The sequence below is a fragment of the Dasypus novemcinctus genome, chromosome X, assembly GCF_030445035.2.
Source record: "Dasypus novemcinctus isolate mDasNov1 chromosome X, mDasNov1.1.hap2, whole genome shotgun sequence".
Taxonomy (NCBI): domain Eukaryota; kingdom Metazoa; phylum Chordata; class Mammalia; order Cingulata; family Dasypodidae; genus Dasypus; species Dasypus novemcinctus.
Window position 1 is genome coordinate 155,197,833 of NC_080704.1, and position 72,089 is coordinate 155,269,921.

The window sequence follows — 72,089 nt, forward strand, 5'->3', positions numbered from 1 at the left end:
GGGGAGGAATCTAGCACGTAAGAGTTAATACTTTCACCAAGGCACAGATTGTCAAAATAGTGTTAAGAAATTTACTGTCTAAAAGTTTGGTTCCAGAAAGGAAGTCAGGAAGGACCTGTGTCCTAAATTAAGGCATTTGAACTTCATGCTGAAAGTGTTGGGAGAAGATTTTCATAACTGCATCTTATTCTACTTTAAAAACAGTGTGCAGGATGAACTGAAAGGGACCAGACTGGATGCAAGTCAGTCAGTCAGGAGGCTGCCCAGCCAATCTGCATGATTCAGGTGGGGCTTATGTGCCCAGGGCCGCACAAGTGTCCCCAGACTTGGACAGAGTATCTCTTATCCCCACCCCCTACTCCATCCAGGCCACAGTGTTTGAATTGGAATTGGACATGTACCCCAACACAATTGACAAAATGGCTTTGTTGAAGTTATCAGGAAAGTTATTTCCCTATTTTCTAAAGTTACTAGCTAAAGAGCTTGTGTAGGCTCAGGGCTAACAGTGGTCAATTTCCTACTATGATGAGCTCCCTATTGTAGACTGAGGGTGTCAAAATAGAGGTCTGGTGATTCCATAAGAACCTTTTCATCCAGACAGGCCTTAAAGAAATCCCACTCTTCAAATTTCTCTATTACATGAGCCAATAAATTCTTCATCTTCCTCCTCCTCCTTTTCCTCTCTTGTTTCTTTAGTAGTTCTCCCTCTCTCCATCTCCCTTTCCCTCTCTCCCTCTCTTCCCCTCCCTTTCTCTCTGTCTCCCTCTCTCCTCTTCCCCTTTCTCCCTCCCCCTCCCCCTCAGAGAAAAAGCATCAGAGATTTAGGACATACATCTGGGCTTGAGATCAAGATTTGAGACTGGTAGCTGGATTACTCTGGATGTGTTCAGTCAAAGAGAATAAGGAGAGTTAAGAGTATCAATGACAGAGCCCCAATGAATAACTGATATAGAAGGGGAAGTAGAGGAGGAGGAACCACAAAGGAGATTTGGAAAGAGACATTGAGAGGTTGTGTTGAGAGGCTGTGTAACAGCCCTAAAATTATGTATCAGCCAGGATTGAGGGGTGAGAATTTTAAGAATGAAACTACTCAGATCCAGTAAAATGAAACACAAGTGACTTCTGGATTTAGCTCTGACATGGAAAGACCTTGGAAGTTGTTGCCCCTTTCCTTACAACAAGAAAAAAGGTGAACAAACAAAATCAGTGACTTTTCTTGGCACCCTCAGTGAATTGAAGTTTCAGGGCAAACCACCACCCTGAACTCTGTAAAGACAGGAGAAAACAGAGATTCACAGCAAGGTCAGTTTTCCTGGCACAGAAGCTGCTGGAGCCAGTGTGTGGACTCACATGAGCGTGAAAAGACTCCTGGAGCCATAGTCTTAAGGGTGTCCATATACTTTCAAGAATTTTAAGTACTGGGAAACCACCAGCTTCTTATAGTAAGGAACCGAGAAAAAAACCTTTGTATTTCTGGCAGGCTTGGGGCAGGGGGGGCAGGGCAGAATTAACTATTTTGAAACAACCTAGAGCTTTCTCCATAAAGGGCCTCCTACTAAGCAGAGGAAAAGATTTTACCAGAGCCTTACCCTACTTGAGAAGGGAAATTTTCATCCTCACCTCCGCTAGACTTTCTGTCTTAATTAAGGGAGGAGGAGAATGCTGAGAAACACTTATGAGGATCACAGCCCAGGGACACAGGCCCACTAAAAGACTGAGATTTATTCATAGTAATATAGAACACTTCACACATCAACAGGGCACTAGAAAAACAGTGGGTTACAGCTGAAAGAGCTGTAAGGGTGAGACTCTAAGGAGTGTTTAGGCATAACAAAAGACAATGGTGGAGACGTAAAAGAACATTAGAGGAAACAATAAAGAAAGCCCATTCTTAGCCATATTAAAGTAAAACCTCACCTCTGTCTAGTTTGAAACATTTTCATCATTCCCAAAGAGATCCCCATTCCTCCCAGTCCCTTGCAAACACTAATCGGCTTTCCATCTTTATGGATTTACCTATACTGAATATTTTATATATGTGGAATCATACAATATTTGACCTCCTTTTCACTAGCTTCTTTTACTTTGCATGTTTTCAAGCTTCATTGATGTCATATCATGTCTCATACTGCATTCATTTTTATGACAATATTCCATTGTATAGCATATTTTATTTACCCATACATCCATTGATGGACATTGGGGTTATATTTATCTTTTGGCTATTGTGAATAATGCTGCTATAAATATTCATTTACAAATATTTGTTTGAATACCTGTATACAGTTCTTTGGTTTATATATCTAGAAGTGGAATTGCTGGGTCATTTGGTAATTCTATGTTTAACTTTTCGAGGAACCACCCAACTGTTTTCCATAGCAGCTGTACCATTTTATAGTCCTATCACAATGCACTAGAGTTCAAATTTCTCCACATCCTGACCAATATTTGCTACTTTCTTTTTTTATGCTATTGTAGCCATCTTAGTTGTTGTAATATGGTATCTTATTGTGGTTTTGACTTGCATTTTCCCAACAGCTAATAATGTTGAGTGTCTTTCATGTGTTCATTGGCTATTTATATATCTTTTTTTTTTTTTTAAGAAATGTCTGTTCAAGTACTTTGTCCATTTTTTATTCGGTTTGTTTTTTGTTTTTGCTTTGTAAGAGTTCTTTATAAATTCTAGATAACAGACCCTAGTCAGATAAGTGGTTTGCAAATATTTTCTCCCATTCTGTGGGTTATCTTTTCACTTTCTTGATAGTGTCCTTTGAGGCACTAAGTTATTACTAAATATAATGTATCTTAGATGAGATCTCGGAACATGAAATGAACATTAAGTAAAAACTAGGGAAATCTGAATTAAATACACTTTAATAATAATGTGTCAGTATTGCTTCATAATTGTAACAAATGTACCATATTAGTGAAAGATGTTAATAATAGGGGATATTGTGTGCGTTGGTAGGGAGGTATATGGGAACTCTCTATACTAACTGCTCAATTTTTCTGTAAATCTAAAACTGTTCTAAAAATAAAGTCTATTAATATCATTCGGGGGCTGAAAAATCAGTGTGAGCCAGCAGAATAAGGATTCAATGAACTTGAAGAGAGAATTTTGAGATGAACAATTCTGAATCACATAAAGATAAAAGACTGAAGATAAAAGAACAGAGCCTCCGAGACCCATGGGATACCATCACAGCTACCAACACACAAATAGTTGGAATCCTAGAGAGAGAGGAGTATGAGAAAGGAGAAGAAAGGATATTTGAATAATTAATAGGAAAACTGCAGATTTAGTGGAAAACATTAATCCATACATCAGAAAGCTCATCAAACTGCAGGTATGATAAACTGAAGGATATTTATACTTAGAAACATCATAAACTATTGTCGAAAGCCAGAGACAAAGACTCTTGAAAGCAGCAATAGAAAAATGACTCAGTTAAGATAATTGACTGACTTAACATACCCCATGGAGGATAGAAGTCAGGATGACTCGTTCAAGAAAAAGACAATCAAACAAGAAAAAGATTGTGCAGACTCTCTATTTGGGTTGTTGGTAAAGTTTTGGTAATAGGTAGGGGGATGGTGGCACCCCACTGTGAATGTAACAGCACAGAATTACATACAATTAAAAGGGGATATTTAAGGTTGTATATATGTCACTAGAATAACATTTTTAAAAAACAGGATTGTATAACACAGTGAACACTGTTGTAAACAATGGACTATAGTTAATGGTACAACTATAAATATGTTCTTTCATGAATTGTAACAAACGTACCACACTAGTGCAAGGTGTTAATAATAGGGTATTATATAGGAATTGTATTCTATGCATGATTTTTCTCTAAACCTACAACTTCTCTAATAAAAAGGATTAGCAAATGATAATAAATACATAAAATAAGAAAAAGATGATCAACCAGAAATTCTATATCAAGTAAAACTAACCTTCGAAAATAAAGGATAATTAAGATAGTCTGAGATAAGCAAAAAGTGAACATTTGTTGCTAGCAAACCTGCCTTATAGAAATATGAAAGGGAGTCCTACAGGTTGTAATGAAAGGGCATTAAATGGTAATTAAAATCCACGTGAAAAAATAAAGAACATTGGTAAAAGTAACTACATAGGTAAATTTAAAAGAGTATAAATTAATTTTTATTATAATTTTCTTCTCCTACCAGATAAAATTATTATAAATAACTTTATACTCAGTTGTATTGGATCAAAGTTTTTGTGTACTCTTGAAATTAAGATACCATGAATCCAAACTACCTTGTTTTAAAATAAGATGTTAATTATAATCATCAGGGCAATCACTAAGAAAATAACTAAAATATATACAGTAAAAGATATAAGAAGTTGTAGAAATTTTAAATTATTTTATGATTCCCCAAAAGAAAATGGTTATGTTTATAAACTAATCTGTTCCTCTGGGTGTGATTCCCTTTGATTGCACTATTTCCAGCAGAGGTGTCTTTGATTAAATTCTAATCTGTTAAGATTAGGACCTTTTGATTTGAGTTCAAAAGTTTTGATTTCAGGTTGAGTCCCCACCCTCTTGCTGGGTCTGATGTAAATGGACACTCACAGGGACACAAGAAGACACATGGGAAGAGAGAGCTCAGTCATTTTTGATCTGGCTAGGTGACAGTCCTTTTGCCTGATAGCCTACAGCTGAGATTGGGAAGAACCTCCGAGACTGATATAGGAAGCCTTATGCCAGCCTGCAGCTGAAAGCAGGAAGAAGCTGGGCCCACACAGCCACAGGAGGATGAAGAAGCCCAGAAGTGAAGGCAGAGACCAGCCAGAGATCTTGCTTCATCTTGCTTCAACACATGGCAACTGACTTTGGTGAGAATGCATTCTTGAATTGGATTTTTTATGGCCTTGTAACTGGCAGCTTTTACCCCAAATAAATACCTTTTATTTAAGCCAACAGATTTCTGGTACTTTGCAACCACTGCTCTTTTGGCAGACTAATACAGAAATGAAGTAAAATGGTACACTGGAAATACCAATTTAACACAAATGAAGACAGTAATAGAAAAATAGAAGAACAAAGACTTTTTTAAAGAGTCTGTATCATTTTCCTAGGGCTGCTATAACAAATTTCCATAAACTTGGTGGCTTAAAAAAATTAATTTATTATACAAGAATTTTCATAGCAGTATTATTCATAATAGCCAAAACATGGAAACAACCAACCTGTATGTCCATCAACTTGTGAATAAACAAAATGTAATATATCTATACAATGGGATCTTATTAGGAAGAAAGAAATGAAGTACTAATAAATGCAACAATGTGGATGAATCTTGAAAACATTAAGCTAAGTTAAAGAAGCCAAATATCAAATATACTGTACAATTCCAATTATATGAAATGTCCAGAATAGGAAAATCTATAATGACCAAAAGTAGATTAGTGGTTTCCAGGGGTTGGGGGAAGAGGGAATGTGGTATAACTGCTAATAGGTATGCAGTTTCATTTTGCGAGGATGAAAGTGTTCTTAAATTAGATGGTGGTGATATCTACATAGCCTTGTGAATATACTATAATTCACTGGATGAGTGAATTTTATGGTATGTGAATTATATCTCAGTAAACCTGCTAGAAATAACAACTGTCACATGTTCATCTTTATCAATGGGTATATGCATGGAGAACTATGTATGACTTGGAATATTTAGAATTTCCCTTAAGATTGTGATTGGATGAACATCCCAGAAGGAGGACTATCTAAACAAATTAGTTTCCAGAGTTTGAGCAGGAAAGAATGTCTTAATATTATGGAGAGAAAATGGAAATTCAGATATATCTGAATTCAGAGCCTACTCTCCTAACCCCCTATATGCTTACCACTAACTTTTTTTTCAAAAACTTAACAGCCACCATAGTTTATTTACAATTTAACTCTTTATAAGATATTTACAAGACAGCCAATTTTACACATCAGAAATAGTATCAAAAGTATGAATTACAACACAGACAACAATATGAAATGGGCATAAAACAAAGCTGAAGTGGACAAACAAGCAAATTCTCTTTTTAATTTATTAACATTAGCTTAAACTTGTTAAAGAAAAATAAATAACTATGTTTTAAGAGAATTGGAGGGCCCTCAGTTAAAAATTGAATTTCACAGTGTTGTATCCCATGTAGGGAAAAATAAGACTAATTTTACCCTCATATTCTAACACACTAATTTCACTCTTGGAACTTTGCTAATTCATTCTCCAACGTCCTCAACAAACATATTCAAATCAAAGGAGAATTGTTCTAGAGAGTGGACAATAAAATAAAAGGTCCTCAGAGAGACGGTGAATCAAAGAAATGGAATTCACTGTCTGGCCAAATAGCATCTCATGGATTCTTTTCAGTCTAGCTTCAGTTCAGAATCTGGGGTGTCCCCTGGTTTGAGCACAAACAAAGGTTTAAGTCTGCTAACCTATATTCAAAATTAGGAATCCAACAAATGCTGAAAATCAAGGAAATGAGAGGGATCAAGGAATAAAGTAAAGAGACATGAGAAGTCTTTTTTTCTTTTTGGGGGCATTATGAACAAACAAGATAGCTAAGACTAGGAAAACTAAACAACTTGTCTTATTAAAGTAATAGAGAACAAATGAAATCCAGCCCAGTTTTTCTAGAAATCTCCTTTCTCTCCTCAAGGTGTGAGATGAGAAACCCTGGTGGAATAAGTCCTATTTCTCTCTACGTCCTTGCTCCAGTGAGGTTCACAGCAGGTTCCCTTGTGGAGAGCCTACTTTCCTAAGCAGATGGACTTACAAATGAGAACTTATAGCCACACACACTTACCTCTAGCTTTTGATATATGTGATTATCAAATAAATCAATTAAAAATGTAATTTACTAGCAAACCACATGATCCTCTTAATAGTTGTAGAGGAAAAGCATTTGATAAAATGCAATACCCATTTATGATGAGCTATTAGAAAGCTAGGAATAGAAGGAAGCTTCCTTAGTGTGATAAAGAGAATCATTTTTAAAATTTACAGAGAACATTATACATAATGATGAATTATTGAAATATTTTCACCTGAAACTGGCAAAAAGATAAGTATTCCTGGTATTACAAATACTCCTCCATTATGATGAACATTTTAGCTAGTGAAATAAGGCAAGAGAAAAGAAATAAAAGTCATAAGGATTAGAAAGGAATAAATCAAACTCTTTATTTGCAGATGACACAAATGTGCATGTACAAAATCCAAAAGAATATTTAAAAGATAAATTTAGCATGGTCACTGGACACAATGTCAATATACAAATTAATGATTTTGTATAACAGCAAAATACAAATAGAAAACTAAGTTTAAGGAAAACAATATCTACAATGGTATCAAAAACACAATAACTAGGAATAAATCTAATGAAAGACATGGAATATTTTTGAGATAAAGGAGGGATATGCTATGATCACAGATCAGAGAACTCAATTTTATAAGGAAGACTATTCTCACCAAATTAATCTATACATTCAATAAAATCCCATTCAAAATTCCAGTTTAATTTTTTGGTGCAAATTGCTAGCTGATTCTAAAATGTACATGGAAATGTAAAAGCAAAAAATATCCAAGGCAATCTTTTTTTTCTTCTTCTTGTGGAGTGAAAAGGCTACATGCTGTTTTTAAGTTCATTTCTAAGTTTCAAAGATTATTTCCCCTTCCCCGTGATTTTGGAATTTCCTGGATTCCCCCATTCAATCTTGACTGCCACAACTAGACAGACAGAAAACCGTGAGGACGTTCTTTTTCTTGCATCTGTAGTGGAAACCTTAGCAGCAGATATTAACTGCTCCAGGTCTGTCAGAGATGCATCCAAGGCAATCTTAAACTCAAAGTTTGGAACAGTTACCCTACCAGATATCAAGATTTATTATAAAACTACTAATTACAAAACTGTAGTGTGGTATTGATACAATGAAAGACAAATAGATCAAGAGAACAGAATAGAGTCCAGAAACAGGTCCACAAATATGGTCTCCTGATTTATGATAAACTTGACATTGCAGTATTATGGGTGTCTTTTCAAAAAATGGTGCTGGGTGAATTGAATACCCATGTGGAAAAGCAACTTATCTTGACCCCCTCTACCTCAAACCATTTGAAAAAGAAATCAGTTTCAGATAGATTGTAGATCTCAGTGTATAAGGTAAAATAAAAAACCTTAAATGAATACAGGAAAATATTTTTATGATCATTGGATAGGCAAATATTTCTTTACCAGGACTCAAACAGCAGTAATATTAAGGAGAAAAAAGATAAATTGGACTGCATTACAACTGGGAAATTCTCTTATCTAAGGGGCATCTTTAAGTGAGTTAAACAGCAAGCCAGGGAGCAGGAAAAAATATTTACAGTACCTATATCCAACAAAGGACTCAACCTCAAAATCAAAAATATCAGTAAGAAAAAGGCAGACAGCCCAAGAGAAAAATGGGCAAGAAACATGACAGGCACTTCACGAAAGATTATATTCAAATGGCCATTAAGATGTGGAAAGATGTTCAACTTCATTGGTCATCAAGGAAATGCAGATTAAAACCACAATGCAATATTCTACAAGGTCACTGAAATGACTAAAATGAAACAGACAAACAATTCCAATTGTTGGCAAGGATAAGGAGTAACCAAAACCCTCATACTGTGCTTGTGGGAATGTAAATTGGTACAACCATTATGAAAAACAGGTAGGCAGTATCTTAGGGTGTCTCAACAGTTCTACTTTTAAGGCACTAGGGTGCTGGTAATGTTCTTTTCCTTGATCTGGGTGGTGGTTACAAGGATGTTTGCTTTATGATAATTCACTGACTTGTACACTTAAGATTTGAGCATTTTTCTGTGTGTCATGCTTCAATATACATATTTACTTAAAAATGTATATAAATTGTCCTGCATGACATTGCAATGATGGATACAGGCCATTATATATTTTGTGAAACCTATAAAATTGTGCAGTGCAAATTGTAAACTATAGACCATGGTTAATTGCAATGCTTCATTATGTGTTCATCAATTGTAACATACGCACCACACTAATGAATGATGGTAATGGGGGGAAAGCGGGGGAGGGGGAGGGGTGGATATAAAGGAACCCCCTAGATAGATAGATAGATAGATAGATAGATAGATAGATAGATAGATGAGAGCTATAGATATATATTTATATATTTGATGTACAGGGGGTTGGGGATTGAGCCAGGGACCTCATATGTGGGAAGCTGGTGCTCAACCACTGAGCCACATCGGCTTCCCTGGGTTAGTTTTTTCATTTGTTTTGCTGGTTGTTTGTGGTTTGTTTTTTTTTTTTTCATTTTTGTTCAGGAAGCACCAGAAACTGAACCCAGGACCTCCCATGTGGGAGGTGGGCACTCAACCGCTTCAGCCACATCCACTACCTTTCCTTTAGTTTTAATGTAACATTTATGTAATCTAAAGCTTCTTTAAAAGTTAAAAAAAATTAAATGGGTAAAATATATAAACTGAAATTAATTTCCTGTAACCATAAAACTTTACATATTATTTTTTCTTATTCAATTATTAAAATTATTAAACACTATTGATCAAACATATTGAAAATACCTCTCAATGCTATGGATGGATTTCCTTTTGCCTTTTTTAAATTATCTTTTCTTTAAAAGATACATAGATCAGGGAAGCAGATGTGGCTCAAGTGATAGAGCTTCTGCCTACCATATGGGAAAACCTGGGTTTGATCCCTGGGGCCTCCTGGTGAAAAAGAAGAAAAGAAAGCATGCCCGTGCAGCAGGCCAGTGCCTGCGCAAGTGCCTGTGTGGTCTGCCAGTGCCCTGCACAAATGAGTCACACAGCAAGATGATGACACATCAAAAGGGAGAAAAGGGGGGAAGTGGACGTGGCTCAACTGTTCGGTGCATCTGCCTACCATGTAGGAGGTCCAGGGTTCAAACACAGGGCCTCCTGGCCCATGTGGTGAGCTGGTCCACATGTAGCACTGCTGCACGCAAAGAATGCTGTGCCACACAGGGGTGTCCCCTGCATAGGGGAGCCCCACCTGCAAGGAGTGCACCCCGCATCGAGCCGCCCCGCGCAAGAAAAGTGCAGCCCGCCCATAAGTGGCACTGCACACATGGAGAGCTGACGAAGCAAGATGATGCAACAAAAAGAGACACAGATTCCCAGTGCTGCCAAGAATTCAAGCAGACACAGAAGAACACACAATGAATGGACACAGAGAGCAGACAACAGGGGGGAGGGTGGAAAGGGGAGAGAAATAAGTAAGTCTTTAAAAAAAAAAAGTGAAGCTCAGAAGAAACCAGCAACTGAGGTGGAGCAATTGACAGGGAACCTCTCTCCCCATCAGAGGTCTCCAGGATCAAATCCTGGTGACTCCTAGAGGAGAGAAAATGAGAAGAGAAGACAACACAGAGAGCAGGAAAAAAAAAGGAGGGGAAGAGGGGGAGATAAATAAATAAATAAATCTTTTTTTAAAAAAGATACATAGATCACACAAAATGTTACATTAAAAAATATAAGAGGTTCCCATATAACCCACTCCTCACAGCCCTCACTCTTCCCACATCGACTATTCCTTTCATTAGTGTGGTACATTCATTGTATTTGATGAGTACATTTTGGAGCATTGCTACACAGCATGGATTATAGTTTACACTCTCTCCCAGTCCATTCAGTGGGTTATAGCAGGATATATAATGTCCTGCATCTGTCCCTGCAATATCATTGAGGACAACTCCAAGTCCAGAAAATGCCCCAATATCACACTTATTTTTCCCTCTCCCTACCTTCAGCAACTACCTGGCCACAGTCTTCACATGCCAACTGGGCCCTGAGCCTCAGCAGTGTTTCAACACCTACTCTCCTGTTTGTAGGACTTACCCAGGTCAGCTAACAGGGAGGTGAAGAAGGTCAACCACCACACCAGGGAACAGAGAGAGTCTACAACTGCAAGCAGTAGAATTCCATCCATCATCCATGTGGGATCTAAGCCCCCTCTTGATTTAAAGGTGGAATCGACATCACCATCCCAGTGTCCTCAGGATGGAGGAATAAAATATGGGTTAGAGTGGACTTACTGGTATTCTACTATAGAATTAATGTGACTCTAGCAATAGATGAAATTATATCACTGATGTGGATGCATTTTTAAAAATTCATATATCATGAATGAATATTAGTTATTGTCAGAATGAAGCCTGTCTTGCCACCAATTATATCCCTATTTTTTATTTTCATAAATAATATATAGATAGGAATAGAATTTTGTTAGAACAGAGCCCCTTAATTTTAAAAATTTCCTTTAGACTTATATGTCATAAATCACATACTGAACTACGATCAGTTTTTTCCAACGATATATCAGATGACAACTTGATTAAGCCATTCTTAAATTCTGTTAAAAACCAAAAAGAAAAAAAAAGAAACTATTTGATTTGTAGATGGATTTCCTACCTAGCTGTTAGTCATACCGTTTCCCAGTCGGAATGATTTTAAGTATTTACAGCATTTCTGAATCTTTAAAACCTGGGCAATGCACCACCATGATAAGCTGATGGAAATTCCAATCAAAGGGCCTGTATTAGTCAGCCACAGGGGTGCTGATGCAAAACACCATAAGTCGGTTGGCTGTTATAAAGGCTATTTATTTGGGGTAGGCGCTTATGTTTACCAGGCCATAAAGCATAAGTTACTTCCCTCACCAAAGTCTATTTGGAGCAAGATGGCTGCTGACATCTGTGAGCATTCAGGCTTCCTGGGTTCCTCTCTTCCCAGGAATCACTTCTCTCCATGCTCAAGTCCTCTGTGTTCTCCACAAGGTCAGCTGTAGACTATGAGGCTCTCTAGACCTTACCTCTCTCCACAGGCCAGCTGCAGACTATCAGGCAAATGGCTCTGTCTCTCTTCCCTGGGTTTCTGCCTTGTCTCTGTGTTTTTCTCCTGTGTACTCACTTCCCAGGCTCCATCTCAAGACTCCAGCATCAAAACTCCAATATCAAAATTCCAGCATCAAAAAGCTCCAACTCTGTTCTTTGCCATGCCTTTTAACACCCTAATGATGTGGCCCAATCAAAGCCCTAATCATAACTTAATCATACCCAGGTATAGACCAGATTACAAACATAATCCAATACCTATTTTTGGAATTCATAACTATATAAAACTTCTACAGGGCCTATCATGAAAATGGAGATTGCAATCATTGTAATATGGGTTTTAAAAGCATACAAAACACAAAGATGAGACAGTTCCCAAACTTGGCTTGAGTTAAAACGGATCCTTTTAGTGGTTTGTTTGTTTGTTTTTTAATCTGCTGACTGCTATGAGTCTCTATACCCCCAACTCTGACAGATCCTGCACCAGATTCCACCATGGGGAATGACCCCAAAGTAAGGTCCCTACATGTCAGAAATCGTTGACCTGAAGGGTATCGGGAAAGAAAGACAAAGAGAAGACTGGGATCAGGGGGTCTGAGTGCATCAACTCATCAAGCTCAACAGACAACTTTACTATCTCCAAGTGGCATTATATATACTCAAGCTATTGTAAGCACAAGCGATAACATGCAGCTGCACATTAATAAATCTCACAAGCTAAAGAACTACAGAATCTTATCTCAGAATACAAGGTCTTAGTGCTCTTTCAAACTACAAAGTGCGTCTTCTCATATTTCTCCCTGCCCCGGACAGCTTGTCTTGTTGACCCGAAAGGTTTACTTTCTGCATTCCTGTGTTAACAGCATCGTGCCTTTGTTTCCCACTCCTACACTCCTGCCAATTTACAGTAGGATGGGGCACAGGGGTGAAGAAGGTAACTAGAATAACTCACTTTACAGAAGCTGAGAGCCTCCCCCAGGGAGTCCTGGAGATGGGTAGAGATGGTCTGAAAGTTTTTCTGAGGAGCCTGCAACCCTACGGTTGGAGTTTGTTCCTTCTTGCAATCCAAGTTTCACAAAGAGGCATCCAGAGACTAGAGGGAGACAGGAAGAATCTTGGTATTACCTAGTTCTTTCCAATTCATCCTTAAGTCCCAGATCTGGAGGAAAACTGCTTCGCTTAGCTGTGCTAGCATCCTTCACTGACTCCCTTCCCCAGGGTGCCCAGATGGACTAAGGGTGAGATAATGTTCACCTCTGCTCCTCTCCACCTAGGATACTGCCTTCTCCCACACTTGGGCTGGTGATTGCTGATTCTTGGGGAAGTTTCCCTGGTTCCTGATCCCGTCTTCTAATTGTTCCATCCTTTGCCTGAGCCCACAGTGGTAGTAAGGAGAAACCAGCATGGAGTTGAAGAGTGAGGCAAAGATGACAAGAATGGAAATGGGAGGAGAGTCTGGGAGGGACTGCCTGCAGCAGCTGAGCAGAGCTGAGAAGTTTCAGAACTTCTATCAGGAGCCCCCTCATTTAAAGTAGTAATAGCTTCCTCCCCAAACGGGGCATCACCGTTCTCACTCTACCTGTCATTTCGTGTTTTCAAAGGAGTAAGGAGAGGGAAGGAGGCAGGGAGAGAACTTAAACCTATCTTAAAGGATTAGACCACTATTTGGTTTTGTTCCTTATTCTCTCCTAACCTGCCTGTGTATACCCAGTTATTGTATCCATTATACTGGGAAGAGTGGATATAGAAACACTGACCATGTCCTGTCCCTCTCTGTCGTAAGAGAACTGGAAAAGATGCAGGAGCATACTGGGCCTGTGGCAGAGGAAACAAGGCAGTGATGGATGAGGAGGCAATCTCTGGGTGCAGGAGGGTCAGGGAGGGTAGCAGCCATGTCATTGGTTGCTGGGAGGGAGAAGGCAGTGACCTGGGCCCTGCATGAGCTGGCTTGGACCCACTTTCCTATGCAATGTCTTAACCACGACAAACAGCAGCATCCTGCTCCCAGTCACCTTGACTTCCAACATCCCACCTTAGGAATGCAGATAGGAACAGACTGGGCTGATATTCTCCACTCTTCCAGGATCTTTCTTGTCCTCTATTTGCACAGACCACCTTCTCCCCAAAGTCCTTCTCTTCCTGAGGGTGAGAGCAGAGAAACTGCATATGAACCCACTCCCCTCAGACCTGCCTCTTATCTGGTTTTGCTTACTCTGTTGCTTCTCAGGCAATGGAATCTGTGGCTCAAGCTCTGTTCCTCAGATGGATAATCTGCCCCTTTCTCCAGTCAAGGAGACTCTTGTATACTGTCTTCCTGCTGTGTCTTCAGAAAGCCAATGGAGTTGATACACCTAAGGCATGTGCTGTGGAGCTGCTGGACAGGTTGAGGTGGAACGATGTCTCTCCCCTTCTGTCCTTCTGTCTCTCATTTTGCTCATTCTGATGTGGTGACAGCTGGCCTGAGTAGTCAGAATTAATGAAGAATGGTACCATTGGAAGAATGTTTCATAGAACAGAAAGAGTAGAATGGCTACTGGTGATCCAGCCAGGAGTCCTGGCCCCTAAATCCTGTTCCACAATAACATGGGTGAGAATCTGATTTACTTTTGGGCCCCTACCATTGAAAAGGCAGTGGGGTATCTGATCTAGGAAATAGGAACCCCCGACTTTCTATTTTCTGCCCTGACACATCTAAAGACAATCACTTCCTGCCATTTGCTTTAAATAGCTGATCTCTCAAACGGGACGAATGATCACTGCTCTTCGCCCCTCTTGGGAATGTTGACAGGGTAGAAGAGGTCATGTGAAATAAGCTTTCAAGCTAACTAACTTCTTTTTTTCCCCCTGTTGCAAGTCTCCTCACCTCCCAGCCTTTTCCAGGTGGTGGGTCTTTATTCAGAAACCTGCACATTTGCTCCGTTTCCTATTCTCAATGTGCTCCCCTCCCTGCTCACCACCACTTCCTGAGGGGCTCGGCCTCACCCGGGGTGCCTGGGCAGACAGCAAGTGGCAACTCTGTCTTCCTGCGCCCCACCACCCCAGATGGCAGAGGCATGTGCACACCGTTGCAAGGACCCTGGAGACGTGGCCGGCAAGAAACCCAGCCTGGCAGCCTGGGTTGCGAAGGAACCCCAGAAGCTCGGCCCCCATTCGCAGGCCTCCCCAACACCACCACTCACCTCACCGTCGTTACTACAAACCGGGGTTGCAAAGAGAAGCCCGCGGGCAGACACGTGGGCCGCCCCGCTCTATGCAGGGCTGCCCAGGTGTCAGGGCGGGGCCTAGTGGAGCCAGGAACCAGGCTCAGTGAACTTTCCTTCTTTACTCTTTTATGTTGGCAACTGATCCAGGGTTTTTAAAAATGTAATATAACAAACTTTGTTTTTAAAGAGGTTTTAGATTACAGAAAAGTTCTGTGGAAAGTATAAGGGATTCCCATATACCCCACCTTTCCCTCCCTCTCCCCCATCTTCCCATTAATAACATCTTACAATTGTGTAGTCTGTTTGTTGCAGTTGATGAATAAACATTGATGCATTGCTGCTAACCAAGGTCTTTAGTTTACATTGTAGTTTACACGTCATTCCATTGCACTAAAAATGTCCTGGGTTCCAACGATTCTTGCCTCCCCACCTCAGGACCTCTGGTAACCACTATCTTTATATCAATGTTACCTGTTCTTCCATTACTACAATATTAATAAGTTTACTTTGTCCATGGTTGCATCCCCCCCTTATGTTTGTTTTATTTCTCAACCTTGAGGATTTGGGGATGGTGATGCCCACTCTTCCTAAGACTGAAGGGGGCTTGATCTTAAGGGGCAGATGGAAGGTACTGTTTTGCTTGCAGTTGTAGATACTCTGGTTTTTGGCATGGGGGTTGTCCACCTTCATTTTGTTAGTTGTCCTCTGTGAGTCTGGTGATTTGGGGAGTAGGCCACAACTCTTCTAAGATTCAGGATTCAACCGGGATATGAACAGACTGAAGATTTAAGTCTTTGGAACATATATTTAATGGGTATAGTGCTAATTATGGGCTCAAATAAAAGTGGTAGAAGAATCATATGTAGGGAAATTATAAATGAGTATAACTCTGTTTCACTGGGGAAATAAATGGTCATATATTTTAAGGTAAGGCTCACCAATAGGGCACTGATTTCAAGGAACTGTGTGCCTTGTCTATAGTGTCTGGATGGCTCTAGAGCCCTCAGGAGCACTCCTATTTGAGGCTTTGTTCACAGTGGCTGTTAGTGAGATCTGCTTGAGACATGCCTAAGTGTAACCTCTGGAATGACCTCTGACTCATTTTGAAATCTATTAGCTGTAGAAACATTTTTTAAAGGCGGTACCAGGGATTGAACCCAGAACCTTGTACATGGGAAGCAGGCGCTCAACCACTGAGCTACATCTGCTCCCCAGTGAGAGTTGGGTTTTTCATTTGTTTGCTTTTTAGGAGGTACAGGGATTGAACCTGGGACCTTGTACGTGGGAAGCAGGCACTCAACCACTTGAGCTATACCTGCTCCCCTGTAAAAACTCCTTTGTATTTGATCTTTCTTCCTTTTGGTGAAGGTCTTTTTCCAAATGCATCACTGATTGGTGCCTGGTAATAATCCTTTGGTGCCAGGGAGGCTCATCCCTGGAAATCATGTCCCATGCTGGGGGAAAGGGAGAATGCTTATTTGCTGAGTTTGGCTTAGAAAAAGGCCACATTTGAGTATCAAGGAGGTTTTCAGGAGGTAACTCTCAGACAATAGTTTTTATTAGGCTAAGTTTCAGTTTTACAAGAATAAGGTTCATAGCTACAGGTATTAATATTGAGGGCTTGACATATTGGTCTATTTTCTTTGATTAGGCACTGACTTTGTACTTAAAGGATCCTCACCCTTCTATTTGGGACTGTAGCAGGATGGCAGTTTAATATTTTGTTGTTTATTGTGTGAGTCTCTAACCACTGTGGTAACACCCTGTGACCACATGAACACATTCATATTCCATAGAAGAATGCCCCAGGTGCACTCTTTCCCACACATCTCCCCACCATAGACACCACGCTCCAGTGACATTCCCCTCCCATATGTGCCAAAAGAACACTCCCATAATTGTATTTTTAACCACAGACATCCACCTCCCCAGAGTTCACCTGTTCCTTCCCCCTAGTTTCATGGATACTCCAACCACCCTGTGGAAGTTTGATATTATTTATGAATTCCAGAAAGAGATATGATTAGGTTTGTAAGCTGGTCTGTTCCTCTGGACATGATACCCTTTGACTGACTTAAATTCAAAGGCTTTACATTTGATTGATTAAATCAAGATTACGGCTGTAATTTGACCACATCACTAGGGCTTGCAGGGTTGAGTCCCTGCCCCTTTGGTGGGCTATATAAATGGACACACAATTAAGAACACAGAAGTATAAACACAGAAGAACACTGATGAACAGACAGCTCCATAGACACAGCAGAGGCCCCAGGAAAAGAGATGAACAATTTGCCTGATAGTTTACAGCTAACCTTGTGAAGAGAACAGAGAAGCTGAGCCCAGAAAGAAACAAGCCCTGGGAGGAGAGATGAGCGAGCCCTATGCCAACCTACAGCTGAGCTCAGAAGAAGCTGGGCCATGGAGCTTTAAGAGGAATAAGGAAGGCTGAACCCTCACAGACGTCACCTGCCATCTTGCTTCAACACATGGCAACAGATTCTGGTAAGGAAGTAGCCTTGAGTTGGACTCGTTAGGGCCTTGTAACTGTAAGCTTTTACCCCAAATAAATACTCTTTATAAAAGCCAATCAATTTCTGGTACTTTGCATCAGCACCTCTTTGGCTGACTAATACACCCCACCCCAACCCTGTTCACTTTCACATTCCAGCGCCACCGACCCTACTCGCATGCCTGTACCACCATCACCCCCATCCACTGCCATACCTCTCCCTTCCACCTTATCATAGATTCTGCCCAGATTGAGCATCGGTTCATCACTCCCTACTCCCTTTCTGTCTCCTGATAACCTGTCTTCCAGACTCTAGCTCTGTGAGTCTGCTTAATATGCTTAGGTCATATCAGTGAGGTCATGCAATATTTGTCCTTCAGTGCATGGCTTGTTTCACTCAACATAAGGTCTTCACGATTCATCCATGTTATCCTGTGTGTTAATACTTCACTCCTTCTTACGGTTGAGTAAAATTCCATTGTATGTATATACCACATTTGGCTTATCTATTTATCTGTTGGTGGACACTTGAGTTGCTTCCAACTTTTGGCGATAGTGAATAATGCCGCTATGAACACTGGTGTGCATATACAGGGCGGGCCTTAGAAGAGCCAGGATCCAGATTCAGTGAACTTTCCTACTTATCTCTTTTATGTTGGCAATTGATTCAGGTTTTTGAAAAACATTTTGGAAACCAAACAAAACATGTGCATCACATTCCACCCCAAGCTGCGCCATCCCCCACAACCTGCAGTCTCCTGGAGAGAAGGCCCTCCAGTTCCCTCACTGTCAACGTCCAGCCACCTTCCCATGAAAACACCATCAGTTTGCAGGTCCCTCTGCACCAGCTGCAGCACTACAGGGTATGTGGGGGGGAGAGGTGCCCTGGGAGGGGTCAAGTGGGGGTGGGGGAGTGCTGGGAGGACATGGGGGGAGGACAGTGGGGGCAGGCAGAGGGCCAAGAGGGGAACATGGCAGGAGGATTGTGCTGGGTGGCAAAGGGACTGCGGATCCCTAGGAGGCTGTCAGTGCTGGGGCCTGCTCCTGAGCCTGGGGCTGGACAAGGCAGGCTCTGGCCAAAGGGGGCACTTTTGGGGAGCATGTCCTGACAGGTCTGTCAACAGGACCCTCGTCAACCCCCTGGGAACAAGAGAGCTGTTCAGAAGGAAATTTTCTTAGGGGAAAACAAATCCACATGGGACCGCCCTCTGCAGCTGTGGCGTGCAGGAAGGACCCCAGGAGCACCCAGAAGCCATCCGCCTGCTTGAAGCCACCCCCGCGGGCCACCTCTGGTCCCATTTCGCACGGCCCTCTGAGGAAGATCTTCACAAAGGACTTAATGCGTTAAATGTGTTAAAACAAAAAACAACATCAAGATGATGGCACTGCCGGCCACCGGGCACCAGCGCCAGCTTGGAGCAGATGGGTGGGGAGTGCCAGGCCTTTCACCAGTGCATGTGGCAGATGACCATGACCGTAGGGGAGGTGCAGACGGGCCCACAATGTGGGGAAGAGGAAGGCTGAACCCTTGCAGATGTCGCCCACCATCTGCCAAATGCCCCCTGGTAAGTGTTGTGGCTCCTGCCGGTGGGCAGGCACCTGGCTGAGCCGGCTGACCCCAGCCCCTCCTGGGCTCGCCAAGGTGTGGGTGGGGGGGGGGGTGTGAGCCCTGGGCCTCTCTTCCAGCTCTGCCTGAAGCCTGGGGTGCCAGTGAGGCCGGGTAACCCCTTACCCATGAAGCCCCTCCAAGCCCAGCTGGGCTGGAGTCCCTGTACCTCATGTACCTATGCAGGAGGCACCCCAGGGTGGGGAAAGGAGGGGAGGTATGGAAACCGTGCTTGTCTCCTCCCTCCAAGTGCAGCAGGAGAAAGGCCACTAGGGTCTGAGGTGCAGATGCAGGTGCAGCCCGGCCTAGTCACATCCTGTCACCCGGGGCTACCAGAGAGGACGCAGTGTCCCCCAGCCACTGGGCTGTATCCATCAGCGAGCCCCAGCTTCAGGCTCTGCCCGCCTCCTCCCTGCAGCCGTCTGGCAGCCCCTCTCCCCCCCCCCCCCCCCACACACACACCGTCCTCATCCAGGTGCAGTCACTCAACTACCTCCTTGGGTGCCAGGCGCTTGTAGGCCAGCACGGCCAGGTGTGTGAGGTCGTCGGGTCCTCTTCCGTGCTCGGCCGCTTCCTCGGCCTGGCTGGCCAGCTGCCCCACACCGTCCCCGTAGGCTGGAGGCTCAAAGGCAGCACACAGGCCACCTGCACCAGGTCCAGGAGACACCTGCCAGGAACAGCATGTCTTTGAGCAGGAAGCTGCTCGTGAAGTACGGCCAGGAGCCGCCGGTGCAGGACACAGCCAGGCGCAGCGCCTCCTGCTTGTACGGCTGCTTGAAGGCCACCACCAAGCCTCGCTCCAGGGGCGCGGGGGTGCGCTCGCGGCAGACAGGAACACCACGGGCGCTGCACCATCGGGGGTCTGCAGCTCCACGGGAGGCCGGCTCGGGCTGGGCGCCCCTTGCTGTTCTCCAGGGTCGGTGTCCCGGTGGCCAGGGTTGGGCAGGGTGGGTGGGCCACCAATAGCCTGCTGCTACAGGTAGCTGCTGCCCAGGTAGTGCTTGACGCCTGGAACAACCTGCTGGAAGAACAAGCCGCACAGCCTGGAGCTCAGCCTCACTGTAGATGCCATGGCTGGAGATGCCATGGCCCTTCTGCCGGCTCCAGAACCAGCCGTGGCTGGCCTTGAGGGTGCACTCGGGCCGGTAGATCTGGCGCGCAGGCCTCGGTCTGCATCTAGACTAGAGGCCCGGAGAGTGGGATGCCAGGCTGGCGCAGAGCCAGGAACCAGGTGTAGAGGGCGCGGTCAATCTCCTCCTCATTGGCCAGCCACGTCTTCTTGTGCCACGTGCCCACCTTGCCGCTCCGCTGGTCCAGGAACCAGCGCAGTTCAGGCTTGTCCTTGAACCTGCCGTGCAGCGGGCCGCCGGGCACGCCGAAGTCGCGGTACACGCTGGCCTTCCGCTCGCTGCCCGTCACGCGCTCGATGGACTGCAGCTTGTCCTTGATGGAGTAGGCCTTGTAGAAAGCCGTGTTCACCGCCTCGCAGGGCCACGCAGTACGGGCGGCGGCAGGCACCGGCGCATGGGGCATGTACGTGAGTGGTCTCGTCGCTGGGGTCGGGACTGCCGCGGCCCCCTTTTGTCTGGCCGGCTGGGCATGCCCGGCCCCGGCCCCCGGATTAGTAACCTTTGAATGAGGAGTACCCTTTGATCGGATCTGTTTCCTGGGAATTTGCTTCATCTTGTGAGTTGGCAGTACCTGCTGGCTCTGTTGATGAACTCTTCCTTTAATTTTGAGGCAATCCCTTCTTCCAGAAAGTTAAACAAGTAAGTGTCCTTTCAGTGGTGTTGTGATAGCAGCTCTCCAGGGTGCTGCGAAATATAGATCGACACAAAGAAGAGAGGGGCACCCCTTACAAGAAATTGATTTCCCTCTTTCTATTTCCAAGGGAATAATCTCAGTTCTGGCAGGTGTGGTTTTGGGGTCATAGGCTCCCAGCTTTTGGGAATATCGTGGGATCCTTTCCTCCCAGATCACTTCCCTCCTCTTCTCTTTGCTCTTCCATTCTCACACCCATTCTACAACTCACTTTACGCTTTTACTTTATATTCATTAGCTTGGGGACTAACATTAGTTATTGTTAGTACCGAGCAGAAAAATTCCACTCCCAGCCCTAGCCTTGCCTCCTCCTCAGGCATCTCAAGTTGGTGGCACCTAGCATATTTTGATCTCTTGCTCATTAGCAGTTCATGAAGACAAATGTGGACATTAGCTTATTGTTGAATACAGAATAAAGAGATGTGTCTCTACAAAGGAATGTCATGCCAGAATGCTACTTCGTTGACTTATTAGCTGGCTTAAATATCAACTGGAATGATGGGAAATCCATTAACTAAGGATGTTTGAAAGCTATTCAAATGGTTTAATTTCATTTTAAGTAACGAACTTCAAGAAAAAGGAAGATGTTACAAATGTTTATGGAACACGATTGTGTCCAATCACTTTTTAAACCATACTTAAAAGTGTATCTATCATTTAATCACCACAGCAACCCTGAGAGGTAGAAATTATGATCCCTCTTTTATTGACTTGGAAACAGGTTTAGAGAGAACTTTTGGTGGAATCAATAGCTGAACACATGTATTCCAAACAAGTGACTATTGAAAATTAACTATGGAATCACCATTTAATACTGCAATCCCACTTCTAGGTATATACCCAAAGAGAGTAAAAGCAGTGTCGCAAACAGATACTTGTAGACCAATGCTAACGTAGCACTAGTTACAATAGCCTAAAGGTGGAAACAACCCAAATGTCCATCAACAAATGAATGGGTAAATAAAATATGTTATATATACACAGTGGAATATTAATTGGAATATTAATTGGCCTTAAGAAAACATGAAGTTATGAGTCATACTCCAACATGGAAGAATGTTGAAAACATTATATTCAGTGAAATAAACAAGGCACATAAGGACAAAAATAGTATTACAACACTTATAAGAGAGATCTAGAAGTAGCCAAATCACAGAGGTAGAAAGTAGGTTAGAGGTTCCTGGGGGAGGGAAGGATTAGGTAAGGGGGAAGAGGAAATACAAATGGCCAAAAAGCACTTAAGATGCTCAAAATCACTAGTTATTAGGAAAATGCAGATCAAAACCTCAGTGAGGCGGCGGACTTGGCCCAGTGGTTAGGGAGTCCGTCTACCACATGGGAGGTCCGCGATTCAAACCCTGGGCCTCCCTGACCCGTGTGGAGCTGGCCCATGAGCAGTGCTGATGTGCGCAAGGAGTGCCCTGCCACGCAGGGGTGTCCTCCGCGTAGGGGAGCCCCACGTGCAAGGAGTGCACCCGTAAGGAGAGCCACCCAGTGCAAAGAAAGTGCAGCCTGCCCAGGAATGGTGCCGCACACATGGAGAGCTGACACAACAGGATGACGCAACAAAAAGAGACACAGATTCCCGTGCCACTGACAACAACAGAAGCGGACAAAGAAACAAGACACAGCAAACAGCCACAGAGAACAGACAACCGGGGGGGGGGGGGGGGGGGGGAGAAAAATAAATAAATAAATAAATCTTAAAAAAAAAACACAGATTGTGTAGGCAATGCTGGCCTAGTCAGAGGCCCAGGCAGAACTGATGGCCTCCCATCTTCTCCACCTGGGGAAGCTGCTGGAAATTACGGAGACTGCTTCTGCTAAAACGCTTGGATAACCTACTAAACCAGGGGTGTTGTGGGAACCTGGCTTACCTGTTCCTTATTGTAAATGTTACACCAGTTCTATTGTAGATGTTACAGTCATTCCCTATTATTGTAAATGATGCTGCAGTTCTAATAGCAAACAGCTGCTCAGTAGTTTCCAATAAATACGAGGTGGAAACTAGGGTCGAGGTGCTCTCAGTTCCAGAAGCTGTGAGTCCCCTGGTCCCATCTTTATCTCCTCTCTTGTGTCTTTCTCTCTGACCTTTATTTTGTAAAGTTCTGCATTGCCTTCCCTTCCAGCCAACCTACCGTGAGCTGATTGCAGTGCAGGGGTTCTTAACTAGGAGTCCAGTGGAAAGATTTCAGGGGGTCCAGGAGCTTGAATTGCAATTAAAAGGAAAAAAAAAAAACATTATTCTTGTCAGGACATTTGGTGTGGGTGTGATATATTTATTAAATGATACACGGTATAGTGTGGACTTAGGAAGGGGTCTGTGGTTTTCACCTGACTGGCAAAGGGGTCTGGAAAAAAATAGGTGAAGAACCCCTGTACTAAACATGAGAAGATGCCAAACAATACTAGGTGATTTGAACTTGGAGGAGCGAATGGCCTCCGCCTGAGCCCATGGGGAGAGAATTCTCCATGTTATCTCTGAGGAAGCGGATGCGCAGGTCCTGGTTTGGCGCTAACACCAAGGCCTGGCAGGGCGTCAGCAGCTTCAGCTTAGCCTAATCTGTGGAATGGTACTGTTCCTCTGCCACCCACGAGGCCGTATAGGATAGAAGAAAGGACATTTAATTCTGAGTCAGGTGACTTGGGATCTGGTTTTTGTTCTAACAACTTGTTTTACCATTTTGGACTTTGAGTAACTGTAATGGTGAAAGTTTAACTGGATCAACGCTTCCCGAACTGGTGGCCCACAACAATGCTGTTAGGGTGCCATGAACACACAGTGCACTCCACAAATTCTTACACTGTTAAATAACACTGGAAAACTGCATATTTGCATCCTTCTCCCTTGAATACCATCGTTTCTCAGTGTACATTTACACCCAGATGCACTCCCAAAGGAACGATGATGTTGTCAAACTCCTCGATCCTAAATTGACTTGAAAAAGGATACTTCTTTTTCATGACGTGCATCTTAACAGCTGTCGAAAAAGGATTGCCTGTGTATGTCTGGAATTCACCGAACCAGCAAGATTTCTAACTCCCTTCCAGAGCAAAACTTTTTGACATTCTGTAAATCTCAGTTTTGAGAGAATTGGGAGAGGAGAGATGCCACGTACCTGCAAGGTCCCCAGGCATTCTCTCTTAACCGTCAGGCCACTGCTGCTTGGAATTCCTGAAGAGCAGACCCTGCAGTACTGCGCTGGATGGAGAGGCGACTCCTTTCTCCCAGGACAACAATGAATCCCCTCTTCCTGTTCCAGAGTAAATTGCCCCGAGTCCTGGGCTTGGAAGATCACACAGTTAGAATACAGCCAGAACAACTGTCTTCAATTAGTCATTCTTTCTGTGTTCTCTGCAAAGGAAGTGAATACTTTTCCATCCCTTCTACTAGAGAATGACACCAGGACCCCGGGGCTTTGAGCATTTGCTGATTAACTGACCGGCTGGAAATGAAGCTCACTGAACTTGGTGGAGGCTCAGAGGAACTAGAGCTAATTTTCAGATGGCCAGAGCAGTTTCTGATCTTTGTTAGTGTTGTGCCAAAAAAAAAGACTTAAAGGGGAGGGGGGTGCGTGGCAAGTTTATTGAGCTAAAGCTGCATTAATGCAGGAGCTGCACTAAATGAGGTTTCTCCTCAAAGGGGTGAGCTGAGGGAGGAGCTTATACGGCTGCTTGAAACAAAGGGGAGCTGCGGGGGAATGGGGAGGGATAAAGGGGACATGGATCATGGTCAGTACATGAGCTTTGTGTGCCACCAGGAGGATGTGAACTACGTGGACTACGGGGCTTTCCACTGTCTGGGCAGGGTGTCCCCGAGGCCCTGTTTGTTAATTAGCAATCAAGGGTCCACAGGCTGGAGGAATAGAGTATGGATTAGAGTGGACTTACTGATATTCTACTATGGAACTATTGTGATTAGTAATGGAAGAAATTGTAGCACTGATGTGGAGAAAGTGGCCATGGTAGCTGCTGAGGGTAGGGAGAGGGAAGAAGAGATATGATGTGGGGGCATTTTCAGGACTTGGAGTTATCCTGGGTGGTGCTGCAGGGACAGATGCTGGACACTGTATGCCCTGCCATGGCCCTCTGGGTGGACTGGGGGAGAGTGTAAACTTTAATGTAAACCACTATCCAAGTGGTGCAGCAGTGCTCCAAAATGTATTCACCAAATGCAGGGAATGTGCCTTGATGATGGAAGAGGTTGTTGATGTGGGAAGAGCGGGGTGAGGGGGGTGAGGGGTATATGGGGACCTCTTATCTTTTTTGAATGTAACATTTAAAAGAAAATAAAGAAGAAAAAATAAAATAAAATCAATTAGCTTCTCAAAAAAAAAAAGAAGAAATGAAGTCCTATAGCATAGGACAATGTGGATGAACCTGGAGAACACTGAGTTAGTGAAGCAACCCAGACATAAAAGGAAAAGTACTGTATGATTGCACTGTTATGAAGTAAATATATACGCTCATGGAATTAATACTTAGAATATAGGTCACCAGAAAACAGAATGGTGTTAGAAAATGGAAAGCTTATGAACAATCTGTGCAGAATTGATAAAAATGATCATTTGTCACCCTTTGGAAATGAGTGAAAATGGTGATCGCCCATAATGCTGTTTGTAAATAGCAAATTTATTATATAATTATGGCAGTGCTTGAAAGGGAAAGCCTAAAGACATTTATATTATTATAAGGAAAGCTAAAAATGTAATACAGGCTATATAACAGTAAAACCTCATGTATTAATAAAATATGAATATGGGTGATACTGCAAAAAAAAAAAAAAAAAGATGTTGGTGTAAGATTGTGTGTCATCTGGTGAAGATCAGCCTGATCTCTTCATTAGTTCTTCCTTCTGTGCATGGGCAGGGATGTTTATCAGCCCCACAAAGAATCGTTGGTATGTCACCCTGCTTTAGTTAAACTCTATTTCTTCTTTGTAACCTCCTGGATAAAATGGAAGCTCAAGAAAAGCAAGATGGTTAGTAAAATCAGTTATCATTCCAATTTTCCAGTAGATATACTGCCATCCTTTTATTTATAAAGAACTCACTGTCAGTTTTGTGCTTAGTGCTAGAGATATAATGCTGAACAAAAAACAATGTAGGTGCGGGTGTAGCTCAGTAGGTGAGCCCCTGCTTTGCATGTATGATGTGGTCCTGGGTTCAGTCCCCAGTACCTCAAAAAAAAAAAAAAAAAAAAGACACCGTATTTCTTTTTTCTCAAGCATGGTCTTTGCATTTTTCAAGGATTCTGGTATTAACAGATCCCTATCTTTGGTACTTGATGATTTTGTTATTCATTCATCATCTTTAGGGTCAAGTTCCACTTGGTGACTTTATTTAGACTGGGGTAACTAGATAAATTTTCCACCTCCTGTGGAGCTTCTGGAGAATTAGGAGTCTGGAATGCCTGTTAAGTTTTCTCCTACATATTTTATAGGTATAAGTCTGCTCACATGAATGTGATCTCCAGTGTTTAACAAGGTGGACATTCTGACGGAAACTTTTTCCATACAACCTGACATTTAAAGGGATTCTTTCTTGTGTGAGTTCTTTGATGTGTATAGTGGTTTGTGGTATGGTCAAAGCTTTTCCAACACCAGGAAGATCTATATGGTTTTATTTCTTGATGTGTCATTAACTGCTTATGAAGATATAAACTCCGACTAAACCTCCTAAAACTTTGACAAGTACAGGGTTTCTCTTCATGATGCATTCCCTGGTGCTTAATAATGCCAGACCTAATTCTGAAGCTTTCCTCACATTCACGACATTAATGACAGCTCCCTCGCCCCAACATGGAGGGTCACAGAAATATCCACTGGTAGAATGTAGGATTTTGGTGGGCCACTCTCTGAAGGAAATTGTGTGAATATTGGCTACCTCACAAGATTAAAAGCTGCCTAGTTCCCTGAGCCTCAGCAGAGTTGCAACTCCTATTCTCTGGTTCGTTGGTCTTACCCAGGTCAGCTAACAGGGAGGGGAAGATGGTCAACCACCACACCAGGGAACTGAGAGAGTCTGCAACTCAAAGCAGGAGAATTGCATCCAGCATCCATGTGGAATCTAAGCCCCCTCTTGATTTAGAGGTAGAGTGGATATCACCATCCCAGGGTCCACAGGATGGAGGAATAAAATATGGATTAGAGTGGACTTACTGGTATTCTACTATAGAACTATTGTGATTAGTAATGGAAGAAACTGTATCATTGATGTGGAGAAAGTGGCCACAGTAATTGCTGAGGGCAGGAAGAGGGAAGAAGGGGTGTGATGAGGAGGCATTTTCAGGACTTGGGGTTGTCCTAAATGATATTGCAGGGACAGATGCTGGACATTATATATCCTGCCATAACCCACTGAATGGACTGGGCGAGAGTGTAAACTACAAGGTAAACTATAATCCATGCAGTGCAGCATTGCTCCAAAATGTATTCACCAAATGCAATGAATGTGCCACGATGAGGAAAGAGGTTGATGATGTGGGAGGAGAGGAGGGTGTGGGGTATATGGGAACCTCTTATTTTTTTTATGTAACATTTTTTGTGATCTATCTTCAAAAAAAAAATAAATTTTTTTAAAAAGCTGCCTAGTTAAGAAGAATAAAACACGAACATAGTCGTGAAAAGATCTCCAGCGAACCAGAAAAGGTTTCAGTAATGTAAGAGTGTTTTGGGCCGGATCTAACGAGGAGACTGACCTGGACCAATGTGCCGCTTCCAGGAGGAGGAACGCCACAAGTCCCGGGGTGACAGCGCGGGCTCTAGCTGCCTGCCCACCTCAAGGCGCGGGGTACAGCGCGCACGCGCAGTGAGCGGGCGGCCCTGGGTCTAGCTCCCGGTGCCTCCCTCCGCTTCTAACCTCCTTCTATCCTATGAGGAAACAGAGCCCGGGCTTGCTGCCCATGCGCACTCGGACGCCGCCTGCCTGCGGAGGGCTTGTGGGGGCTCCTCTGCTCCATGCAGAAGGTGGAGCGACTCGGAGGCTGGGGGTGGTCGATAATATCGACTCCTGCACCTGGAGAAAGATTCCGCCCTGGCTTATGGTATGATGACATAACAGATCAGTTCGGGCTGAGACATCAGCCCAGGCTCACCCCCAAACATGGAAGGTGCCCTTGTACCTCCTGAACTGGTGTGGACATCAAGGAGACAGCCGTTTCTTTGACTAAGTATGGCATCCTGGAAACAATTGTGTTGCCCTTTCAGTTGGCTCACCTCAGGGAAAATCGGCTGGGGAACCTGTGCTCAGCCTTGCTTAGAGGTTTAATGTCCCTGAGAAAATATAGTCAGCACAAGGTCTTCCCTTACCCACACCCTCCCTGTCTATGAAGAACCTTAATCATCTCCAACTCTCTTTCTCTCTCATTTTATGACCTGAAGTGTAGACGACTTGTAAATAAAGGCCAGCTGTATTTATGTACAATTAAAGTAAACAAAAATTTTAAAGTATGGGTATAAATCATCTACATGGAGCCCTTTAAAAGTCTTGCAAAATATGAATGTCTCATGATGGAGGAGGTTGTTATGGGGGGAGGAGTGGAGTGAGGGGGGTGGGGGGTATATGGGGACCTCATTTTTTGAATGTAATATTAAAAAATAAATAAAGACAAGAAAATTAAAATTTTAAAAAATTAAGACAGAAAAAAAAAGTCTTGCAAAATATTGCCGAAGAAAAATGATGATTTGCTTTCTTAGTTGGGAGACACTTGCTGGTAGGAATAAGGTTGAATTTTCACTAATTACTTTCCTTCTACTCAGTTCTTACTGTTCCACATTTCCTGCCAGTATTAATTCAATGGAAAGAAAAATATCAAATGTTCCATGAGGCAAGGGATTTCATCTTCACAAGAGGATGATAGGGCATAGAATTTGGTTTCCCTTCAACTAAAGAAAATGTGCAGGGAGGATGCGTTAAATATAGAGAAATTATAAAAGGTCCCAATTTGTACTAATCTTTCTGTAATACTGTGAAAATGGGACAAGAAAATAAATAGTTCCATGATTTCAAATACATTTTATCAGTTTTCTCACCCATCAACATTTCCTTGAACAATTAAATGAAAGGAAAATATATTAATTAGTTAAAATGTTTTAAATTGGTAGTTGCCTTCTGTGAGCTGTGCTGTGTCTCAGAGTTAGAGAAAGAGGAGAGAGTTTTAGTTTCCCAGCAGCTAAAACAAAATACCATACAGTGGTTCGTATTAACAGGAATTTATTGGCTCACGATTTTGAGACTGGAAGTCCAAAATTGAGTCATCAGCTGAAGACTGTGTTATTCTGAGACTGGCTGCTAGAGATCCTTGGATCCTTGGTCTTTCTGTCACATGGCAATATGTTCTCCTTTCTCTTCTTGGTTCTGTTGATTTCCATCTTCTTGCTCTTCCTATAGTTTTCTCTTTCTGTGTATGAATTTCATTCTCTTTATAAGAGTCCAGTTATCTGGATTAAAGTCTAAAGTGATACAGTTGGTCACACCTTAACTAAAAATAACATCTTTCAAACATTCCATTTATAAAGAGATTATACCCACAGGAATGGATTAATATTAGGAACGGTTTTTTTTTAACCCCCCTCCCCTCCGAGATGGCTCCCTCGTCTGTTTGCTCATTGTTTTGCTCATTGCTTGCTCATTGTTGGGTTTTTTTGCTTGTCTGCTCATTGTCTGTTTGGTTTTTTTCTATAGGAACCCAACCCAGGACCTCCCATGTGAGAGGTGGGTGCTTAACAGCTTAAGCCGAATCTGCTCCCTCCTTGTTTTGTTTTTTTTTCCGCTTGTTTTCTGCTCTCATTGTTTGCCCTTTTTTTTTGCTTGTTGTCTGCTCGTTGTTTTTGCTCAATGTCTGCTTGTTATTCATCTTCTTTAGGAGGCACTGGGAACGAACCCAGTTCCTCCCATGTGGGAGAGGGATGCTCAATGGCTTAAGCCACATCCATTCCCAATATTAGGAACATATTTTACTTGGATGCAAAATCCAACCTCCTAAAGAGAGAAACTATCATCATGAGTATCCTAATCCCTGGCAGTTTAATTTTCAAAGGGAGACAGGACAGGACCTTGTTGTCAATTTTTCTTTGATAAGAGGTAATTAAGTCAATATAGGTCATGTGGATTTCTTCCTTTTTTTCTTTCCTCAGTACTATTTGGAAGAAGCCATCTTACACATTTGTTCCAAACCTGAAATAGCTCAGAGGTGAAGGATGGCAAAAAGAGACTTGTTATACAGGATTAGGAGTGCCCTGAGAGGAGAATGATGACGGAAGATCTTAAGTTTGCTGCATACTTGAGCATTCAGATCAGGGCTCTGTGGGAGGTTAAGGGATCTGTGAACCAGGGTTCCACTCAGTAAGAAAAATACCCCACAGCTGGACAGTCTTGATCCTGAGAGCTCTCAGCAGCTCTTCCAGAGCTTGCACTACCATGAAGCATCTGCCCCCCTTGAGGCTGTCAGCCAACTGCAGGAATTATGCTGGAGGTTGCTGAGGCCAGAGATCCACTCAAAAGAGCAGATCTTGGAAATGCTGGTGCTAGAGCTGTTCCTGGCCATGTTGCCCAAGGAGATCTGGACCCACGTGCAGACGAATCACCTGCAGAGCACTGAGGAAGCTGTGGCCCTGGTAGAAAACTTTAAGAGAAAGTTTGATCAAGTAAAGAATGAGGTGAGAAGAAAGATTCCTGCAATAGACAATGATATAGAATAATGGTAGATACTTTTTGGGAGTAGATTATTTGTGGAATGAGAGGGATATTTATTCACGCTTCCATTGTTCCTTTAGAACAGTTAGGGCAAGATTAGAAACCACAATCACTCAACAATCGTTAGTCTGTATCTTTCAGAGCTCCTGGCAGGGTTCATCTTGGTCATAGAGAAAATAATTGCTTTATGCCTGCTAATGGCCTGAGCTGTCGCTGAGGGCAAAGGCACAGGCCTGCTGGGTGGAGGGCTGGCAGTAGCCACAGCTTGTTTCATTTTATGTTATTTTTTTTCAGATTGTCTATATGGGTCTTTGTGAGAAAATAATGGCCCAGTATGTCTTTTGTCTTCTAATTCTTCTACTGTCTCACACATCTGAAATCTGGACCCTAAACTTGTTCCCCCCTCCACCACCACTGCAAAACCAAATTTAGTTTTGTGGTAATGACGATGAGAATTGTTTCTGGGTTGGTTACAGGCCATGAGCCGGGAACAGAGGCAGTACTCTTGGAAAGAGCAGCAGAGGCCCCAGAGTTTAAGAAGGAGCCAGCAGAACCCCAACCAATGGGTGTGTGCAAGGAAGAAGAATTTTGGGATTCCTGTGGGAGTACATCAAGAACAGCTGTGCCTAAATCCTCAGCAACATGTACATGTACATGAAAAAGGTGAGGTGTTTCCTAAGAATGACTGACTTCTGGGTCACATGCTAGTGATTGGTTCAGCTTACACGCCACACGCATTTTCTGTGTTTTCAGCCATGTTAGGGATTATGACTTCTCCCATGTAGGGGCACAGTAGTCCAACAAGAGGAGATTGGTGAGGCTCTCAAAATACCCAAACCGCAGAACCCTGTATTTACACTGTGGAATCTTCTTTTTAGGAAATTGGAGAAGATGAGAAGTCCTAACTGGAAAGTTTGCCGACACCTCAGCCTTACAAGGTAGAGGAAACAATGAGATAAAAAATGCCCTTAGTGATAGGATAGGATCAGAATCGTGTTCCTGGAAACAAAATAATAATAGGATAATCCTTCTACACTTCCTACTTTCCAGTGCAGGCCTCAGGTCCTTTATTTTCAAATATCTCTTAACAATTCCCTAGCTCATAGAACATTTATGGTTATGATAGGTAAATAAATGGATTTGCATTAATTCCTTTCTGTCAGGAAATCTGCTGAAAGAGCCAATGGGGTACCAGTTCTGTGGGGTAATAGATAGTTGGTTCTTATTTACAATGAAATGGCCACTTCTGGGCACCACAAACATGTGCAAAATGGTGCACCATCTTTACTGAAAAAGGCGGGATGTTCTCTATTTTAAAAATCAGTTCAGGATGTTTATGAACACAAAAGAGAGGAATTTCCTCAGGCTCTTTCCCATCCATAGCAGGACCTGCTCAACTGATTCTAGCCCTTTCTGAACACCAAAGAGTGGAAGATGGCATCTGAGCCCATCTTGCCTGAATCCCAGGTGAGCATTCAGAACCTTCCCGTCATTTTCCCTGCCTGTTCTTGGCCTTCCCTGTGCTTTTCCCTGCCGCACCTGACACACCTTGTTCTGCAGGTGCTCTCAAGCATATTAGCCCCAAGTAGTCTTCTCTAGACAGCTAGGATTTTCATGGTAGGAACTGAGGGTCTCCCAAGCTGTTTATGCATCCATTCGGCTCCTTCCTTGCTGTTTTCTCTCTGTCTCTGTCTTTGAAATCCTTGACAATTAGTTCCTTCAGTGTGTGCCCTTTCATGTAAAACATATAGGTTGTAGGACTGTTTTGCAGTCAGAAGTCCTGAACTAAAGCACATTCTTTTCTTTAGAAGTTGTTGACATTTGAAGATGTGGCCGTGTATTTTACCCGGGAAGAATGGAAGTTATTGACCCCTCCTCAGAAGGCCCTCTACAATGCTGTCATGCAGGAAGTCTATGAGACAGTCAACTCTCTGGGTAAAAATACCCCCTTCTCTTTGAAGAGAAGTGGAGTCATCTGCTGTGTCCTTAGTTTATAGAGAATGTACCCCTTTGTGTGAGTCCTGCTGTTCCAATAGCTTGCTGGTTTTCAGCTAGGTGGTATAGGGAGGAGAAAGTTGTATCCAGAACACCTGGATGGCTTTGCCCAAAGACACATGCCTCACTTCCTTATTTCATATAGAATTATTGATCCATTCCCCTACCCCATCCTGGAACCTTCTTCTCATGTCTTTCCTAGCTCAGGAAAAGGCCTGGCCATCCACCAATTTTCTCAGGCCAAAAGCTTCACATTCATCCTTTATGCTCATCTTTCTTTTACACCCTGTGAATATTTCACCAGCAGTCTCCTTAGCTCTACCTACAAAATATATCCCACATCCAACCATACTCCACCTCTTCCATTGTTACCATTTGTGGCAGTTTGAAGTTATTTTATGAATCCCCAAAAAGGGGATATTATGTTTGTAAACTAATCTATTCCTCTAGATGTGATACCCTTTATTGCATTAAATTCAGTTGAGGGTCCTTTGATTAGATTACTTGATAAGATTGATTTAGGGCTCTTTATTGGACCACATCAATGAGATGTGATTCAGGTTTAGTCTCCTCCCCCTTGCTGGGTCTGATATAAATGGAAACACAAGAAAGAGTCACTGAGTCAGACACAGGAAAAGGGAGCTGCCCTGTTCAATTCAGCCATGTGTGAGAGAGGACTGCAGGAAATTAGAAGCTCCTGAGAGGCTCAAAGAGCTGAGGCCTAGAAAGAGACAAGCCCTATGCCTGGTTGCTCACAGCTGAGCTCCAAGGGACAGTAGATTCTGGAGGGGAAGGAAGAGATCTCCTCAGAAATTGGTGGCCATCTTGCTTCACAACGGGTCAACAATGACAGGATCAACAGAAGCTGACTTTGATGAGAAATCATCTCTATTAATGCCTCGATTTGGGCATTTCATGGCCTTGGAACTGTAAGCTTTTACCCCAAGTAAATCCCCATTATAAAAACAAACAGATTTCTGGTACTTTGCATTGGCGTCTCCTTTGGCAAACTAAAACACCATCCTGGAGTAAAACAGCATTACCTATAATTATGTCTTTTTAAAAATCTTAACAACAAGAATTTATTGGCTCAAAGTTTCGGAGGCCAGAAGGCTTGCTTCCTACCCTTCCCACCTTGGGGTAGGTATCTTCTAGCTGGTCTGCAATCTTTGAGGTTCCATGGCTTTTACATCACATGGAATGTCACACTGCAACATCTTCCCTTTCTCTTCTGGGTTCCTGTGGCTTCTGCTGTCTGGCTTCTCCCCTTTGCCTCTCTCTCTGTGACCTTCTCTATAAGGCCTACAATAAAAGGATTAAGACCTATCTTGATTCAGTTGGGTCACACCTTAGTTGCAGTAATCTCATCAAAAGGTCCTATCTACAGTGGGATCACACCCACATGAATGGATTAAGACTTAGAACATGTTTTTCTGGGGTACATAACTCCAATTCATCATGCTAGGTAATCATCCAAGAGAAATGAAAGTATATGTCCACACCTTAAAATCTGTACACCTTTGTTTATAGCAGTGTTATGTAGAATAGTCCAAAGTTGGAAACAACTATAATATCCATCAACTGTTGAATGAACGGACAAAATATGGTGCACCCACACAATGGAATTCTATTTAATAAAAAATGGAAGTGAATTACTAATACATAGAAAACAAGAATAACTCTTAAAAGCCTTATGCTAAGTGAAAGAAGACAGATTCAAAAAGTTTCCTAATTTATGATTCCATTTATATGAAATTCTGGAAAGTGCAAAACTATAGGGACAGAAATAAAATAAGTGGTTCCCTAGATGTGGGTGTGCTGGGAAAGTCCACCAGAGATATTCCTGGCATGAAAGAAATGTTCTATATTTTTATTTTTAAAAAATATATTTTTATTACAGAAGTTATGACCCATGCACATGTGTGGAATTCCCATACAACACCCCTTCACCAACATACCACACTGTTGTGGAACATTTGTTACAGATTATGAGATAATATCATCAGACTATTACCATTAACTGTGGCCCATTAGTGTACATTTGGAATATTTTTCCATACCCCCTATTATGTTTGAGATTTATTTTATTTATTTATTCCCCCCCCCCCCCACTGATGTTTGTGCTCGCTTTCCGCTCTCAGTGTCCATTTGCTGTGTGCTTTCTGTGTCTGCTTGTCTTCTCTTTAGGAGGCATGGGAACCAAACCTGGGATCTCCCATATGGGAGAGAGGCATTCAATTGCTTGAGTCATCTCATGTCCCTGCTTTATTGTGTATCTCACTGTCTTTCATCTTTGTGTCTCCTTGTTGCATGATCTTGTTGCATCAGCTTGCCACGCCTGCTTGTCATACCAGATTGCTGTCTTGTTCATCTTCTCCAGGAGGCACTGGGGACCAAACCCAGGACCTCCCATGTGGTAGGTGGGAGCTCAGTCGCTTGAGCCACATCTGCTTCCCATACCCCATATTATTAACACAGTACATCTTTGGCATTGATGCAAGAATATTACTGTATTGTGGTTAACAATAGTCCATAGGATACATTAATTGTATTTTTCCCATGCTTCTCCATGTTCCCATCACCCTGCAGTAGTTACATATATCTGCTCTAGCTCACAGAAGGACATTCTTGCATTTGTACTATTAACACAATTCTCATCTACCTCTAGGTTCACTGTGTTATTCAGTCCCTAGATTATTCTCTAGCTTTCTTTCAAATGACATTTACATCCCTAGGCTACTTTTTCAGTCACAATACCATTTATTTTTATTTATTTATTTTTAAAGATTTATTTATTTATTTAATTCCCCCCCCCCCCCAGTTGTCTGTTCTCTGTGTCTATTTGCTGCGTCTTGTTTCTTTGTCCGCTTCTGTTGTTGTCAGTGGCACGGGAAGTGTGGGCGGCGCCATTCCTGGGCAGGCTACACTTTCTTTCACGCTGGGTGGCTCTCCTTACGGGGCGCACTCCTTGCGTGTGGGGCTCCCCTACGCGGGGGACACCCTTGTGTGGCGCGGCACTCCTTGCGCGCATCAGCACTGAGCATGGGCCAGCTCCACAAGGGTCAAGGAGGCCCGGGATTTGAACCGCGGACCTCCCATGTGGTAGACGGACGCCCTAACCACTGAGCCAAGTCCGTTTCCCCACAATACCATTTATAAACCAGCTGCCACTCACTATAGTGTGTTACCATCAACTCTATTCATTTCCACATTTTTACAGTCAAGTTAATTAAAATTTCTGCATACATTAAGCATCAGTACTCCTTCACAGCCCTCTTCATCTCCTAATAACCTATACTCTAGGTTTTAACGCCATGCATTTATTCTTGGTATTTAGTTCATATTAGTGAGACCATGCAATATTTGTCCTTCTGTGTGTGACTTATTTCACTTAGAATAATGTCTTCAAGGTTCATCCATGTTATGATGTGTGTTCCAATTTTATGTCTTCTTATGCAGCATAGCATTCCATCACATGTATACTCCATACCTTGCCCATCCATTCATTGGCCAATAGACACTTGGGTTGCCTCCATCCTTTGGCAATTGTGAATAACGCCACTCTATGAACTATGTCTTTTAGCTATTGTTCCCTGCCTCCACTCTCGCCCTCCCACACCTTTTTCCACACACCAGCTATATCTTTTAAAGATATAATCAGATCATGACATCTCCCTACTTTGAACCCTTCAGTGACTCTCAGTTCATTCAGAGTAAAATCTGGACTCCTTCCCAAGGCTCACAGGGTCCTGACACCTCCTTCCTTTTCACCCTTCATCTCTTGCCACCAAACCCCTTGCACTGTCCTCTTTAGCCATACTGGCCTTCTTGCTGTTGCCTGTACTTGCCAAATTCATTTCTCCCTCTAGATTCTTCTGCCTGGCACACATTTCCACCACATATTCACATGGTTCCATTCCCTTTATACTTTCTAGTCTGCTTGGCTCTTTCTCTCCACAACCCCTCTGTCTATAATAGCTTTGCCCCTAAACCAATCACTGCTCTTGTGGGTAAAAGAGTTTAGATTGTATTTGAACTTTGTATGACTTGTTCTTTATTGTAAATGTTACACCTGTTCTATTGTAGATGTTGCAGTTATTCCTTATTGTAAATTACATTGCAGTTCTGATAGCAAACAGCTACTTGGTAGTTTCCTAGTAAATGCAATGTGGAAACTAGGGTCAAGGCTCTCAGATCCAGAAAGCTGTGAGTCCCCTGGTCCCATCTTTATCTCCTATCTTGTGTCTTTCTCTCTGTCCTTTATTTCATAAAGTTCTGCATTGCCTTCCCTTCGAGCCAACCTATCACTGAGCTGATCTCACCATTTGCCCCTAAACCAATTACTGTTCTCTTACACTATTTGTCTTTTTCAAAACATTTACCACTTCTTGACATTACTTTGTTCATTCATTCACTAGTTCACTCATTCATTCATTTATAGTTTGACACTTCAATAAAATATAAGCACCATGAGAATAGGGATGTTGTCTTATTCACTGCTTTATATCCAACTCCAGAGTGGTGTCTAGCATGCAATGAGCAGCTAATGCATATTTATCAAATTCCTATGTGATGCATACTTTCTGCCTCACATCAAATAATTCTTGACTATCCTCTCTACTTGGATGTGAGCCAGTGAGCTATAGGAGTATTTGAAATCTTTCTTAGTCCAGTGTCTCATGCTTAAGTACTAAATTAAATTAGGTATAATTACTACAGGAATTAGTGTGCATTTGCTATCTAAGGCAGAGACCTACAGATTGGCTCTCCTGGACCTGGACTCAACTAGGATAAGCATGAATCTTCCTAAAGGCTTATTAAGACCAAAATATATTCCCTGCAAGCTCTCGAGCATGTCCACTTTTTGGCAATCACAGGATAATCCAGGTATCAGAAGAGGGAGAACATAGGACCAGATCCCATTCCCTACACCCTTTTTATTGATCCACATTAGGTTTATGTCTTATCTCCTTCATTACATATCCACCCCAAGCTATGGGAGAGTACAAACCATATATTGGATCCAAGATTGTGCCCATTTAAACATTTTTGAGTGAATATCATGTGAGTCATTTGCTTTTCCTGAGACATTCTGGAATTGGTGGATCAATTCAATGTTCAAACAACCTCAAGAGTATTATTATTATTATTATTATTATTTTGGTTCTACAGTCTCTTTACTTTTTTTAAAATGTTACCTTCAAAAAATATAAGAGGGGAAGCGGCTGTGGCTCAGTCAGATGAGCTCCCATCTACCATATGGGAGGCTCTCGGTTCATGTCCCGGGGCCTCCTTGTGAAGGCAGGCTCTTCTGCATGCCGCGGAGAGCCGACTCAGCAAGGTGATGCAACAAAAAGAAGGGAGACAAGTGAGAACACAGAACAGCACGCAGCGAATGGACATGGAGGGCAGACAGCAGGCAAGCCACAAGGTGGGAGGGGAAATAAAATTTTAAAATACATATATAAGAGGTTCCCATATACCCCCCACCCCCCGTCACCCCACTCCTCCCACATCAATAACCTCTATCATCATTGTGGCACATTCATTGCATTTGGTGAATACATTCTGGAGCACTGCTGCCCCACATGGATAATAGTTTACATTGTAGTGTACACTCTCCCCCAGTCCGTTCAGTGTGTTATGGCAGCATATATAATGTCCAGCATCTGTCCCTGCAATATCATTTCACTGTAAACCTGAAGTGATCAGTTTAGAGTGAGAGAAAGAACTATGGAACCCAGGTCCACAAGAGTTCAAGGATAATCTTGGACCATCTTCTGTAGGAAATTGTGCATATTCTATCATGTGCCTTGATAGAAACTTTCTCCTGCAGTTTTTTAATTAAAATTTTCATTGAGATACTTGTAGATTCACATGCAGATTTAAAATACAACACATGGAGAACAGATGTACACATTACTCAGTTTCTCTCAGTGACAACATTTTGTGAAACTAGTATTTATCACAACCAAATACTGATATTGATATAAAAAACCTACTTATTTTCTGATATCCTCTTTCATTTGGACGTATATAAGTGTATTCACTTTGGTACAGTTGTATCCCATGTGCAGTTGTGTGTCATGTCCATCACCATAATGAAGGTACTGAATAGTTCTGTCATGTGAATGGTTGCTCTTTATAATCACATGCATAGACGATCCACTCACCACCTTCTACCCTTTTGTTCACTAACTCATGCCAACCTCTGATCTGTTCTATGTATCTAAAATTTTTTTATTCCCACCCCCCCCCGCTTGCAGCTTTTTGCTTGCTGTCTGCTCTCTGTCCATTCGCTGTGCACTCTTCTGAGTTTTTTTTTTTGCTTGCCTCACTTTTTGTTGCGTCACCTTGCTGAGTCCGCTCTCCGCAGTGCTTGTGGGCTGGGTGGCTCTCCACAGCGTGTGGACAAGCCTGCTTTCACAAGGAGGCCCCAGGATGTGAACCCCATATGGTAGATGGGAGCCCAACTGATTGAGCCACAGCTGCTTCCCTGTATCTAAAATTTTGCTATGTCAAAAATATTATATGAATGAAATAATAAAATACATAACTCTTCAGATTGGCTTTTTTCACTCAGCATAATTCCCTGGATTTTTAAAAAAGATTTATTTATTTATTTATTTCTCTCCCCTTCCCCGCCGCCCCCACCCCGTTGTCTGTTCTGTGTCTATTTTGCTGCATCTTCTTTGTCTGCTTCTGTTGTTGTCAGCGGCATGGGAATCTGGGTTTCTTTTTTCCTTGCCTCATCTTGTGTCAGCTCTCCGTGTGGGCGGCGCCGTTCCTGGGCAGGCTGCACTTTCTTTTGCGCTGGGCGGCTCTCCTTACGGGCGCACTCCTTGCGCGTGAGGCTCCCCTATGCAGGGGACACCCCTGGGTGGCAGGGCACTCCTTGCGTGCATCAGCACTGCACGTGGGCCAGCTCCACACAGGTCAAGGAGGCCCAGGGTTTGAACTGCGGACCTCCCATGTGGTAGGCGGACGCCCTAACCACTGGGCCAAGTTTGCCGCCGATTCCCTGGATTTTAATCCATGCGGTGGCATGTATCAGTAGCTCATTCCTTTTTATTGCTGAATAGTATTCCATGGTATGGATTATACTACAGTATGTTTAACCATTCACCACTGATGGTTATTTTTGCTGTGTCTAGTTTTTGTCTGTTATAAATAAAAGTGCTATAAACATTGGTTTATTGGCTTTTATATGGACATAGATTTTCATATGCCCAAGAGTACAATGCCTGATTTATAAGGTAGACACATGCTTAATTTATAAGGAACTGCCAAAGTATATCATAGTTTCTCAACAATATTACATTCTAAGCAGCAGTGTACATGTGATCCAGTTTCTCCACATCATCACCAGCACTTGGTGTTGTCACTATTTTGCATTAGCCATTTTAGAGGTGATTAACTATATCTCCTTGTGGTTTGATTTGCTTAAATGGCAGCTGATGTTCTATGTCTTTTTGTGTGCTTACAGTCATCTTTATACCCTCTTTAGGGAAATATTTTTTTGCCTATATTCTAGTTGGATTTTTTATTATTTTACTCTTGAAAGAGGATTCTTTATATATTCTAGTTACTAGGCCTGTGGGAAACATGGTTTGCACAGACTTTCTCCCATTCTTTAGCATGTCTTTTCATCTTTTTCCCCAGAACAAAAGTCAAATTTTGATGCAGTCCAACTTATCATTCCTTCTTCTTGCCTAGTGCAAGATTTTGAAGATTAAGTTTTTTGTCTAAAAATGTTAGTTTTATGTTTTACATCATTTCTGTGATCCATTGTGAGTTAATTACTATATAAAGGGTGAGGCTTACATATTGTTTTTATTTATGTGTTTTTTTATTACCTATTGATGTCCAAATGCTTTTGCACCATTATTAGAAAAAGCCTACCTTCCTCCATTGAATTGCTTTTACACTTTTATCAAAGACCAGTTTGGTGTATTTGTGTGTGTCTATTACTGGGTTCTCTATTCTGTTCCAATGATCTGTCTGTCTGTCCTTATGGTAAAATCTTAAAATTCAGTAGTGAATCTTACCACTTTATTCTTCTTCATCAGAATAGTTTTAATTCTTCTACCACCTTGTATTTCCATATCCATTTAAAATAAGCTTTTGTTTATGTCTACAAGAGCAGTTTTTGGCATTTTTGACAGGAAGTATATTACAGCTAAACTGAAGATTCAGAAGAATTGACATCTTTACTATGATGAGTCTGTAATCTATGAAGACGGTATTTCCACTTGTTAAGGACATCTTTAATTATGTTACTTAGATTTTAGTAATTTTCAGCATACGATTACTGTATGTAGAATTTCTTCATCTATGTTCTATAAAAATTGTATAAATTTTGTTTTAATTCTTTAACGTTTGGTAGAATATGCCAGGGGCACCCTCTGAGCATAGAGATTTCTATTCCAGGAGTTTTAAATTGTGAATTCAATTTCTTTAATAGTTATATTACTGTTAGATTTTCTACTTCATATTGGTTTAATTCTGGTAATTGGGAGTTTTTAGGGATTTGACTCATCATACCCTAATCTATTAAATATATGAGCATAAATTTGTAATTTTCCCTTGTTCTTCTGGCACTAGTATGTGTAATGATGCCCCCTATATCGTTATTGCTATTTTTTTTATTTTTGCTGGCTCTTCTATCAATTTTATTGATTTTTTTCGAAGAAAAGTTTTTAGTTTCATGGATTTCCTCTCATTTCTGATATATGTTCTGATCTTTACTCTTCCTATTTTTACACATTTTCATGTGTTTATTGGTAATTTTGTATAACTTCTATGGAGAAATGTCTATTTAATTTGTCCATTTTATTTTATTTTTATATTTTTATTATTAAGATCTCATAATTTCATATTGAATTCCCTGTTAAATTTTTGCATCTCACTTTGGTAGGCACAATTCCAAGATGAGCCCCAATGACCTTCACCCTTGTATAATTCCCCTATACCCTTTTATTTTATTTTTTTACATTTGTTTATTAAAGTTAATAGATCACAAAGAATGTTACATTAAAAAACATTAAAAAACCACCACACCAGGGAACCAAGAGTGCCTACAACTGCAAAGAGGAGAATTGCATCAATCATCCATGTGGAATCTAAGCCCCCTCTTGATATAGAGGTAGAGTGGACATAACCATCCCAGGGTCCACAGGATGGAGGAATAGAGTATGGATTAGAGTGGACTTACTGATATTCTTCTATGGAACTATTATGATTAGTAATGGAAGAAATTGTAGCATTGATGTAGAGAAAGTGGCCACTTTGGCTGCTGAGGGTTGGGAGAGGGAAAGAAGAGATATGATGTGGGGGCATTTTCAGAACTTGGAGTTGTCCTGGGTGGTACTGCAGGGAGAGATGCTGGACACTGTGTGTCCTGCCATGGCCCACTGGGTGGACTGGGGGAAAGTGTAAACTACAATGCTAACCACTATCCATATGGTGCAGCAGTGTTCCAAAATGTATTCACAAATGCAATGAATGTCCCACGGTGATGAAAGAGGTTGTTGATGCGGAAGGGGTAGGGTGAGGGGGGTGGGGGTATATGGGGACTTCATATTTTTTTTAATGTAACATTTTTTAAAAATAAAGAAAAAAACATAAAAAAACATAAGCATAAGAGGTTCCCATATACCCCACTCCCCACCCCTCCACCCCATCATTTTTGTAAATTATATTTTTTTGAAGATATATACATCATACAAAAAATGTTACATTAAAAAATATGAGGGTAGGGAGAAGGAAGAGGAGATATGATTGTGGGGGCATTTTCAGGACTTGGAGTTGTCCTGGGTGGTGCTGCAGGGACAGTTACCAGGCATTGTATGTCCTCCCATGGCCCGCTGGGTGGACTGTGGGAGAGCATGGGCTATGGTGTGGACCATTGACCATGAGGTGCAGCGGTGCTCAGAGATGTATTCACCAAATGCAATGAATGTCTCATGGTGATGGAGAAGGTTGTGGTTATGGGGTGATAAGTGGGCTGAAAGGAGTGAGGGGTATATGGGGACCTCATATTTTTTAATGTAACATTAGAAAAATAAATAAAGAGAAAAAAATAATATAAGAGGTTTCGTATACCCCCCACCCCTCCACCCCACTCTTCCCACACCAACAACCTCCTCCATCATTGTGGCACACTCATTGCACTCGGGGAACACATCTTGATCTAGAGGTGGCGTGAACATCACAATCCTTACTCTTTCTTTATTTCTGTCTCCTTTGTTTTGTTGCACTTCTTGTTCCAGTATATTGAGGTAGGAACATACATAACTGAGACCTTTCCCCTTTCTAATGTAAACATTTAAGGCAGTATGCTTCCCTCTGAGCATGGATCTATATATAGATATATATAGCAATATATCTAGCTGTATTCCATATATTTTAATATATTATAATCTTCATTTTTACTCAATTCTCTGTGTGCTGTATAATTTCTTTTGTGGCTTCCTATTTGAATCACAGATTATTTAAAGTATCTGGTTCCATTTTTAGAGATTTTGCCCTTGTCTTTCAATTGTTAATTTCCACTTTTATTTCATTTTTTGTCATACTGTTCTTTCTTGCTAAAGTTATGACTTTCTTGATTTTGGAATGATGGGTGTTTTCAATTGCAGTCACCCAGTTTTAGCATATCACGTGATTTCTTTTCTACTTTCTTGGGCCATTGTTCCTTGTTTCAATGAGAGTTTAATTCTTTCAGCACCTCCGTGGTGTTATTTTGGTCTTCTTGGTTTCACTGCTACCACTGCTGTTCCCACTGGGCCCTCTAGCTGGTGGGGGTGGAGGTTCTTTCTCCAGTCCAGGCCACTGGGTGCTTCTTGGAGGGTAAGAAAGTCTCTCGCTTGAGAGGGAAAAAAAGCATCTTCCTGGTCTGGACTACATGTTGTGGCTGGGTGTCTCTTGTCAGATCCTTTTGCCAGCCTTTGTGCCTTATGGGAGGTAAGGAATCTCAGGCCTTGAGGAGTCTGAGATCTGTTTGCTTTTTCTGCCCATTTACTAGGAAATCACTTACATTGGTTTTCTCTGACTCCGGTTGGAAGGAGAATATTAGTACTGACCCCTTACCTCCAGATTGAATGCCTTTACCAATGGGGTCAGGCTTGTGTGATCTTTTCAGGAGGATATGCTTTTGGTCCAGGTAAGAATGAGCATACTTGTAAGGTGTTCTTGGGCTATGCTGGGTATTGGGAAACACTGGTCCTGGGGTGACTTCCTCATGTTAGCTGGTGCCATGTTATCTCCACTGTACTAGGGAACCCAAACAAGCTGACCTTCTGCTTAAAAACTTTAAAACAATATTGAAGTAAACACAGCACAGATGTACCTCCAAAATAAAACACACCAGCACTACGCATGCACATATAAACAGAGTTTATCAAATTAATGTAGACATAGATTATTTAACTGGGGCACAAATGGTCTCCTTTGACTCACAGCGAACAAGATGGATACTGCATGTTGCACGTCTTTTATGACATGACAGAATTTGTACAGCATCACTTCTACTGTACACAACAACTACTAATTCAGCCTGCTACAATTAATAGCCGTCTCAAACCTGCCCAGACTCAAGGGAAGGGAACAGAGATCACATCTCTTGATGCGAAGTGTCTTTGTTTCCAGTTGCTTGAGTAACAGATTATGAAAAACTTAGTTGTTCAAGACAACAAATTTATTTAATCTTACATTTCTGAAGGCCAGAAGTCCAAATGGGTCTCACTGAACTAAAATCCAGGTGCTGAAAGGGCTGCATTCCTTCTGGAGGCTCTCAGGGAGAATAAGTTCCTTGAGCTTACCAGCTTCTAGAGGCTTCCAGCAATCCTTGTTTCATGGCCTTTTCCAGTAATGACAGAACTCCAAACTGCTGTCATCACATCTCCTTCTCTGACTCTCCTGCCTCCCTCTTTATCTTATAAGAAATCATATGATAGGAAAGTTTAATGAAAGATAATCGCCCCATTTCAATATCCTAAACTTAATCACATATGCAGAGTCCCTATTGCTTTGTAAAGTAACCTATTCATAGGTTCCCAGGATGAGGACATGGGCATCCTTGTGGGGGGAAAGGGGCATTATTCTTCTAACCACAGGTAGACAAGCAAAGACTCTGTAGGCCATGTTTTAAAACTGCTACAACTGATAAAGCATAATTTGCAGATTTGCCAAGGTCATTTATTTGGCAAACATTTGAATGAACTTCCCAGTGCAAATTATATTTTCTGTCAGTTTGAAAGTGGAAGAATTGGGATAAGAATCACAAGCTCCCTTATCTCATTCTTGTTCCCTTGGTATGTGTAAGGAATGCCATACCATTTGGGGGAGCACCCTGAAAGAAACACTATAGGAGGAGGGACTCCCTCCTGCCCAGGGTGGACTCTACTATCTCAGGAGATAAGGCAGAGAATGTGTCCATCCTGGCAAGACCAAGGTGAGAGGCCTGTAATTCTTTGCTGCTCGCCCTCTAATTTCCCTCATTCTTATGAAAAGAACCTAGCTGGGAAGACATGGCTAAAGAATTACTGTGGAAGGAAATTCAAAGTAGGATTAAACTGGCCTCTCTCTAGGCCAACAGTAACGGTATGATTTTATGAAAGGACTCAAATTTTAGATTTTTAAAATCATCTTTGGTTAGGGACAGGAATCAACAGCAGTGTTTGTTGCCACCATTCATGGAAGTAGTTCTAAGTTTTTAAAACGACTGGTAAATGAGATTAAAGAAGGAAGGACATTTATATTTCAAAATGATTAAAATATAGTACTGATAAAGATCAACTGGGCACATCCATGGTTAACAGGATAATCCATCATATTGATCTTAGACATGAAAAGAATATAATCATTTATATGTTGTATGCTCACAACTATGATATGGTTGGCTTGAGCTGCGAATATTTTCAATGCAATTAAGAAATGTGAGTTGTGGATACAGGATAAATCAAACTTACAACAGTTGCAAGAGTAGGTGAATACTCTAGAAGTCATATGATTTGGGAAAAAGTTTTTTTTTTTAATAAGCCAAAAAGAGGCTATTCTTATAAGCTCAAATAAAACTGTTCTTTCAAAACAAACGGGTTGCTGCAGGTTAAAACTTTTATGAGTTAGTGTCAATCTCTGTAGGAACTGTTTCCCTCAACAATTCTTAAAGTAGTGTTCTCTAAAGTGAGAAGCTTGGTGTATAATAAGGCCAGTTCTCTGTCTGAAACATTTTGAACAATGACTACATTTGTATGGCTTCTCCCCTGTATGAATTCTAAAATGAACCAGAAGACTTGGTTTGTATCTAAAGCTTTTCCCACAATAATTACATTTAAAAGGTCTCTCTTCAGTGTGAGTTCTCTGGTGTAAAGTAAGACCTGCCAGTCGAAGAAAACTTTTCCCACAACTCTGACATCTATGAGGTTTTTCACCTGTATGAGTTTTCAGATGCCTTTTAAGACTTGATCCATGACAAAAAATTTTCCCACACTCTTGGCATTTATATGTTTCATCGTCAAAATGTATTCTCTGGTGCCCTATAAGGTGTGACTGCCGAGTGAATCGGTTTTTACATATAGTGCATTCAAAGGGTCTCTCCCCTGTGTGAAGTCGTTGGTGTCTAAAAAGGTCTGAACTACGAAGGAAGTTTCTACCACATTCAGAGCATGTGTGAGTTCCCTTTCCTGAATGGAATTTCTGGTCCCCAGTACATTGTGAATTCTGAGCAAAACAGTTTCCACTCTGAGAATAATGATAAGGTTTCTCTCCTGGACACTTTTGTTTATGGGGTCTAGGGTTGAGAAGTTCTTCCAGATTGGAGACCTCAGGTTTCTCTTCCAGAGAGTGGTTCTGATCATCTACAAGTTTTATGAAATTTGACTGTAGGTCATCTGGGAGAATTTCCCTTTCAATTTTCAACTGTTCATAATCCTTTTGTGAAATGGGGCCATGGATAGCTTTACCCTCTAAGGTAAAAATAAATGAATACATATCCTCTAGTTTTTTCCGCTTTGAAGTATTTTCTTCGTTTTCTTCCCCAATATCAAAACCTAAGAGAAGAACAGAAATTGCAGAAGTCACCAAGTAGAAACAGAGGGAATAACATGTGTTATATTAACTTTTAGTGGGAAGACAGAAACTCCTAAGTAGAATCTCAAAGAGCTTTACTCTGAATAAGTCTGGATTTTTCTTTGCTTCATTCTCTAGTATTTAATGGGCAATTACTTACCTATTTTGGAGTCATTTAATTGTTTCATTTCTTTGGAATTCTGTGATTCCTTCGCCCACAAGGATTCACTATGGTCCAGCGGGAAGTTCATGTGAGGCTTTTGTATTGGATATCCTGGTCAAAAGAAAGATGGGAAGCACAATAATGAGCCAACACAGGTTTTCCCTGATTTCAGGTTGATTTATTGGACAAATGGCTTCTCAATCCATAATTCTTTCTCAATTACAATTATTTCACCTGGAATTCTCACAGGAATTTTATTTTTTAACAGATAGGAACAAATCCAAAACTCAATATTATTCTCCTCTAATCTATGTAAGGGGAGTGACTCATTTCTGCATTTAAATCAATGTGCTGAATTAGTTCTACATCTATTTAGATTATAGAATTATTTAGGTTAGAGCCAAAACATAAAGTAAGGTTTGTCATATTAAAACTGACAATCATTGTGTTAATGAGTACCAAGTAAAGAGAGAGTGGCAGAAAGTGGGAGTGATGAGGTCCACAGGAAGGAGGAATCCAGTAAGGATCAGAGTGGACTTAATGATATTCTATTCATGAATTATTGTGGTTAATAATCGAGAAAATGTGGCATTGATGTGGAAAAAGTGGCCATGGTGGCTGCTGGGTGCGGGGAAGGGGAGGAAGAGAAGAGATGTGGAGGCATTCTCGGGACTTGGAGTTGTCCTGGGTGGTGCCCCAGGGACAATTGCCAGATGTTGTATTCCTCCCATGGCCCACTGGATGGAACATGGGAGAGTGTGGGCTATGGTGTGGAACACGGGACATGGGGTGCAGCGATGCCCGGAGATGTACTCACCAGACACAATGGATGTGACATGATGATGGGGGAGAGTGTTACTGTGGGGGGAGTGGTGGGGTGGGGGCGAATGGGGACTTCATTTTTTTTAATGTAATATCTTTTAAAAAAATGAATAAATTGAGTAGAATTTGGGGGAAAAAAGGAAGACATGATTGTAAGTTTGGAAAAAAAAAGTGGGAGTGATGAAACTGCTTACTGGAATATTTTCAGTTAAGAGATCCTCAAATTAAGGTGATAAAGAGTTCACAACCAAAAAGAACGGTCTGTATATATTTGATTCACCTGACATCTACAGTGGATTATTTTGAATTTAGCCCACATAACTACCAACCAGAGTTCTAATCTGTCAATCTAGAGAAAGCAAGGAAAAGTTTTCACCAATCCCTCTTCCTCCCGTGATCTGTTCTCATTGATTCCAGTTGAATCTTGCATCCTCTTTTCCAAATCCCTTCCTCTGCTTCCTGATCTATGGAAAGGTTACTGGTCTGCAATTAAATATGGGTTGCTGTGGCAGTTTGAGATTATTTTATTAATCCCCAAAAGAGAAAGATTATGTTTGTAAACATCATCCTCTGGATGTTACAACTTTCGTGCATTAAATTCAGTTGAAGGACCTTTGATTAGATTACCTGTTAAGACTGCTTTAGGGCTTTTTGGACTAAGTCAGTGAGGTGTGACTCAGGTTGAGTACTTGCCCCCTTGCTGGGTCTCATATAAACAGACTCCCACAGACAGAAAGACATAGAAAGAGAGAGCTCTCATTTTTGACACTGCCATGTGATAGAAAGGAGAGGCTCAAAAGGCCGAGGCCCCAGGGAGAAATGAACAATTTGCCTGAAAGCTTAGAGCTGACTTTGGGAAGAAAGCGAAACAGCTGACTTAGGGAAGGGAGCGAAACAGCTGCCACTGATATAGGAAGCCCTAAGAGACAAGCCCTATGCCAGCCTGTAGCTGAATTTGGAAAGAAGCGGAGCAGCTGCACATGATAGAGGACACCTGGAGGGGAAGGAGAAACCTGGACAGAGATCGGCAGCCATCTTGCTTCACCTCCTGGGAACACACCAGGATCAAAAGTAGCTGGCTTCAGTAAGAAAGCATCTCTGATAATGCCTCAAGTTGGACTTTTTCACAGCCTGGGACCTGTAAGCTTTTCCCCAAAAGAAATCCCCTTTATAAAAGCCAACAGGAAAAATAAAAAATAAAAAATGAAAGCCAACAGATTTCTTGTACTTTGCATCAGCACCCCTTTGGCAGATTAATACAGTTGCAAAATGTTAATTTAAGACATGATTATTGTAGGAAAATGTTTATACGTTAATATTATCCAATAATATTAGCAAGTTAGCTTGGCTAAGGTTAACATGAAGGAAAATTTCGACTTCAGTACCTTACATCAGAACACAGGAAGTAAAGTGTATTACTTCATAGTTTCGTGGACAAAAGGCAATAGATTAGCTTTCCAGGAAAAGAATATGAATTATAAATAAAGTGATCTTACATTCACTGCTTAGTTTGTGCTTGGATTTCAAAGCTAAGAGAGGGATGGAACAGGCAAGTGGTACAGGTAAAGTAAAACTAGAGGTACAAGATAAAGGAAAACTGCTGTCAAATAAAAGTAGGGGGAACTGAAACGGGGACAGTGGAAATTAGCAAGTACTAGATGGTAGAAACTTGGAGGCTCAGAATATCCCACTATGAGAGACAGAAAAAACACAGTACAGAGCTACAGGAACTCTTCATATGGCTAGTCCCATCCCACAGAGTGTGGGCTTGAAATGAGTGATGCTTTAGATTATATCTAGATTATATCCTGGAAAACCAAACCCAGGAAATGTACACTGGGGGAAAGGGCAGCTTTAATACCTTGCCAAAGATTAAAAACAGCTCTTGAGGCAGATCTAGTACCCAAGAGACCTAAGTCAAGGAATACTAGCCCTGGGAAGCTCATGGATTTCTCATAGGCTTTTGCCCTCAGGTCCAGCTGCCATGTCCATGACGGCACCAACTCAAAGAAGCCTGAGAACTCTCACCTTAGTTCTTCCATCCCAGCATAGTACTCCTTAGATCCTGGCCCCAAATTGGGTACATCAGGACAGTCCCACATCCTAGATGCAGAGAACATGTGCCCGAATTTGAGCTACTCATCGAGTTAACCTAATGGACTTTTCAATTATAACTAACATCGTGCTGTTGCCTGTGACTACTTCCCATTCTCTTTTGACTGATCTCCTGCCTTTCTGACCTCAGTACCCATATGCTACTATTATACACTGAATAAAATTCTGTCACTAAAGTGTAATGAAAGGAGCACACATAAAAATATTTTAAGGAATGTAGCCCTACTTCTGTCTGCTAACATGGTGAAAACAGCCATGGCTCTTATCATAAGATGAAGTTTAAATGGTTTGATGATATCCAGTGTACATGATGGCCAGAGAAATGTGGTGGTGGGTGGGTATGGTCATACAGCATTTTGGAGGACAATTTGACAACATCTATTAAATTTTAAATGCAGTTTACCACTAACCAATCGATCCCACTTCTGGAAATTGACCTTCTCAACACATGCACATAGAAGAATGCTCACGGCATATTTTATAGCTCAGGTCCAGGGTTTTTGGTTCAATGTTGAATGACAGTCAGAAACAGAATCCCGGGCAGTGCTGATGCGCGCAAGGGGTGCCCTGCCATGCAGGGATGTCCCCCGCGTAGGGGAGCCCCACGTGCAAGGAGTGTGCCCCATAAGGAGAGCTGCCCAGCACAAAAGAAAATGCAGCCTGCCCAGGAATGGTGCCGCACACGGAGAGCTGACACAACAAGATGACGCAACAACAAAAAAAGAAACACAGATTCCCGTGCCACTGACAACAGAACCAGACAAAAACGCAGCAAATAGACACAGAGAGAACAGTCAACCGGGGTGGGGGGGGAGGGGGGGAGGGGAGAGAAATAAATAAATATTAAAAAAAAAAAAGAAACAGAATCCCTGTGTACTTCTGTCGGTGAAGCTGTTCTCATTAGCCTCAATGTCAGCCAGTCCATGGAGCCAAAATAGCCACTCAGTGACAAGTGATTTTCACTGTAAAGGAGGGAGAATTTGCTGGTCAGTAGGTGTGATGGTTAGGCTATGTGTCAACTCGGCCAGGTAACTATGCTCAGTTGTTTGGTCAAGCAAGCAATGGGCTAATTCTAATACAAGGATATTAATGGACTTTAGTCACCAGTGAGTTTACTGCATAGACGGCTGATAACATCTACATCAGTCAGGGAGACTGCCATCAGCAATGAGGGACACTTTATCCAATCAGTTGAATGCCTTAAAAGGGGAAGTGATTTCAGCATTCAGAGAGAATTTCCCAGGTTGTCTTTGGACAGCCAGTGTCTCCTGGAAACTCATCAAGGACCGTCATTGGACTTCCATCGGAGCCCCTGGTTTGCAGCCTGCCTGTGGAACCTGGACTTGTGCAGCCCCACGGTCACATGAGAGAATCTTATAAAATCTCATACTATTTACAGAGATCTCCTGTTGATTCTGTTCCCTAGAGAACCCTGACTCATATTGTAGGTAAAAATGAAGGCCCCACCGATGGAAACCAAAGCCCCATTCCTGAAATTCTATGTTTTCTGTCTTTCACTCAAAGCATTTCTATCTAGAACTTTAGTTTCCAGCGATGATAATACATTGCCTGGGGTATATGCAATTTGACCTAATAAAAGGAAGAAAAGCCAGAAAAAAGTATAACACTAACAGATACAGGGAAGCATGGAATGTGCAACTGTTTTAAAATATATTCACAGATTCTTTGTGAAATCACAGAATTTCTCTGTTTTAAAATATATTCACTTCAAGAGCTGAAACTCAATTCTCTTCCCATTACACGAATTTGGGACTTAGTGTCTCTCTTCTAAAGAATCAAATATGGCAGAAGTCATGTTGTGTTGTGACTAGGTTATAAAAGGTATTGCCAGGGAGCGGATGTGGCTCAAGAAGTTGAGTGCCCACCTCCTACATGGAAGGTCCCGGGTTTGGTTCCCAGTGCCTCCTAAAGAAAACAGACAGACAATGAGCAGACAACACAAGCAGACAATAAGCAAAAAACCAACGAACAATCAATGAGCAAAATAATGAGGAAACATGAGGAAGCCAACTCAGGGGAGCAGATGTGGCTCAGTGATTGAGTGCTGGCCTCCCTGGTACCTCAAAAAAAATATATATATATGTAGATATATAAAGGTATCCTCCTTGCTCTCCCTTAGATGTTTAGTTCTGGGATAAACTGGTCACTATGTTGTTGAGGGCACTCAGGCAGCTTATGGAAAGGCCCTCACACCAGGCACTGGACCTTCTGCCAACATCTAAGCAGAAAGCCATCTTCTAAATGGATCCTCCAGCCCCAGTTAATCTTGCAGATGAATGCAGATGCTGTTGTCCTCTTGAGAGTAAACACATTGTACCTTGAACATAACTACTGTCTAAAAATGTAGAACAGTTCTTAACCTTTTTTGCTCCATGAATGCCTTTGCCAGTCAGGTGAAAACCATGGACCCCTTACTAAGTCCACACTATATGGTGCATTATTTAATAAATATATCACACCCGACCAACACATTCCCACAAGAATAATGTTTTATTTTTAATTTAAATTCAAGCTCACTGACCCCTTGTTAAGAGCCCCTGATGTAGATACTTTAGGCTAATGTTTGGATAATTTCTTACGCAGCCACAGATATCTAATACAGATAGGGAAGAAGCAGTTTGAATTTAACAGAGGTGTTTCAATGATGAATGATCCCCCCATTGCATGCTCAGATAAAATCTTTATCACAGTCCTATTAACAAAGACTCTGGGGAAACGTACTTGGCCCAGTGGTTAGGGCATCCGTCTACCATATGGGAGGTCCGCGGTTCAAACCCCGGGCCTCCTTGACCCATGTGGAGCTGGCCCATGCACAGTGCTGATGTGCGCAAGGAGTGCCGTGCCATGCAGGGGTGTCCCCTGAGTAGGGGAGCCCCATGCGCAAGGAGTGTGCCCCATAAGGAGAACTGTCCAGCGCAAAAGAAAGTGCAGTCCGCCCAAGAATGGCATCACACACGGAGAGCTGACACAGCAAGGTGCTGCAACAAAAAAGAAACACAGATTCCCAGTGCCACTGATAAGGATAGAAGTGGTCACGAAACACACAGCAAATAGACACAGAGAGCAGACAACTGGGGGGGGGGGGGCTGAAAGGGAGAGAAATAAATAAAAAATAAAGAAAAATCTCCAACTGTCTCCTTTGCCATGTCATTTTCTCTTTGAGTATCTGCCCACCAAGGAGGCAGGGACTCAATGTCCTACAGATTCAATTAAAAGAAACAAATTGATTGAATGGATAAAAAAATATGAGCCATCTATTTGCTGTGTACAAGAGACCTCAGATATAAGGACATAACCAGGTTGAAAGTGAAGGGTTGGAAAAAGATTCCATACAAACAGTAAGCAAAAAAGAGCTGGAGTAGTGACACTAATATTGGACAAAATAGATTTTAAATGAAAAACTGTTATAAGGGATAAAGAAGGTCATTATGTTAATAAAAGGGGCAATTCAACAAGAAGAAATAACTATACTAAATATTTATGCACCTAACCTGGGTGGCCTAAGATATTTGAAGAACACACTTGCAAAACTTAAGGGAGAAATAGATGTCTCTACAATAATAGTTGGAGACTTCAATACACCACTCTCAATATTGGCTAGAACATCTGGACAGAGGATAAATAAATAGCCTGAATAATATGATACATAAAGTAGACCTAACAGACATCCATAGAGCATTGCATTCCTAAACAGCAAGATATACATTATTTTCAAGGGCTCATGGATCCTTCTCCAGGATAGACCATATGTTGGGTCACAAGACAAGACTCAATAAATTTTAAAAGATTGAAATTATACAAATACTTCCTTTGATCATAACGGAATGAAGCTGGAACTGAATAATGAGCAGAACAAGGGAAAATTCATAAATATATGGAGATCAAACAATACTTAAATAATCAGTAAGTCAAAGAAGAAATTGCAAGAGAATTCAGCAAATATCTTGAGATGAATGAAAATGGGAACATAACATATCAGGCGGCGGACTTGGCCCAGTGGTTAGGGTGTCCCTCCAGCACATGGGAGGTCCGCGGTTCAAACCCCTGGGCATCCTTGACCCGTGTGGAGCTGGCCCATGCACAGTGCTGATGCGGGCAAGGAGTGCCGTGCCATGCAGGTGTGTCCCCCGTGTAGGGGAGCCCCATGCACAAGGACTGCGCCCCCTAAGGAGAGCCGCCCAGCATGAAAGAAAGTGCAGCCTGCCCAGGAATGGCGCCGCACACACAGAGAGCTGACACAACAAGATGACACAACAAAAAGAAACACAGATTCCCGTGCCACTGACAACAACCGAAGCAGACAAAGAAGATGCAGCAAATAGACACAGAGAACAGACAACCGGCGGGGGGGGGGGAGAGAAATAAATAAAAAAACTATGGGACACTGCAAAGGCAGTGCTGAGAGGGAAATTTATAGCCCTCAGTGCTTTCATGAAAAGCACACCTGGAGGAACTAGAAAAAGAACAGCAAACTAATCCCAAACCAAGCCAAAGGAAAGAAATAGTAAAGATTAGAGAATAAATAAATAAAACTTAGAACAAACAAAAAAATAGAAAATCAACAAAACCAAAAGTTGGTTCTTTGAGGTATAGTGATTTTAAACTTCACATTTTCAATTGCATTATATTTTATACTTTTAAGACAAGCTGTTCTTCCAATGATTTCTCAATGACTATAGACATTTTTATATTACTGCCTAACTCTAGCAATTATAAGTGACTGGCTTGAATTCCAATGAGATTTTTTTGTTGTTATTGCGTTTGTTTCTTTGCCTGTTTTAAGCTAATGTTTTTCCTAGATCATTTTCTGTTGCAGAAATGAAAATTTTCACAGGTTGCAGAGCATTCAGTTCAGTTCTTTTTCCTAGTCAGCTCTTTATGTAGGCAAACAATGTATTTTGTATTATTCATATTTTATAGGCTTCCTGCTAGTGATTTCTTCAAACAGTTGAACATGTTTTCTCTTTCTTTCTGATGCCTCCATTACCTGATTTCTTAAGTTTTCATCCTGCAGTATTTCAGGGATCATCTTTCTAACTTACTAAGAGTGCTTGTAAAAAAAAAAAGAGCTCTTGTAGATAGGTAGGACAATGATAATTCTGTTTTAAAACCATAACCACATACTGTGAGGTCTCTGACCTTGATTTATGATGACTACATTTATCCAATCTTTGAACACATCTTCATTATTTTAACCAAGTGTAGACTCTTACATTACAGTAACTTCCTTAAATTACCTCTATTCAATCTTGTTTTGACTATCTCTATTGGCTCATTTCACACTGACATATGTCTAACACAGGCAAAGTTTGCACAAATAATTATTAAAGTGCTTCACAGACTTTCATTTCTCATGGATATATTTATTCATACCATGCCTTGCTCCAAAAAAAGGGGTAAAAGAATTTAGGATAGGATTTCTGTTTATCAGTAGGTATATAAGCTTCCTTTAGTTATTTACTAATGTAGGGTGTTTCTAAAAGTCACCATAGTCCTTTTTTTTCTGCAATGGGTATATATATATATATATATACATACATGCACATTCATACTACATATACCCAACAACCTAGGTTTCTGCTGACACAGAATATATTTCAAACTTTAATACACAATCAAGTGACTTCTTCCATTATTTTTTTAAAAATTTCCTTCCATTCTACCACTATCCTATGCTTTCAACTAAATCTATAATACAATGAGATTCATTTAACACAACAAGGAAATGGACATTGAAAAATATAGCAGTAGGGAAGCGGCTATGGCTCAATCAGTTGGGCTCCCATCTACCATAAGGGAGGCCCTGGGTTTGCGTCCCGGGGCCTCCTTGTGAAGGCAGGCTTGCCCACATGCTGCGGAGAGCCGCTGGCCCGCAAGCACTGCGGGATGCCACTGGCCCACAAGCACCACAGAAAGCTGGCTCAGCAAGGTGATGCAACAAAAAGGGAGACAAATAAAAACACAGAAGAGCACACAGCGAATGGACACAGAGAGCAGACAAGAAGCAAGTCACAAGGTGGGGGTGGGAAATAAAAATATAGTAGTAATTTAAATAATCAGGAGATAATAGAGCAGTAAATCTTACATCATTTTGCAAAGTATAATATATCACATTAAGCAGTGATACAAAAGTGGTCATTACTTCTCCAGATTGTATTTTTTACTTTTTAAATTAACTCATTTTTATTCCTTGTGAAATACACTAAATTCCATGTGCTTTAGCAAGTAAAGTATTAAAATCAAGATTTACTGTACTGTTTGGCATCATGTGATATTTTACAAGGCACTGTTGCTAAGAAGAGCAAATCAAGTTGGAGAATTACAATGCATATGCAGAAAGATTTATGATTAAAGATTACTACCTAGGTTCTTGCACTTGTTGCAGGCATACGTACAAAAATACAGGTTTTTAAACTCTTAATAGCTAATGTAAACAATGGAATATAAATGTATATTTTATACAGCTCCTTTTAAATTATAATATCTGTACATAAGCACTTAAGGGATTTTCCTCTTTATTACCTCTATTTAAAAACAACGGAAAGCCCATGCCTTTCATGTGGGCAACAGTTGGTAAAGCAGGCTACCAAAAATGGCATCTGGACAAATTGATTAAATGTAGAAAGAGGGAACATTTTCTCGACAGTTACCCTATTACTTTGTGATACATATTCGCATTCTATGGGTGCTGTGGCCCTGTGCCGATAAGAGATGGTCCTACAGTTTGGTCAGGGAGGGACCAAGCCATTCTCCCCAGCATGGGGCGGAGTCTCACGTGAGAGGTGGGATGATTCACTGTGCCCTTCACCATAGTCTGCCAGGCACCAGCAGAAGAGAGATGGCTCTCAGGACGGAAACCAGAGGAGATGGGAAGAGCCTTGGGTAGGCATCAGAGCTAGACTATCTCTGGGCATCCAATGCAAATGGGTCACAGTATCTAGGGTATCAGTTCCCAAGTGGGTAGACTGGAAAGCAGAGACTAGGCAAGGTACCTAAATCACTCTGTGAATCTTCAAATTCATATAATGATCTTGTCTTTCATGATGTCTCCCAATCTGCCCATTGGTCCTTGTGCTTTCTGATTGGAAAGAATCCTAGGAAGCTCTCAACTGCCCTCAAGACATCACTGAACTTCTATAAATATTTGACTTGCAAATCTCAATTTGAATCCTGTTCTCTCGATTCCAGATTGCCCACTTCTATCTGAAGACATATAAGCATCTCAAACTCCACATGTTTCAATATAAATTGACCTTCACCAAACCAAACCTGCTCCTCCTCCAGGGACCTTTATTTCAGTGACTAATATACCATCGACCCAGTTTATGGGCCAGAAATGATGGATATCATCCTTAATCCCTTCTTCCTCACCCCAACACCTACTCCTATAATTTCTACCTCCTAAGTATCTTGGAATCAGACCCTTTCTGTCCATCAAACTGACATGAACCTAATTTTAAAAACTGTCCTCTCTCACCCGGAAGATTACAGCAACCTCCTACATGGTGTCCCTGATTCCAGTCTTACTCTTATTTCAGCCAGAGTGATCATCTTAAATGCAAATCTGTTGCTATCTATCCCCTTTTTAAGAACTGCCAATGGCTCCTCACTACCCAGGTAATAAAGCACAAACTCCTCAACATGCTGAAAAAGGTCCTCATGATCTGGGCCCCTGCTTCTCCCTGCAGGCTCATCTATTGCCACCCCCTCCTCTCCTCTTCCACTCACAGGGCTGCTGGAGGGAAATGCTCTCAGTTCTTCAAGGGTGCCTGCTCCCTCCATCTCTGAGCCTTTTGTGCCTTCTGCCCAGAACCCTCTCCCCTCCCCACTTCCACCACTCACCAGGCAAACTATAACTCAGCAAAATATGGTTTGGCTTGGAACCTAGATCCCTCTTCCTCCAGGAAGTCTCCCTCTCTGCCAAAGGCTGGCTAGGTGACCTCCTGTGCATGCCCACCATCATCCTACTCCCTCCATCGCATCTTTTTAGGGCTCACTATTTACATACCTGAATCCTCTACAGGGCTATAAGCTGCAGGAACACAGGGACTCAGTCTGTCTTGTGTACTACTGAGTGCCCAGGTTCATGCATGGTGCCTGGCTATTAATAGGTGCTCGTATATATTTGCTGAGTGAATAAAGGTTAAGACGTACAAAGGAAAAAAGCTAAGTTCAGGCAGTGAACTAGTTATGGATAGATCAGAAACTCCTATATAGTATCGTAGACTCTTTCCAACTTTTTTCATATTTTATGTCTCTTTTGTTCTCTCGGTATTTCATAGTCTCTTGAAAGTACCACCCTGTGGCACCTGTGCCTGCGAGGGGAGCAAAGTGGAGAGGTTTCTAGCCACAGTTTGGCCTGAACTTTAAAAACAGCAGCAACCAGGCTATGTGGTCCACGTCTTTTTCTCCAGCTGGACTTCCTCCTCTAAGGCTAACCCCTGTAGGGTCTCAAATTTTAATATGCGTTTTATTCACTTGTAGAGTTTGATAAAAGTGCACCCCAGATGACTCTGAAACAGAGAGTCTGGTCATTGCACTTCGAGAATTATTGCTCTAAGTTAACGATTTAAAGAGATAGATGTTTGGTTTATAATTTTGTAGGTAATTCAACCATTTTTAATGTTTGAAAGAAAGTGTATATAACTCAAAGTAATAAGTTGGAAAGAGTTATCCCATAAGAGCAACTGAGGAGGTTCCCAAGAGTGATAGAAACCTTTCAGGACTCACAGCATCACAGATCACGTTGATTAAATTTGCTACAGGAAATGAGTCCTTAGCCACAGTATCCATTGTCCCAAAACTTCCTTGCACATCATTGCTGATCAAAGGCCTTTAGACAGGGACACTAGATTAAGGGGTGCCTGATATGCTTTTTCCATTACTATTCCAGAGAGCTTGCTCCTCCTCTGACTATTTATGAGAGTGACTAATCAGTGTTTCTAACCCTGACCACAATGCCAACTCTTCAGAGTGCTTGTGCTCTCAAAGCAGAAACAAAAGATACAAAATGCAAACCTTGACTTACCAGCCTTTAGGTAGGGCTGATATTCCCCAGCAGCATCGTAGTTCAGCTCCTGCAGCCCTTTCTGTGCAATCCACTCCTCTGCCAGTATGCTGTCCTGGGAAGATCTCATAACCTGGACTGGAGGTGACTCTGGTTCAAAGTTTGTTGGTACTTCGGCTATTCCAACTGGTTCCTTCTCTTCAAAGAGCATTTCTTGCCTGTGAATCTGGGGGAAATGCCAGAAACCATTACTCTAATGTCTAGGCAAGCATTATCCAGTAGAAATATAATGACATCCACACATGTAATTTTAAATTTTCTAGTGGCCACATGAAAAAAATAAAACTAAAATGAGAGGAAAATCTTAAGAACATGTTCCTATTCAAACTGTACTGATCTCAACTTGTGTTCAATATGAACAATTATTAATGAGATATTTCATGTATCTTATGATGTAGAGCCCCTGGAATCTGGTGTACATTTTCTATTTACAGCATATCCCAATTTGGATGAGCCACATTTTACATGTCCAAGAGCTACATGTGGCTAGTGTCTACTGTATTGTCCAGCAAAAGGACTAAGACTGTAAGAATCTGAAACCTTACATAATAAACAGTACTGAGAGGAGAGAAAGAATGGAAAACCAAAAATTGTTTCTATATTTGGAAAGCAGGAAACTTTGTAGGCTCCTATTCAGGCAGGCTACGGACCAAGAATCTAAGAGATATTGAGGAGCTTCAACAACACTCAGTGCTAGAATCTTCTTAATGGCCATTCATAATAGAGTCTGCCCTGTGCTTAGCTAAGGTACTCCACAAATAGAGGGTCTCCACGGTGGTTCTCCACATGCGGCAGCCCATGGGATGTTTAGGACACAATGGCACATGGAAGTTATTTGAATTTGGAGGGCCTAAGATTGGCGTATAACTCACAAGACAAAATTGTTCCACATAATAAACAATATTTGTGTTTCCTGCTGAAGCATTCATATAGGTAAAAAAATACATGGCAGAAGAGCACCCTCTTAAGTCATTTACATGCAAAATGTTTTCACATAGTTTTAGCAAAACTTGAATGTTCCAGGAATGTACTACTGTGAAAATCAAGGAAGACTATAGTATTATTTGTTCAGAATTTTGCCAAGAGTTAATTCCCATTTTGGAAAATGCCATGACCAGCAGCAATATTTGACCTGTCTTAGTCTGAACTTCTGGCAATTGCATTCACAGGGATTCTATGCATAGATGCGAGCATCTAACTACGTCATCATTTCTTCAGGTGCAGTCAAGCCCAGACGTGTATATACTGAAATATATATATATCTATCTCCATAATAAATTGTTTTACTCTTTTTCCCCTCATATTCCAAATACATTCTACTTGACGCAGGGATTGGCAAACTTTTTCTGTAAAGGGACAGAGAGTAAAGATTATAGGCATTGTAGGCCACAATTGGTCTGTCGCTTATGCAATTTCTTCATTTTTAAAATGATCCTGTAAAAACCATTAGCTCATGGGATGTACAAAAGCAGGAGGTGGGCTGGATTTGCCCTGTAAGACACAGAGCATTATACTGACACTTTTGATTTTATATATGATGGTAGATGGATTATGCTATCTATGAATCTCATTTTAGGATAGTAGAGGGGCCACTGCAAAATACATATTTTAGAAGGGGGGTTGGGTCTGACAGACTTGTCAACTGCTGATCCATATGCTGACTTCAGCATTAGAAAAAAATGAAATGCACTTTGGAGAAGTCTTGGATCTGAGGAATAAAACCAGGACAAAATGTCTGATCTCATCTAAGCTTTTTCTAATTACAAACATTCCAAACTATTCTCTCACCTGCTCCTTTGGTATTTCAAGTTCCCTCTCCAACTCTTCTATCAATGCCAAAATTCTTTCTCTATTTTCTGGGTTATACAGCCTCACCCAGGTCTCTATCTCTGCGGGCAGAATGTGCAGTAATTGCTCCAACACCAGCAGCTCCAAGATTTGTTCCTTAGAACGTATGTGGGGCTGCAGCCATTGACAGCACAGCTCCCAGAGTTTGTTGAAAGCTTCACGAGGCCCTGCCGCCTCTTTGTACTGGAACTGCCTGAAGCGCTGACGGAAGACTTCACAGTCAGAATCATACTCTTGAAGCATGGAGCCCTGGTTCAGGGAGGCCTGGATTGCACAACCTAGGATCACAGCCATCACCCCTTCCAGTGATTTAGAATTGACCTGAGAATTGAAGTCTGAGATTCCAATTCAAAGCCACCTACAGCTGAGGACAGGAAAATAAAAGAAGAAACAGCGATGGTTAGGAGAGGGCATTCTTAACTCCGATATCTTTTTTTTTCACTAAAGCCTTAAGTTATCAGTTCTTAAACTTTTTGGTAGTTTTGAGAATCTGGGGAAAGCTATGAACTCATTCCCTAGGAAAATACACATACACATCCAATTTTGCATACAATTCCAAAAACTTCACAATAAGCTATGAACTCATTCCCTAGGAAAATACACATACACATCCAATTTTGCATACAATTCCAAAAACTTCACAATATCTCCACACCCATCCAAGAACTTTGTCATCCAATATGGTTGCCACTAGCCCCCTGTGGCTATTTAAGTTTAAATTAATTTTAAAAATTCAATACTTCAGTGAAACTAGCCTCATTCCATATACTCAATGATCATCATTGTGGAAAGTTACATCTGACAGCTCTGCTCTAGAATTCTACCTACCTCAGGAGAGGAACACCTGCCCTTAAGAGTCGCTGGCCTCTAACGCCATTCCCAATCCCCTAACAACTGTTTGGAGTTCCTAAATACAGGGAAGACTCAAAAGAAAAGGGGGAGGAATACTAAGAATCCTGAAGTCCTTCCACTTAAATACCCCTGAACAGAATTCAAGGAAAGGGACCCTAATTAGAGCAGTGCTTTGCAAGGGCAGCCAATCAGCAACCCCTCTTTTGTCTCATTTCTAGATATGTTTAGTTCCTCTACCATCCCTGTTCCCCCTGTCATGCATAACATTCCTAGTGGCTTTGCTCTGAGAAAAAGCTACTGCAGTAGGCAAACTATCAGATCTTTGTGCTACATCCATATAAATGGACATTTATTGAGTTCATACTATATGCCAGGCACTGTCCTCAGCACCCTGCATATATTAGCTCCTTGACTCCGTACTCAATTTTAGAAGGTGGGCACTAGGATTATCCCCTGAATACAGTTGAGGTTTGAGGTTTAGCAGGACTGAATAATTTGTACAAGACATAGAAAGTTAAAGAGACAAATAGTAAGGAGCTTACAATTTATAGTTTTCTACGAATCGAATGTCTACAAAAAATCAAAATGGTCTCAGCAGAAACTCTGAGATCACAAAAGTGGACCCTTACCTGTATCAACAAGTCTCAAGACCCAGACCTGCCACCTTGTGCTCTTGGTCCTCCGTCTCCCAATTGCCCTGATGCCTTGTGTGCCTGTCCTTTCCTGGAGTGGAACAAGGAAAACCAAATGCTCAGGACTCTCTTCCCAGCCAGTCATCAAAAATCAACACTGTCTGCCCCCAAGACACCCTTAATGATGAGGAAGCCTGAACTTGAGCGACACATCATCTAGGGGGTTGTAACCTGCTAGCTGCATGACCCTGTGGAAGTTACCTAACTGACCCCTAGTGCCATTATCTGTAACATTAGAATAATAATAGCATCTACTTCATAAAATTTGCTTATATCCAGTTGCTTGGAAAATGAATTGCAGCATGGCTGGAACAGAGCAGATGCTCAATAAAAGGTTTTTGGTTGTCACAACTCATTTCTGGAAACTTCTATTTTCCTGACACTCCAGACTGCCTTCCATCGGCCTCTCCCAATGAAAAGTTCCCTTCACACCCCTAATGAAAACTTCTTCTCACACCACAAATGAAAAGTTCCCTTCACACAAGCGGTAACAAATTCCCTACACACCCCCAATGAAGTTCCCTTCAATCCCCAGTGAAAAGTTCTCTTCACATCCCCATTGAAATGTTGCCCTTCCACTCCAGTTAAAAAGTTCCCTCCACACTCCCAAAGAAAAGGTCACTCCACACAACAATTCTAAGTTTCCTTTACACCCCTAATGAAAAGGTCACAAGAGGGCTAAGGGTTTTCTCTCGCAACACCCCGTCACGATCCTGCCCTCATAGGGCTGAGGAACAAAGTGCTGTGTGAAAACAGGGCACTTGAGGAAAGGCAGACGAGACCCGTCTCTGAAAAGTTCAAATTCTGGGTTCGAGTCAGAGGCTGGGGCGCGGGATCGGACCCCCAGAGCGGCCCTCGGCGACATCGCACCAACCAGAGGGTCGACCCTGGACCCCGAACCATCTGGGGGAAAGAGGGAGCCAAGACGCCGACCTGGCCCCGAGGCCAACGAGTGCTCGCCAATGGCCGCCCCTCCCTGGGCCCGCCCGGCGGGACTCAGACGGTGGCAGCAGTCGGTGCAGCGCAGGCCGAGGAGGGAGCCGAGCCAACCCGCGCCCTCGCCCCGGGGACGGCCACGCCCTCCGCTGCCCTGGACCCACCTCCTCAGCGCCAGGCTCCGGCCGCTCTCCCGTCCAGGGCCCACGCGGAAGTTGATGGGGGCGGGGCCTCTGCGGGGGGCGGGGCCTCTGCGAGGCGCCAAGCCGCTACCGGAAGTGCCCCTGTCTCCTCTCCTACCTCCTCAGGGGCCCCAGGGCGGGGCCAGGCGGCATTGCCCCCTGCGGGCTGTTCCCTCTTCTGCCTCTGAGCAGCCTGAGCAGGTGGCAACTGTCTTTCCGTCTGTTTCCACCCAGTCAGTGAGCCCCAAGCTTCTCTGGGTTGGTAGAGTTTGTGTTTGTCCTGTTTGGTGCTCACTCCTCTAATGAATCTGTGCATTTATATTTCTCCAAATATGGAAAGGCCCCACACATTGTTCCTTCCAACCCTAGTTAAACACCCTCTGTTTCCCCTTCTTGCAGGGCTCTACTGATGTGATGTTGGTTTCTATTCTCGTCCCACGGGTCCCACAGGCGCTGTTGTTTATTGATGTCTTCAATCTCCTTTCTCTCTGTTTTTTGGAATGGGTGCCCTGATGTGCCCTGAAGTTCACGAACTCTTGTCCTCTGTCATCTCCAGTCTACTACTGAGGCCATCTAATGTGGTGGTTTTCCCCTTTTATTGTGTTTTTCAGTTCTATAATTCCCACTTTTATTCTTTTTTTTATAAAGTCTCTTTCTTTCCTGAGATTTTCTATTTTTTCATGTCAAGAGAATTTTTAACTGCTCGTTAAATTTTTTTGAAGGAATCTTTAAATTCCTTCCCAGGTAAATCTGACATCTGATTCATCTTGGTGCTGAGGTCAATTTATTGTCTTTTCTCAATCAAGTTGTGATTCTCCTGGGTCCTTGTACGAAGGTTGATTTTCGATTATATGCTTCACCTCTTGGCTAGAAAACAAGACGTCCTATTTAAAGTTTTTATTTTACCATACAATCAGCCTGTTTAGCTTTGTCATGCTGGTTCTAGCCTATTCGCATGGAATGTGAGTTTAATGACAATCTGATTTTAAGAGCCTGCGGGTGCTACATTGTTACGTTTGGCTGGTGCTTCCACTCATCCTTGATGATGAAGCTAGGGAGAACTGCAGGTCACCCCAATGTGTGTCTCAAGGTGAGGAAAGGGATTCTGCTGCCCTGTGGAAGAAGAGTGCTTCCAGTTTTGGGAGCTACATGTGGCAGGATCTCCAGGCTGCGAGGTTGGGGAACGTTTCTCTGGAAGGACTCTTTTTGTGGCATAATCCCCTTACTGAATCCTCCCAACAATAATTTGTTTTAGGTGTGTGAGGGCAGTCCCAGACACCGTGGTAATGGACAGTGTCCTTTGGCAAAGCGCTTTATTGTGTTGTGATCCTCCTTGCAGATGTCCCATGATCTGATGGTGTCTCTATGTAGAGGAGGAGAGTTTAAGGCTTGGAGGAGAATGGAGTCCTCTTCCACGTGAAGTAAAGGTCATCTCATTTCGTTGGGAGCTTTTACTGAAGGATGAGGGCCTTGGAGCACTGCAAACCAGCAGGGAAAGATTACTGGTATCACTTTACTGTGACCTGTCATTTTGGATATCATCATAATTCCAGTGCTTTCCTTCCATACAGTCGTAAGGATCAGGGACTGGGTTTGGAAATAGAAATTATGTGATAATCATCCATGGGAGGCAATGAATTGAGGGTGCTATTCTCCTTGTGTTTTCCATGCCCTTCAGCATATCTGCTCTACTGTTTTCATTCTTTCCTAAGAGGAGATCATGGAAGAAAAAGAGATGACTGGGTCCCATTGTTTCCCCCCAGTGCCCTTCCTTCCTGAGCCCTGGCTTTCATTCTGTAGGGGGTCCTTTATGCCACTTGTAGAGGATACTTTCTCTGCCACCCACATGTCACCCTCCATGTCTCCTCACATCTCAGTTAAACACCTAATACTGATTTCCCCCAAGAAACATAATCTCACTCTTAACCCCCATTTTTGAATGTGTAACCCACACATCAGATGTAAAATTGTTATTGGTGCATCTCGAACTGAAGGAGACCTTGTGCTCTTTTTGTTGCCTGAGTGCTCAGAAGACATGGTTGTGCACATCACCCAGGAGATGTGGGTGTATCAGGATCCTTGTAAGCAGGCCCTCTCCAGGGTCACAGTTCAGGAAAGCTTTGAGAATGTGCACTCAGTGGGTAAGAAATTATTTTTCAGGGATGAAGCCTGAGACCTTTCTGAACAGTGTCCTGTCCCTTAGACACTCCCTTACTTGACATAAGCTCTGAGTTTTGCCAAGACGCCTCCACAGGGAGCACCCCTTGACCTAAGATTCCCTTGAGCAGAATCAGTTATGTGACAGCCAAGTGGATGCATAAACCTGAACTCAAACCAGGGGTGCCTGAGCCCGTAAGGCAGGGAGGCTGAATCATAGTGAGCTCCCTAGAGCAGGACAAATAAAGCCCAGTGACAGGCCCCCCCATCTGCCTCCCCCACCGCATCTGTCTCTCAGTGTTGTGCATGATCCAAGCTTTTTATTCCTTCCCACTTCAGGGTGCTTGTTCATGTGACTTCTCTTGCACATCCTGTTCTGCACTGGTATTGTGAAGCCCTTGCCCAAGGTTGAAAATTTCAGGGGCACTGGCATCAGCCTCCCAGCTTACCAGCTGTTACAGCCCTTAAAAGTTCAGGAAGCAGTGTCTTTGTGCTCAGAGGTTTTCATCAAGTGCTATTTAAAATTTGGGATGTTTTGAACCAATGTATTCATTCCAAATAGGGGATTGGCTATATAAATTAACTGATGTTATCAGTGTGCTGAACTATTATGCAGAGATTTAAAATGATGTCCATAAAATATGAATAAAAATCTAATGGTTGGAATGTGGTGAAGGGTATACAGCTAGTCATTGTGCATCTTTTTTTTTTTGGTTTGTTTTACCTTTCCTGTGTGTTTGAAAATTCCCACGATAAAATTAGAGAATATCTTAAAAATCAAGGAACTTAGATTATGGCTGTATGTACATTACAATTACAACTACCAGGAAGTACACACCAGGAGAAAGAATCACTCTGCATTTTGATTTCATATGTCAGTTTTGGGTAATGTGAATCACAAGTGGAAATACATTTACATTAGTTCGGCAAAAGGTCTACTGCTGTTTTTTTTTTTTGTTTGTTTTCTGTCTTTGGGAGCATCTCCAGGTTCTCCATATCACTTTCCCACCGCTGTGTTGCCCAAAACTGAGCATAGTTTTTTCAGTGACGGATGAATATGGAGAGAACATCCAGATCTCAAATACCTGGAGATGGACTTCTGCTTGCTGGACTTGGCATGAGGTGTTTTTTTGTTTTTGTTTTTACCATAGCAAAGGAAAGAGACATCATTTTTAGCATCATAGTCTTCTGAAGCCCCAGTCCTTTTCTTTGTAACGATCATTTTATTTCATTTTTTAATCCTTCTGGAATTAGTCAAATGTAGTTTTATTTCATATTTATATGTAAGAATCAAAGCCCTTTTAGAATTTTTTAAAAAGATTTTTTAAATTTATCTCCCTTCCCCTCCCCCCAGTTGTCTGCTTTCTCTGTCCATTCACCATGTGTTCTTCTGTGACCGCTTCCATCCTTATCTGCAGCACTGGGAATCTTTGTTTCTTTTTGTTGTGTCCTCTTGCTGCGTCAGCTCTCTGCGTGTGCGGCACCATTCCTGGGCAGACTGCACTTTCTTTCCCGCTGGGCAGCTCTCCTTATGTGGCGCACTCCTTGCACATGGGGCTTCCCTACACAGGGACACCCATGCGTGGCACGGCACTCCATGCGCGCATCAGCACTGTGCGTGGGCCAGCTCCACACGGGTCAAGGAGGCCCAGGGTTTGAACCACGGATAGGCGGACGCCCTATCCATTGGGCCAAGTCCGCCTCCTAGAATGCTAAACTCACTCTTTAAGGGTCTGACCAGCAAACGATATTCTTTTTTTTTTAAGACTTATTTTATTTTTCTGCTCCCCCTCCCCCCACCCTGCTGTTTTTGCTGTCTGTGTTCATTCACTGTGTGATCTTCTGTATCTATTTCTCTTTTTGTCTTTTCATCTCATTTGTCCCCTCTAGGATTCACTGGGATTTGATCCTGGGGACCTCTGATGTGGAGAGAGTTTCCCTGTCAGCTGCACTATCTCAGTTCCTGTTTTTTTCTGGGCTTCACCTTCACTCTCCTCTTCATCTCTCTTTTTGTTGTGTCATCATCTTGCTGCTTGACTCACTTACGTGATCACTGGCTCACTGCACAGGCACTCAGCTTGCTGCGTGGGCACTAGCTCGCCATGTGGGCACTCGTGAGGGCATTCAGCTCATTGTGCGGGCACTCGGCTCACCATGCAGGCACTCACGCAGGCACTTGGCTCACTGCATAGGCACTCGGCTTGCCACGCAGGCACTGGCTCACCACGCAGGCATGCTTTCTCTTTTTCTTTTTTACCAGGAGGCCCCAGGGATTGAACCTGGGTCCTCCCATATGATAGGTGGAAGCCCTATCACTTGAACCACATCTGCTTCCCAGCAAATGATATTCTTTTAATTGTTGCTTTAATGATACAAATACACATCTCATTGCAAAACACATCAAAGGCCTATATAAGTTTGTGTAAAGAAAAAAATAATTGTGTATTCACTGGTTGAAGACAGGGAACAAAACAATCTTTGTTTCCCCTGCCTGCCAGAGGAAAGTGTTGATGTAGAAATCTATTTCTTTTGATGTGAACAGAGTCTCATATTCCAAATGAGAAGGCTCTAAGCTCCCTGGTGGAAGAAGGAGGTAAACCACAGGATTCTAGTGATGAGAGCTGCATGGAGGGCCTGAGCCACAGAAGTCCAGCTTCAGGTAAGGAGTAAAGAGGAGAGGCCTTTCCAGCAAGACTCCAACCAGTGAGAGGGAGGCATTTGGACATTTGGGCATGAGGTCCCTCAGGGTAGGTCTACTTCACCACTGCTGCCAGTGAGTTACATTGTGTCCCATGTCCCCACTGTCCATCCTCCAGCCTCACTGGTATGAGGAAACCAAGGCACACAGGGTGTAAAATTTCAGGAAGCATGTACTCTCAGATATACTTGCCTTATCTAGCCCTGGCCCTGCTCCATCCTACCCATCCCTGAAAGTTAAGGCCAGAGGCTCCTTAGGTGAGGTGGGAGACCTCACAGGGGAATTCCAAGACAGTTTTGAGATCCAGTTTTAAGTTGATGGCTCCTAGAGGGGGCATATGGAAAAATAAGGCAGTATTAGCCTGCTTATGGGCTTCTGACTTAGTCAGTAAAAGAAGCTTATGATTTCCTTTCCTCCAGTGTAGGATTAATGTAAGGTCTTTCTCTGTCTCTCTCTACCAGGGGAAGAGAAATTAGATACTGAGAGAAAACTCCCCAGTTCCTTTCCCCCTGATGGCAGCCACCCTTAGATGCTGCTCCCTGGCTATGCCAATGGTGGTGTTCCCTAGAGCCCTGGGCATAAAGGACACCATGACAGATCAGAAGGACATAGGGAGTCTTCCCCAGATGATCAAATGGAGCAGTCCTTAATGGGGGCCCCACACTGCAGAGAAGTGGGGAGACTGAAGGAAATGCAGTCAAAGAAACTCCATTTATATCCCTGGTATGGAAAAACATTCTCTGACCTCTTGACCCTAATTAGCACCAGAGAATAAAAGCAATTCAAAAAAATCTGTGTATGGGTGTGACGTGTGACAAAATCTTTGGTGGGAACCCACAATTTCTGTCACTACACACTATACGTCTGGGAGCAAGGGCTCATATACGTATTGAATGTGGAAAAAGATTCAGTAAAAATGCCCACATTACCCTCCCCCCACACCAGCACACTCCATAAGGCATAAGCCACACTTTATCAATGCTACAGACAAGGACAAGCTTCCCTTGTAATTCCAACAAGTGCCAGGGGACACACACAGGTGAAAATCCCTAAATGTACCCTGACTGTGGGGAGATTGTAGCTGAAAGGTCCACCCTCCTTATGCACCAAGGAACTCACCAGAGAGGTTCCTCCTAAATATCCTGATTGTAGGAAAAGTTTCGCACGTAGTTCACAGCTTGTTGTACATGAAAGGACTCATGAGTGGGAGAGATCTTATCACTTCTCTTAGTGTGGGGAAGCCCTGAGTGACAAATCAGGTACCTCACAAGGCAGAAAAGGAACTCTTTGAATGTTGGACCTGTGAGAAAAACTTCTTGCAGGGCATGCACTTCACCAGATATCAGAAAACCCACACAAAAAAAGACACTATATGAATGCTCCTATTATGAAGGAACTTTCCTCATAAATCCAACTTAACAAGGCACAAAATAATTCATACAGCAAAGAAACCTTATGGCTTTCATAGTTGTGCGGTCTCTTTCCTAGCTCCATTCAGCTTCATCACTTTAGAACTCTTTCAGGATAGAGAACCTGTAAATGTTTGAATGTGGAGAAAATTTTTCTTGAGTTTATGCCTTATCAGGCATAAGAGAACTCACAGTGCATAGAAACTATGTGATTTCACTTTGCCCCATTTTCCTCTCCCCACAATTCTCTAATCTACTTCCTGACATGCACCAATCTACTTCTAGTCCCTATGGATTTACATATTCTGGATATTTCAAATAAATAGAATCATATACAATATGTGACCATTTGTGGATGACTTGGTTCACTTAGCATTATATATTCAAGTTTTAGCCACATAGTAGCTTGTAACATTACTTCATTCTTTTTTATGGTTTAATAATATTTCTTTGCATTGATACACCACCTTTGACTGGTCCATTCATTAATTGATGGGCATTGTGCTGTTTGCACCTTTTGGCTATTGTGAAAATTGTTTTTATGAATACTCATGTTTGTTTAAATACATGTTTTCAGTTCTTTTGTGTATATACCTGGTAATGGACTTGCTGCAACCTATCATAATTCTTTGTTTAATATTTGAAGAACCAACAAACTGTTTTCAAAACATAGCACATGCAACACTTGACACTAACGTTTTGTATATATAAAATCATGTGATCTTTGTCCACAAGTCTCTCCTGTTACTTTTACCAGAACTGTAGTTGGTGCTGGAGTTTAGTGTATACCCAGGGGACCTGAATCTCTGGACTGACCATGTGATAGCCAGGCCCTGAGCCTCAACAGACTTGCAACTCCTACTCTCTGGTTTATTGGACTTACCCCACTCAGCTAACATGGAGCTGAAGAAGGTCAACCAGGAAATGGACTTTGGCCCAGTGGTTAGGGCGTCCGTCTACCACATGGGAGGTCCGCGGTTCAAGCCCCGGGCCTCCTTGACCCGTGTGGAGCTGGCCCATGCGCAGCGCTGATGCGAGCAAGGAGTGCTGTGCTACACAGGGGTGTCCCCCGTGTAGGGGAGCCCCTCGCGCAAGGAGTGCACCCGTAAGGAGAGCCACCCAGCGCAAAGGAGGGAGCAGCCTGCCGAGGAATGGCGCCGCCCACACTTCCCGTGCTGCTGACGACAACAGAAGCGGACAAAGAAACAAGACGCAGCAAAAAGACACAGAGAACAGACAACCGGGGGAGGGGGGGAATTAAATAAATAAAAATAAATCTTTAAAAAAAAAAAAAAAAAGGTCAACCAGCACACCAGGGAGCCAAGAGTGCCTACAAATGAAAGCAGGAGGATTGCATCCAGCATCCATGTGTAATCTACGCCCCCTCTTGATATAGATGTGGAGTGGACACAAACATTCCAAGGTCCACAGGATGGAGAAATAGTGTATGGATTAGAGTGGACTTACTAATATTCTATTCACGAACTACTGTGATTAGTAATCAAAGAAAATGTGGCATTGGTGTGGAGAAAGTGGCCATGGTGGCTGCTGCGGGTAGGGAGTGGGAGGAAGAGATGTGATGTGGGGGCGTTTTCGGGACTTGGAGTTGTCCTGGGTGGTGCTGCAAGGACAGTTACCGGACATTGTATGTCCTCCCATGGCCCACTGGGTGGACTGTGAGAGAGTTTCGGCTATGGTGTGGACCATTGACCATGAGGTGCAGCGGTGCTTAGAGATGTATTCACCAAATGCAATGAATGTCTCATGATGATGGAGGAGGTTGTTGTTATGGGGGAAGGAATGGGGTGAGGGGGGTGGGGAGGTATATGGGGACTTCGTATTTTTTGAATGTAACATTAAAAAAATAAAGACAAAAAAATCATGTCATTTGCATAGATAGTTTTGCTTTTTCCTTTCTAATTTGAAGACCCATTTTTTCCTTTCCTAATTTATCAGCCTAGAAATTCCGATAGCGTTGAATAGAAGAGGTGAAAGCATGCATCCTTGTCTTACTCCTGATCAGTGTCTCACCATTGAGTGTGAACTCTTTTTGTTATTGAATTGTAAGTGTTCTTTATATAATATATTCTCCGTACAATTCTTTGTCAAATACGTGGTTTGCAAATATTTTCACTCAATCTTTTGGATGTCTTTAGACTTTTTTCATGATATCTTGTGAAGAAAAATCATTTCTATATTATAAATTGACAATTTTGAATTTTTTTTCAGTTTACCTATATTTTCTTTTGTTATTTGGGGTTTTGATGGTATATCTCAGAAAGCAGCACTGCCTAACCCAAATTCATGAGGATGTACTTCTAT

General features: G+C 42.3%; 1 protein-coding gene and 3 pseudogenes across 1 annotated transcript; 1 reads left to right on the plus strand and 3 right to left on the minus strand.

Moving 5' to 3' along the window:
* Positions 1–7,720: 7,720 nt before the first annotated feature.
* Positions 7,721–7,854, minus strand: LOC111760793 (small nucleolar RNA SNORA31; annotated as a pseudogene).
* A 5,005-nt stretch (positions 7,855–12,859) lies between these two features.
* On the minus strand, positions 12,860–20,907 carry LOC111760790 (tigger transposable element-derived protein 5-like; annotated as a pseudogene).
* Positions 20,908–45,842: 24,935 nt separating this feature from the next.
* On the minus strand, positions 45,843–61,135 carry LOC101429803 (zinc finger protein 449-like). Its single transcript, XM_004479300.2, has 4 exons — positions 60,782–61,135; positions 58,955–59,159; positions 46,966–47,079; positions 45,843–46,786 (listed from the first exon to the last, which is right to left on the minus strand). The coding sequence occupies exons 1-4, from the start codon at positions 61,133–61,135 to the stop codon at positions 45,891–45,893; spliced, it is 1,569 nt and encodes a 522-aa protein (XP_004479357.1). The 3' UTR covers positions 45,843–45,890.
* A 7,857-nt stretch (positions 61,136–68,992) lies between these two features.
* Positions 68,993–69,905, plus strand: LOC139438015 (zinc finger protein 263-like; annotated as a pseudogene).
* The last annotated feature ends 2,184 nt before the right edge of the window (positions 69,906–72,089 follow it).

Coding starts and splice junctions, on each gene's coding strand:
- LOC101429803 (XM_004479300.2), bottom strand. CDS start 61,135: ATGGCTGTGATCCTAGGTTGTGCAATCCAGGCCTCCCTGAACCAGGGC. Junction 59,160..60,781: donor TTGAAATACCAAAGGAGCAG/GTGAGAGAATAG, acceptor CATTTCCCCCAG/ATTCACAGGCAAGAAATGCT. Junction 46,787..46,965: donor ATTAAATGACTCCAAAATAG/GTAAGTAATTGC, acceptor TTCTTCTCTTAG/GTTTTGATATTGGGGAAGAA.